At 40.6% G+C, this 72,089-nt stretch overlaps 2 protein-coding genes across 2 annotated transcripts in view; one reads left to right on the forward strand and one right to left on the reverse strand.

The window, feature by feature from the left end:
* Nucleotides 1-315: 315 nt before the first annotated feature.
* dock6 (dedicator of cytokinesis 6) lies at nucleotides 316-46,253 on the reverse strand (the record flags this gene model as incomplete). The annotated part of the gene is made up of 50 exons (XM_083895939.1): nucleotides 316-1,253; nucleotides 3,699-3,872; nucleotides 3,968-4,074; nucleotides 4,211-4,354; nucleotides 6,059-6,295; nucleotides 6,383-6,472; nucleotides 6,565-6,690; nucleotides 7,324-7,338; nucleotides 7,440-7,571; nucleotides 7,694-7,837; nucleotides 9,163-9,355; nucleotides 9,465-9,565; nucleotides 10,590-10,748; nucleotides 10,837-10,989; nucleotides 11,740-11,874; nucleotides 11,978-12,074; nucleotides 12,721-12,805; nucleotides 13,112-13,238; nucleotides 13,376-13,558; nucleotides 15,658-15,809; nucleotides 15,926-16,095; nucleotides 16,186-16,325; nucleotides 18,202-18,372; nucleotides 18,478-18,591; nucleotides 18,863-19,003; nucleotides 19,158-19,253; nucleotides 19,664-19,750; nucleotides 20,099-20,200; nucleotides 21,224-21,396; nucleotides 21,474-21,638; nucleotides 23,276-23,507; nucleotides 23,697-23,783; nucleotides 23,888-23,989; nucleotides 24,125-24,263; nucleotides 24,372-24,442; nucleotides 25,640-25,757; nucleotides 30,927-31,089; nucleotides 32,185-32,278; nucleotides 33,113-33,243; nucleotides 34,402-34,558; nucleotides 35,973-36,053; nucleotides 36,235-36,384; nucleotides 36,640-36,706; nucleotides 36,794-36,879; nucleotides 37,232-37,444; nucleotides 39,147-39,273; nucleotides 39,384-39,452; nucleotides 39,665-39,843; nucleotides 41,604-41,688; nucleotides 46,204-46,253. The coding sequence occupies 50 exons, from the start codon at nucleotides 46,251-46,253 to the stop codon at nucleotides 1,214-1,216; spliced, it is 6,354 nt and encodes a 2,117-aa protein (XP_083752065.1). The 3' UTR covers nucleotides 316-1,213.
* A 19,051-nt stretch (nucleotides 46,254-65,304) lies between these two features.
* The window catches only part of elavl3 (ELAV like neuron-specific RNA binding protein 3), a gene marked incomplete at both ends in the record, with an annotated part of 8,247 nt that continues 1,462 nt past the window's right edge, over nucleotides 65,305-72,089 (forward strand). The window contains 6 exons of the mRNA XM_083895892.1: nucleotides 65,305-65,348; nucleotides 66,722-67,023; nucleotides 67,389-67,492; nucleotides 70,824-70,977; nucleotides 71,096-71,324; nucleotides 71,793-71,846. Of these exons, the coding sequence (XP_083752018.1) occupies nucleotides 65,305-65,348; nucleotides 66,722-67,023; nucleotides 67,389-67,492; nucleotides 70,824-70,977; nucleotides 71,096-71,324; nucleotides 71,793-71,846 (887 nt within the window). The remainder of the gene's footprint in view (nucleotides 65,349-66,721; nucleotides 67,024-67,388; nucleotides 67,493-70,823; nucleotides 70,978-71,095; nucleotides 71,325-71,792; nucleotides 71,847-72,089) is intronic.

Here is a 72,089-nt window from a genome sequence, read left to right on the forward strand (position 1 = left end):
TGCTCCAAGTTTCTGAATAGGAAATCCGAGTTCCGACTGCAAACGGAACACACACATCTGGTGAGGAGGGACGATCAGGAGACATCTCGTTGAAGGCAGTGGTTCTGTGATAAACATCTGATGTGACAGCAGTGCATTACAAGAGAATTTCACAGTTAAAAAAACAAAAACATTTACCCCCCCATTTAAACCCCCCCCCCCCCCCCCACTCACTAATGCTTTCCTCTAATGCTATGTCTGTCTCCCACCATGCTGAGACAGAGTGTGGACACAGTGTCCCCCCCCCCCACCTACTATAATGAAGACAACGAAGTCTGCATCATTTCTAACGGGAGGTGGGAAGATATACTGTTTATGTGACGAGTTGAGGAAGAAGGAATGTCATGAAAGTTATTTGGTCTGTTGGTAATGTAAGCGAAAAACTCCCTGGGAATATTTCTGGCAGTTAGGGACACACAATATCATCGGCACGATATATCGATATGGGCCGATTGGCTTTTTAAAATCGGTTAATCAGGCCTAAGTTACCCCAATGTGACTAATGAGTAAAGCAGTAGGCTGAATAGCCTGCTACCTCTGGTAATCTGGTGCCCTCTACATGCACAATTTCTTTATATTTATTCATGTCTTTATGCAAAATATTGTGTTATTTCACTACAAAAGTGACTAAATGATAGGGCAAATGTACAAAAGCACTCTGATATAGTGGATAACAGCAAAAAGTCCAATATCGCGCATCCCTGCTTGCGGTGAAATGAAACAATAACGCCACAGCAGGAAAACAGTCATGAACAAATCTGCGGGTGATTTGGATGCAGCATGTTTGTTTGGCAGCTCTCATTCCAATAAAACCCTTTAGTTTAAAACCAGTCCAGGCTCAGAGAGTCTTTGGTCAGTCAGTGAGGACACACATCAGAGCCCTGCTCCAGGTGACTGTGTTTACAGAACAGATAACCTTCCAGCATAAACAGCTGAGCGTCTGCTCCTACAGAGGTGTGAGAGTGGTGGTGATGGGGGGGAAAGAAGTGTCAAGTGTGTGTGTGTGTGTGTGTGTGTGTGGGGGGGGGATTATAGAATGACTGGGTGTCCATAGGGTGGGGGGGGGGGTAAAATAACGGGGCCAGACAGTTGGTGTGCAGATCAGACGGGGGAGGGGATGGTAATAATTTCTAAAGCTTGTTATTGTGTTGTTTTCCAGTTTTCTGTCTCCTCATCAGTCGACTTTCCGCAGACTGGACCGACTGTAGGAGTTCCTGAAAAACAGGGAAGCAAGACGGTCAAGAATCTAATTGAAGTCATTTGGTTTATTTTGCTGAATAAAAGTCAAATTACACAAGGACAAGGCACAGTGAAAGTGTAGCTAATTTTAGGGCTGCACTATTTTAATAATCAATTAATTGATTGGAGTGTTTTTATAATAATTCTAACACATTTCTAGCTTCTTAAAAGTGAATATTTTCTGGTTTCTTTACTCCGTATGAGAAATAAATAATTAAACTGAATTATTTTGGTTCGTAGACAACACATTTGAGCACATCATCATTTCAAGGGGAAACACATTTTTTGATTAAATTTGGGAAATAAATGACTAACAATGAGTAATCAATTATTACCTAAATTTGACACTTTATAAAAATGTCTGCCTTGCCTACATTATTGCGAATAGTTTTTAATGGAAATATTCTCCTCCACTTTTTAAAAATTCTTCATCCAGATGAAAATAAGCTACGGTTTTGACAGTGTTCCAGGGCCACAGCACAATTACACACACCATAAATTTGTGTTCAAGTTTCCTTGTGACAGTTGCACGATTTGTAAACATGGCATTAAAAAAAGAGAAAAGAAAGAAAAAAAAAAGAAGAGCCTGTGTTTACCCTTAACCAGAACCAGAACCTTTCAAGTGTAAAATCATTCTGGGGTGTAGTTTCAATTCTCCACCATCTAATCTTTTTTAACCTCTTCGTCCCTGCTCGAAAATGACATGCCCAAACTAAATAGAGTAAATCTCTGCAGTTACAAACTCTACGTGAATTATCTTGGTATCAAAATAATGATAACAATTGTGAGTTTCACTGTAGATGCCACTGTGTCAGAGTAAATGTACATAGAACACAGCATAAATGAAGGATTTTTTTCTCTCGCCTAAAAAAATATTGCATTTTAAAACAAATAGCACCTTTAAAATATGCAGTAGGAGCTTAAAACGCATGGAGGCCATGTAACAACATGTGGACATGAGCTGTGCAAAGTCTGATGCTGTTGAAGTGAAGCAGAGTAAAGTTGCAGAGGTTTTAGTAAAGAGATGTCTCGGCATTCTCTCTTTTGGCACAGTTTGGCACAATCTGTGCCATTTGAGATTTCTTAGGTACCAAATTATAAAAACCCATTTAATTTTATTTACATGTCACTATTGGTCTAAAAAGAACTTGTTTTGAAAAAATGATGATAACTCGTTGTAAATCGATGCTCCCTGTGCGGTGCGTAATAACTCTGTGGCTCGGCAAGCGTCTTCAGATACGCAGCGCCATAGCTCTAGCTTATCTTGGTCAATTAGGGTGATTGACATCGTTTTAAACCTCTAAACCGGTAGAATCAGACCCCGGTCTCCAAATGCGTGGGAATCACTTCATTAGCGAGTCAAAAGGACATAAATGCATATGACGCATTTGTGCGAACATTCGCCCTTCTCTGATCAGAACGATCTAATGTCACTCTGTAATGATCAATCACACCGGGATTTGTCCCCAAAGCATGCTGGGAAGTGTAGTTCTTCATTAGAAATGGTTTTGTTCCAGTGGAAATAACTTGTTTTGATAAACAGCAAAGGTAAGACAACATTTCTGCTTGTATTTCTTGAAAGTCAGTTGTTGTTTTGCTCTTATTTTGGGGCTGGATCCGTGAATCTTGGTCGTAGAGTGATAAAAATGGTCCAGCCAACACATGTTATTTTTGTCTACATAATCACGCTGTCGCTCCGGTGCCGCTTTTCAATGTGTGTGCTATAACGTTTTTTTCGCTCCTGGTGGTTTGATCCATCAATGTTTTAACTGTGTTTCGTGAACATAATCTTACCAACGACATATCTGTTGATCATTACACAAAACAACACTCATCATGTAATAACAAACCTCTGATGTCATTGTTTCATGTTGACATGGATACACAGAAACAAGAGGCTACACTACAGGCCGCATTAGTATCTCCTTGAATGGCAAAAAAGCAAGAATGAAGTAAAACTGCCTTATATTTAAGTTAAAACTGAATAACTGTAATAGTTGGAGTAGGCCTTTAAATATGTATTTTTCTCGGTGCTGAATCATTGCTGTCACAGGTCGTGTTGACAGCATTATTATGAAATGCGAGACACACTAAAAACACAGGCTGATGCCACAGGCAGACAAATAAAAACAAATAAATATGACGACGGTTTCTACAGACAAAGAGATTCTTCAGGAAACATCCTTTATTTTATTAATCAATGTAAGAAAATATGAGAAACATGACAGTTAGTGATGATAAATGGAGAGCGCACATCTATTCAAACACAGATGGTATTAATCTATGACCTGGAGTGAAGCAAAGTCTGGTTTTATGTTTCTCTTTTGTTGGTTTGATGGGGTCTGAGAAGCAGCATGATCTCATGTTGTGTGACTGTCCGTGTGTAGGCGTCTGCATGTGTGTGTCGTGTCTCAAATTACCGTTGTGTTTGTGTCGTCTGAGCTGGCAGGGATCTGTATAGCTGGGGGATCTTGCGGTTGATGAGAGGACCCAGAGCTTCTTTCAGCTTATTGTAGTTCCTCTCCAGTTCTCGGTGGTACTCCTTCTGATCTGGGCCAATCAGAGCCTTATTTTTCCTCAGGGCATCCTCACACCTGCCAGAGAAAAGAGCGGTTGAGACGTCAGGAGTTGGGATTTGTTTTTATTAGTTACACAGTGGTCTGTGTCTGGGCTGAGGGTGTGTCATCACCTCTTGGTGAAGTCTTTAAAGCAGAGGCGCAGTTTGTTGTGATGTCGAAACAGCTTTGGGTCATTAGGAATGTCGGAAAGAAAGACCTGCGCCACCTCCAGGGGGCCCTGCAGCGAGAAGACCTGTTACATATCTGCTGAGGAATGTCAGCCACTGCTTACAACAGTGACTCAAACTTTTAACCCCACTCTCCTGGGATTACTGCTCCAGGAGGATGTGAAAGAAGAGCTAATGAAGAGAGACCTGGTTGACAGTGGTGCCCACGGAGCCCTGCAGCACCATTTGCAGCATCTTAGAGTCGGCAGGGTCTTGGGTTGTGGCAAAGGCGAGCTCTTGGGTTTTCTTCTGCATGTCCTCAATGGCCACTTCCATGGGGACAAGAATAATCTGGAGAACAAAACAAGACAGGAGGAGGAAAAAAAAAAAGACAAGCATAAAACTTTCCATAATCCCAAACTGTAACTGTAATCCCCAGTTGTAGCCTGTAAATTATCTAATTTCATAATTTTCAATTGTTTTATCCTTTTTACTGTCATTCTTATCTTTGTTTTCTCCCCTTCTATTATTTTTAACCTACTTATTTCATTGTTTTTTTTTCTCATCGTTTTACTGTTTCTTTCTTATTTGTCTTTATGCACTGATCTCAGCCTCCCAGGTAAGATCTTTTCGGGGGTCCTGGAGAGGAGAGTCCTTCGGATAGTTGAACCACGGATCCAGGAGGAACAGTGTGGTTTTCGTCCTGGTCGTGGAACGGTGGATCAGCTCTGCACTCTCTGCAGGGTCCTGTAGTGTGCATGGGAGTTTGCTCAACCAGTCTACATGTGCTTTGTGGACTTGGAGAAGGCATTCGATCGTGCCCCTCAGGGACTCCTGTGGGGAGTGCTCCGGGAGTATGGGGTCCCGGAACCCTTGGTAAGGGCCATTTGGTCTCTGTAGGACCGGTGCCAGAGCTTGGTCCCCATTGCTGGCAGTAAGTCGAATCCGTTTCCAGTGGGAGTTGGACACCGTTCATAACCTCTATGGACAGAATTTCTAGACGCAGCCAGGGCGTTGAGGGAGTCCGGTTTGGTGAGCTCAGGATTGGGTGTCTGCTCTTCGCGGATGATGTAGTCCTGTTTGCTTCATCGAGCCGTGATCTCCAGCTCTCACTGGAGCGGTTCGCAGCTGGGTGTGAATCGGCTGGGATAAGAATCGGCACCTCCAAATCCGAGACCATGGTCCTCAACCGGAAAAGGGTGGAGTGCTCTCTTCGGGTCGGGGGTGAGAATCTGCCCCAAATGGAGGAATGGAGCGGGAGATCGACAGACGGATTGGTGCGGCGTCTGCAGTAATGCGGACTCTGCACCGGTCTGTCTTGGTGAAGAAGGAGCTGAGCCAAAAGGCGAAGATCTCAATTTACTGGTCGATGTACGCTCCTATCCTCACCTATGGTCACGAGCTGTGGGTAGTGACCGAAAGAACAAGGTCGCGGATACAAGCATGTCTCTCGGTTGGCCTGGGAATGCCTCGGGATTCCCTCGGAAGAGCGGGACGGAGAGGCCGGGGTGAGGGGAGCCTGGGATTCTCTGCTCAAGCTACTACCCCCGTGACCCGACCTCGGATAAGCGGGAGAAGATGGATGGATGGATGGCACTGCCCTCAATTATTTTCATCCCTTTTGTCACAAACTCTTGCTCCTGGTCTCTTTCCTCCATCTCCCAACCTGTTGCTTCCGTTCACTCTCTCTCCCCATTTGTCCCCCATCGTCTTCTCTGTCCCAAATCTTTCTCAACCGACTGAGGCAGAAACTGCTCTGCCTTATTAGGTGTTAATGCCTTGAGATATTTGAGTTGAAGTTTAATTTGACTTTTAAGCACTTTGTAACATTGTTATGAAAAGTGTAATGCTGCATCCTTCATTTGAAAACTATCTCTGTCAAGCAAAACTATCAGACCTTACTAAGGGAGTGTTTTATGTGTACAGCAGCAGAGCAGGGGTGGACGTAGCGTTGAGCTGCATTTTCACAGAATTCACAACATGACAGAATAAAAAGAACTCTAATCTTTTTGTTCACGTCATAAAACAAGTCACCAAATAATAAAAAAGACCCACCTCCTCCTTGTGGATAACATTGATGCGTGTCTTGATGTAAGGAAAAGCGTGAGACGTTGTCAGGATGGTTTTGCGTTTGTACTGCTCGTGCAGGTCGCCGTGGGCTCGGCCGTCCAGCGTGAAGGGCGTACAATACATGAAGGTACGCAGGTTGTAGTTCTTGTCGAAGTACGTAATTCTCTCCTTCAGCTCGTATGTGTCAAAGTACGGCTCCACGTAGGTGATCTGGAGGTAGGCCTTACAAAACAAACAAAAACACATCAGTACAATTAAATCTTTTTTTTTTAGTTCTCTAATGTCATGAGATACATGTAGAAAAATCACCTTGTTGGGATCCAGTTTGCTTTTGTCAACTGGGTTGGAGTCCTTGATGATTGCAACCAACTCGTCCCCAAACCTCTCTGAGTAGAACTCCTGAGATCCAAACAGACTCAAGTTTAGAACCGACGTTTCTCACAAAACACTCGCTGTGAAATCTTAATTAGAAAGCAGATGAGTTCACTTGCCTCAAGTCTGTGGGAGATCTCAGCTAATTTGGTGATCGATGGCTCCTTGTACACAAACTCTTGTTCATCCAGGTCTCCGAAGCGAGAGCCGTAGAAACCGACCCGGAAGTAAGTCCCAAACATTCTCTGAAAAAATGCTGAAGAAAGGATGTAAAGATTAGATCATTATAGACAACAGAGTGGGACTGGGTAACATTTGTTTCCAGAGGGCCTCACTGACACAAATAAAGTAAGCAAAAGTCTATGAACAAAATAAATAATAACCATGAAACTCATCTTTATATACAACACAAAGTAAACATGCAGTAAAAAGACAACTTATTAGTAACCTCGCGGATAGAATTCCAATCACCTCTATAAATAAAATTTTAACTTAAAAAACAATATATATGTATGTTTGTATATATATCTATGTATGTATATATGTTCTACATCTCAATGTTAAATTTGTACAAGTAAAAATTTGTGAGGCGTTTGTGAAAGAAGAACAACTTATTTTAAGGAAATAAGGGAAATACACCATATAGTTACATTGTAGTTGTAAAAATGGAAACGGTTTGGCTGACAGTGGCACAACTGAACTCCAAAAAGTTAAAAAAAGGTTTTGTGTCACTCACCAGTAACATGTCATTCATGAAGGGGGGGGGGGGGGGGGGGGGAGGTACGAGCAGTGGGGAACAAGGAAATTATTGTTAATACAAAATAAAAAGGAATAAGCTTAATTTTGAAGGTTAAAATAGCGACAAATGCACTTGTTACCTCCCATCCTGAACTCTGGAAAACAAGGGAGAAGAGAGAACATTTAGAGCCTTTTCTCATCAACTTTAACAGCTCAGTTAATTGCTGGTGATTTCAACATCACGCTGTTCACTCACTTGGTTACAGACTTTGTTAAAGGCATCCTGCAGTTTTCCATGGACAGTCGCCAGCTTTTTGAAGTCTCTGTTAGCTTCATGGATGGGCACCAGAATCTTGTACACTTCGTTTATGGCCTCGTACATGGCAGCCTGGGGTCGCAACACAAAGAAAAGCCAGTTCTACACAAACAGCTTGATCAAATGACACTCCCCCCCTTGTGCTGTGTTAATGTGCAGCCTGTCACCATGTGGTTAGAGAATGTGAGTCGTACCATGTTAAATGACGCAGCTGCTTGCTCCAGGAGACCCACCAGGCCCGATTCGCTGAAATACTTCCCAGCACAAATCCCCTCCTCCTCTGGAGACAGGACATCATCAGATACAGCAGACTCTTCCAGGACGTTTGATGAAATATTCTGAAGGGAAAATTAAAAAATGAATTTAAGTTCCTGTGTGAGGCAGATCTTTAATTTACTAGTTTGCTATGGGTAGGTAGTTTGATGTGTTACATGTATAATCACTTTAAATGTGATTGGCACTGGCTGGCACTGTTGTCTCACAGCAAGACAATTAGCTTTCTGCATGGAGTTTGCATGTTCTCCCCATGTTTGCCTGGGTTTTCTCTGGGGGCCCTGGTTTCCTTCCAGTCCAAAATATGCAGAGATTAATTGGACACTCTAAATTGACTGCAGTTGTGAGAGTGAATTCAGATTCAGAAAACTTTACTTACTCCAGTGGGGCAATTGCACCCCACCCTCAGGTGGAGGATAAAGCAGTAGACAATGAATGACTCTGATTTCAGCATCTTAACTGTGAATAACTGGTTTCTTTGCTTTTCTATGACAATTGGTGTGTATCTGCGTCATTACCTTCTTTATGAAGCCCTGAAAGTTCGAAACAAACAGTTCAGCCACTGCTGAGAACGCTGTGTTTTATTGTAATCTCGGGCTCAGCGAGATCTCTGAAAAAACCCGGTCCAGTTACGTAAACATCAGTTCTCCTGAACAGTGGATCCTCCTGCTCCGGGCACTAGTCCGGGGCACATCCGGTTGCGCACATTGAACAACAGAAGAAGAACGTCCGTTGTGGAGGTGTTTCGCTTGCGACAGTGTCTTCTGACTCTGGGTCTGACTCCGGGTAAAGGCGTAAAAGGGACTGTGGCGGGGAGTCGTGATGAAGCTATTTTTAAACATTGTTAAAACAATGTTTTGATAATGAGGAGCAGTGCATCCACCGTTCCAGTGGGGGACCTGTGCTTCTGAGAGCTGGTGTGCCAATTACGTCACTTCCAGGTATTGGCTAATCACAAGACAGTTGGGAAAGCTGTCAGTCTGTCTTCTGGGTGTGAGATTTCAGTCTGAAACAGCGCGACTGACGAGAGCTTCAGTGAGGAGAGATTCGGCTCATTTACAGCAATTAGGAGGTTTTTGACCATAAAAACAAGTTAATGTATGCAAGTAGACCTCCATAACTGACATATGTGCCATAGGACCACTCTAGGGGAGCTTTAAGTCAATGACAATGCATTGTTATTTGTAGCCTACAGGTTCAACTAAACTCATAAATAGAGCTACGTTACTATAACACAACACAACACAACATAAACATGAAAACACAACCAGACTATGAGGGTGGGTGCTGAATATGACTAAGGCACACCCATGTGTAAACACATTAAAGAGAAAAACATAATAATTACTATCAACACAAGTTACAGTAAAATCAGTCAACATGCACTGACCTGAAACGTGACACAGCCGATTGGCAGATAGCGACAATCCTCCAGCATGTTGAGGTACTCTGCCACCAGAGCGGCGCTGTGGACCAGACAGTGGGCAGCCTCAGCATGGTTCCCTCTCTCAGAGTGTTTTCCTGCCATGTTCTGAAGCCACGTGAGACGCAGGTCTGGTGAGTTCTGGTAGCCTTTCGCAATCCTGAGGTTAGAAATTAGAGAACACTTCAGGTTCCCAAAACTTTATATTTTTATATATTTATATTTATATTTATTAAGTTAATTTCACAGTTTCAGTGGTGTCACTGTACCTGTACATTAGATCAATGAGCATCTCTGGATCCTGCTGATGTTCTTTCATCTTCACAGTGTCAGTAAGAATCATGTGTAGGTTGAAAACCAGATCTTGGACCTGCAGTTTTGAAAGATTAGTAAACAGGGTTCGTACACTTTTTTAGCAATAGACTTTTCAATGACTTCTCCATAACCTTTCATTGACTTTCCAAGACCGAAAATCGGTGCCATCCCACAGTCTTACATGAATGTCCATTTGTTTTGACTGCAAATCTTTGTTTCGTCAAATATAAAACCATATGCAGTTTGTTGCGACACGTCTTTCATTATCAGCATTTTGCACGACCGTGGTCTGTGTCTTTCAGTAGCCAAAGTTTAAAGCTCTCCTTAAAAAGCCACTCTGTTGTAACTTTCTTTCATACTTATTGATTTGAATTATTATTTGAGTAATGCTTTAAGTAATGGTCAAAAGAGAGGAAGTGGTTGTATACTGTAAGGGCTTTTTTGTTGTTCACGTTTTGGTTCACGCCTGCAGTATACACTTGCATCCACTGTGTGGCATTGTTTGCATGTGAATTGTTGTCTCCTATAGCGTCTCCTTTTTTTTTTTTTACCTCTGAGTAAGAACGCCCCCAGAAGTGTGTTGCTTTGTGTTTTTAGCTTCTCCGTTAGCTTTTGTGTGTTAGCCGGCGAAACCCACACGCCAGGACTGAATGATCATCTCCGTACGCCTTATTTTCATTGACGCAGTTAAATCATATCACACTCGCTGAAACTACACTTTCCTGGCATTTTGTCGTTAAATAGAGCATCTCAAAATCCATGCGAGGACCGGAGGGTCGCTGGGCACAGCGCCAGTGATCTGCCTGTTTCCGCTTGACACGTCTGTGTCAATTTAAATCTTAATCACACATTACATCAGTTTATTTATGTTTTACGCATCCAAAATATTATCCATGCAATATTTCCATGACTTTTCCAAAACTTTACAGGATATTTAGTTTTTCATTCACTTTTCAAGGACCTAGAAAAGCATTTTCAATATCCAAAACTTTTCCAGGTTTTTCATGACCGTACGAACCCTGAGTAAAGTCCAGCAGCTCCACACCAGGATTATGTACAATGTGACTCCAGTTGCGTACCTGCTCAGGGAAAGGCGTGTCACGCAGCTCCAAGTCCTCCTCAGCATATGTTAAGATCGTCTTGAGCGAATGACGGAGATGCTCCTCGTTGAAGTTCTGAGACATTCCCACCAGTGACGACAGAGACATGGTGACCTGCATCTTCACTCGAGCAAAGTTCTGTTGATAAAACAAAGAAAAAAAATACAAATGTGTCCCCGAACAATGCAAGAAAAAAAACAAAAAACTGATAGGCGTCTGAACTTACGTTTCCAATCTCAAAGTTCTGCCTCATGAGCAGGTACAGAGAGGCAGAGGCGTGACTTCTGACAGAGCCGACGCTGCTGCTGCAGTGGCGAAGGAGACGCAGACACAGGTCTGCACAAAGCTCAGTGTCCTCTTCAAACAGCATTTCTGGGAACTAAACACAAAAGGACACATAATGAAATAACAGGAGTGGCATCCAGTTTGGTCTTTCTGCTGTAGCTATCTGTATTAATGTCCAGCTTGTGTTTTCAGAGATGGTCTTCTGCATCACTCGGTTGTAATGTGTAGTTAATTTTTGAGTTATTGTTGTTTTTCTATCATTTCCATACAGTCTGTTGATTCTCCTCTGGCATCAATAAGGCTTTATCCCCCAGAAAACTGCTGCTCATTTCACATTTTCTCTTCTTCACAAACCATCGTCTTAAACTATAGCTGTGGTTGTGTGTGAAAATACCAGTATATTTAATCAGAGTCACTTAAATCATCTTTCTTCCTCATTCTGCACCATGTCTACACATCTAAATTTACTGAATGTAATCTAATCTAATCTTTCTGCTCCTTTTCATTCATATTTTTGGATTTTCTTTTGTGTTTTTTTGCATTTGCTGTAAAAGGGACTGTGGCGGGGAGTCGTGATGAAGCTATTTTTAAACATTGTTAAAACAATGTTTTGATAATGAGGAGCAGTGCATCCACCGTTCCAGTGGGGGACCTGTGCTTCTGAGAGCTGGTGTGCCAATTACGTCACTTCCAGGTATTCGAAATAATAAGATCAAATTTCGTTGAAAAGCAGTTGTATCTAATAAAGTGGCCATATAACATTTGTAATATAAATTCCATTAATTCTCTGTTTCATTTAAAATGATCGTTAACTCTTCCACAGAAACTGTTCAGACGTCCTTACCTTGAACACAAGAGCCCTCTGTGTAGTGAAGCAGTGCTGCAGGAAGAGGGCGCTCTGGTTGCCCGCCATGCTGTGGAGAAGCACTCTGAGCACCCCGCCTAAAACACTTTCCTTAAGCTCTGACGCCACCACAGTCTGAAAGTAAAAACACATGTTAGAGCAGAGGAATGCTACACAAACAGCTGGTTAAGGATGGTGATGGTTTTGTTTTTTTCTTCTTCCTTTTCCAGTGTTTTACCTTCACTACAATCTCCAGTGTGTCCAGGACGACGAGAGAGGCCTCAGTGGCAAGATTTCCATCAACCACAGACTCCTGCTCCACCTCAGTTTTAGTCCTGTGACACAAATTAAAGACAGTCAATTCCGTTTTTTTTGTTTTACTTGTATTGTAATGACAACTACAAAATACCCAGTATGTTTCCACGACCTGACTATGAGTTTAGTTTTCATTTCTGTTTTGAAATGCACCCACAGATTAAGAGATTAAATGGAAAGGGAAAAAGGGTTAAAATGAATGTTTTAATCCATTGACTGCATACATTTAGGTAGAAAGGTAACACTAGCATATATTTAATTGAAGTTAATTTATTGACAAGTTACAACACTAAAATTTTTTATTTATTAACAAATTAAAATTAATGAAGGAAAAAAGGAGACAAACAAAGAAAAATCTCATTACACGTGCCCCTTAGGATGAGGTAAATGTAACTGGCCATTAACTTGATATAATATGTCATACCAAAATAAACATTATATTAACTTAAGATATGATATATACTGAATTATATATATTTTTTTATATAAAATGTGCAGTACATACATCTGTTTGTTTACATATAATCTCTTAATTTTATTTTTTATAAATCCTATCAATTAATCAGTGATCTTATATTGTATGTCTTCCATTGAAAGAAACATATTTTAAATGTCATTTTTAACCAGTTCATCTTTTTTTTAATATAACTAATGTTAGTTACATACTTATCAACTCGGTCTGTATTTTGTCGCCAGTGAGTGACGTTCTTTCTCCATCTCACATTCTCTTGGCTGCCAAAGGGACTTCTTTCTGAAAGAGTAAACAAAACCCAATTCAATGAACACAGGAAAAATTAACAGCTCAAACAAAAGCAAATATTGCTTAAACAAAGCCTAAACAAAGCCTAATCCCGAACCTTAACATATCCACAATTCATATCTTTGCCCTAAACGTAACCAGTTTCCCAGAAATTAGGTTCTGCCTCATTAGAACCAGGTTTTTAGTCTCCATGAGGATGACTGATCCTGACAAGGTCATGGTTTATGCCAGAAAAATTCAGAAGGAGGTAGGAAATACACACGCATACACACAAAGATGCATGGCTGTGCTACATACCTCTGCAGCGGCGAACCATCTCCTGACGAGCCCCGATGGTGCCCAGTATGGCCTCCTCCAATCGTGCCTTCATGTCCTGAGACTTTTTAAACGTGAGGCTGTTGATTCTCTCCAGAGTCTTTTTCCCCTGCGAGGATCAAACATCACAGGGTCAGAGACAAATAAAACAAATGTCAAGTAAAAAAAAAAACATTTAATATCTAAACAGTGGATTTTGGCTTGTGGTGAAATGACAGAAACATAGAGCCTGGCTGTCTGTCGTACCTTGTATTCAAAGCAGGAGACACAGAGATGCAGCAGATCCAACAGGCGGTTGATTTGCGACACAGACAAATCAGAGACCCAGCGCTCCAGGAGAGCTGCATCAGCATTCTTCAGCACCCACAGGAAACACACCAGCAGAGTCCGGCTGCACTCAGCAGACAGAGAGCTGGACTGACGCCCGGCCTGATGAGCGCAAACACGAAAACTTAGACAGTCTTTAAGTTAAACAAAATAACGTGATATATATGATCTTTAAAAAATATAATAAATGATAGCATTCAGCATTATTGCACAGGAACTGAATATATATGGAGAGTGACATTATTGTTTCTTCCATCTTGTTACGGCCCTACAGACTAACAGGATCTACAGCACATGGCATATTTACATGTGAATTGTATAATGTATACATTTAAATGCTCTGTCCCTTTAAAAAAGTTATCCATTCAAGGTTCCCACACCTTTGTCAACATGTTATTAAATTACTTTTCAAGGACTTTCCAGGACAAATTCCCTATAATAATTCCCTAATTATTGTCCACTTTTATTGATTTGCAGCACACTCTGCAGCAAGTCAGTCAAGTCAAGTCTGTCATTTTCTTTGGTGATGGTGGCATCAAATAGGTTTCTCTTTCTCTTGCTTAACATGACTCATTGTTCTGCATGGAATCCATAAGCTTTCAAGGATTTCAGTGACCTGTGGGAAAGCTGTCCATCTCTTTCTAGTGTGTAGCCAATCCAACACGGAGACATGCGTTTAAAACATCTTTGATGCTTACATCAAAGATCAAGTATGATTTACCATTTCAAAAAAACATTTCATACAATCAACTAGCCTACGCTGTCGGGGACCGACAGCAAGGGGTATATCCGCGAACCTGTCCAATCCTCAACTAGTATACGCACTCGCACCTGCCACTAACTGTTTTAATTAATTATTGATAAATTCAACAAAATAACTGTTAAATATTATTATATAATGCTGACTACACTTTATACATGTTCAAAGTATCCATATAAACTCCATATTGAACACAGAATACCTGAACTCATAAATTTCTCTCTAGTTTTTAATAAAAGTAGTTAACCTATTATACCTTGTTAAATATTATGAATATTAAAATGCTAACCACACCTGCCATATCTTCAAAGTGTCCAAATGTCATGAAAAAACATACACTATGTTTATTAAATTTCATGAAAAAGCATACAATATGTTTATTAAATTTCATAAAAAAGCATACACTATGTTTATTAAATTTCATGAAAAAACATACACTATGTTTATTAAATTTCATGAAAAAGCATACAATATGTTCAAACTTTCCATTCAATGCATTAATAAAGAAATGGAGGCTTAACTATTTTTTATATGATAATTAATACATTTATATTATAATGTAATAAATATTATGAATAAGTGCTAAATAAACCCATGATATCCTCAATGTGTCCAAATGAGCTCAATAATAAAGAAAAAATGCCTTAACTATTTTTTCTGTGTTCACTAATAAGTTAACCAGTTAACTTATTATGTAACTATAACCAATCACAGCAAAAGTAATAATGATTGTACTTGTAGATAGTTGTTACATTAATCATTGTACAAAATTTGAAGGCAATATCTCCATCGGTCTGGAAGATAAAGCCGAAAATGTGTTTTTAGCATAATACATTAATTAATTTGCTAATTAATAATAAAGCTACAAAGATAGGGATAATTCTCAGGTGGTATGTGATGCCCATGCAAAATTTGAAGCCAATACCTGCAATACTTTGGAAGATACAGGCGAAAATAGGTTTTTATATCATTAATTAATTAATTATAATAATAATAATTAATAATAATGGTAGACAGCTCAAAATCAATAGGGATCATCTACAGGTGGTATGTGACCCACAAAAAAATAAGAAAATTTAATCTCAAACGCCTTTCCAGTTATCGCGTTAACGGCTAAAATCTGCGGGCGCGGACGAGGACGCGCGAGACCGATTCCATAATATCTGTGCGCGTTTCTCGCGGATATTATTACAATAAATTTGAATTACTTTATAGCCAATTTCTGCCAAAGAAACTAGTTTCACCTACATTAAACATTGGACCTTTAAATAAGCAGTAAATAAATTAGATTTATGGCTGTTATAAATAAATAAAAGAAAGGGACAGAGAACCACCTACAGTCTAAAAGGAAGAGCTGCACTTGACAAAAAAGGGAAAAGAATGAAAATAATCTTTGGATGTGTTTGTGTGGAGGTACAGGACCCCGACCACGATCACTCACCACTGTGGGCAGCGAAAATGCGTTGGCTTTGGCATGCGGCAAAGGGGAGCCGGCGATCGCCATGGCAACAGACTGACTGATAGTGTTGCTGCCGTCTGGGTCAGAATCGTCGGCGTGGGCTGGGGCATGGCGGACTCGAGCAGGCGAGGATTCTACAGAGGGATAAACGAAAAGCCCTATCAGGTGCAATCACACAGGAAATAAAAAACACAGGGATCTGGAAGAGGACGACAACATTGTTAATGGAGTGCATATGCGTTCTGCTGACCAGTGAAGTCGTGGAGCTGATGCAGTGTCTCCATGACGATGGGGAGGAGGGGCAGGTAGAGCTGAGCGATGTGGGCTCTGACCTGAGGGTCACTGTAGCGAGGGTCTGCATCATGGCTGCAGAGGAGGGAGTGAACGGCACTAATGGCCTTTTTATGGAGGAAAAAAACCCTGAGGGGGGAAAAAAATGAAAAGAATACATTAGTGTGTACTGTACTGGAGATTTACAGACACACTCACAAACAAGTAATGACAACCCACCCTTCTCCATCAGGCTCAAGAATGAGAGAGAGCTCAGTAAGCAACAAGCCAGACAGGAAGTGCTGATGGCGGAAAGGGACGGAGAGCTCAAACATGGTGGCCACCCCTTGGTCCTGCACCACACTGGAAAATGCTGAACTCTACAGATAGTGAGCAGATGGATAAAAAATAAGGGGATGGCACAATAACAGCAGATAAAATGAATGTACATTATATAAGAAATTAATAGTGTTATGTCATAAAATGGCAGTGATATGTCATAAGAGACTGAGGGAACCATTTAAATTGAAATACTGGCTTTACTGAACAATGGCACAGCCTGTTTATTCCTTTTTTTTTTTTAGCCTGTTTATTCCTGATGTATGCCTTATCCACACGGAATTATAGCTTTCCTTCACTCTTAGATAGGGTTTTGCAAGAGTTCTTGGTAACACTAATGGTTCCAGTAAGAACCATTTTGATCCAGAGAACTCTTTAAAACCCCTTTCCTGAATAAAGGGTTTTAAAAGGGTTATTTGCGGAACCCCCCAAAAGGGTTCCAGGTGGAACCTTTATAAAAAAGGTTCTACCTGGAGGCAAAAAGGGTTCTCCGATGAGGACAAGCCGAAGAACCTTATGGTTCTACTTAGTACTTTTATTAGAATCAGAATACTTTTATTATCTTGGAGAAAATTGTTTAGTTACAGTTGCTCCAAATCAGACTCAATAAATTTACAGAAGGAGAGTACAAGAGCACACAATTTAGAATTAAATTAAACCTTAAAATTAAATTAATTTAAGAGCACCAAAAAGAGAGCAAAAATTAAGAAAAAAATGTAAAGTGCAAAAAGAATTAAGATTAAAATTAAATAGCACAAAACCTTATTTAAAACAAAATATTTCTAAGAGTGTACAAAATAACCTTTATTTTTCCCTTTCTTAAAAAGTTTTTGATAAAAAATGTATTGCAAGAAATGTAACCCTAACCCTAACCCATACACACAAAAAAAACCTAAAACTGCTCTATAAGCTGTAGTATGTGGCGCTGCAACGCAGACACAAAAATACACCAAAAAAGAACAAGATGAGAAGAAAATGTGTGTGGTTTTCCAAAAATTGCTGGTAGGGCTCCCAAAAATCTACAATAAAACCTTCATTTTCAACCCTCAAAATCCGATTATTATTTGGCCTGTTGCGCCCCCCACTGCCAGCCACCCACTAACACAGCTCGGAGCAAGGTTGCCAAAAGAGTTGGTAAACCTAAAAGGCCTCACTTCTACTCTCAAAAATGTCTCAACAAGAGGAGAAGACAGGGTTTGTAAGTGTAGCAATAATAATATTAATAATCATACCAGGACCATACCATTTCCAGGACAGATAAGCCATATCTAAGCCCTAAGACATACTAGGTAGGCATTGTGGCCAAGTGGGAAGGCATCAGTTCAACCCCCGTCTGTGCCTTAGGTCAAGACGTTCTACGTGTGAGTATATGACAAAACTGTAAAGCACCTATGAGTGGTCATCAAGCGTAGAAAAGGGTATATATATATATATATATATATATATATATATGTTTTTTACAATAAGTTATTGTTGCCTTTGGGATTGCAACAATAAATCAACTTAAAAAAAATATTCTGATTGTTGATTTGATCAGTTTGAGTGTTTTTCAGCTTTTAAATTGTTAATATGTCCTGTGATTCTTTGCTCCATATACCACAGAAATCTAAAAAAATCAAGTGAATGTTTTGGGAATAAAAGGCTGTGGGGCAGTTATGTGTTTGTACGTGTTTTTGCATGAACACAGTGTAAAACACTATAAGTGCAGCTGCTTGTTTGTGTCTTTTGGAATATTCCAAGCAATCTTCCATTATTTAAATTTGGATGGCAGTACCTGCTTTAAATGTGAATGTCCAAAGTTTTACATATTTTACATATAGTTCATTTACATAATCTGATTATCCTTTCCAACATGACTAAATGAAACAGCAGGAAAAATATCTGCAGATGAAGTGAAGGTTAAATATTTCCAGTTACTTGTGAGGTGGTGGAGGAAGTAGAGGGGGAGGGGGAGGCTGGAGGGCTGAGAGTTGAACACGGCAGGTTGAGAATGACATAGTGCTCGTGACTGGAGACGATTCGAATGAAGTCCATCCTCAGGGCGTTCAGAGAACTGGGGTTCTGCGCCGTGTGGAGCTTGTTGGCGATCTGCTCAGCATACATGTTCATTTGAGAGAGTGAAAGTTTAAAATATGAGTGGGATCGTCAAGTGTTGAATATTAGAGGAAGACGGGGGAGAGGAGATGTAGGAACCTGTTTGTAGTAGGAACGGATGAGGTTGAAGACAAAGCCCCGATCCATGAGAGACAGCAGGTCATTCAGGAAGAAGGCCAGACTAGTGTTTAACCTCTCCACAAGCTCCACATCCTGAGAGGGAGGAAAGAAGGAGGTATTCATGTGGATTTAACTCAACAAAATGGAAAAATATTAACTGATTCCAAAACATTTTCATCTTTTACATGTAAAAGATGAATTTATTTTGTCAGTTAACATGTGTTCTGCTGTTAGATTTATGTGTCTGATCTGTGGGATATGGTATTTCACAAAACTACATGTATATTTGATAGTAGCGACAAGCTAATTCTTATTCTACAGGAAATTGCACAACATATCAACTCGATTCCTGCCAGATTTGTACCTTCTGATATCTGCTGGCGATGTCTGCACTGATGGCACACACAAGAGCAGCGATGTCGTCCACAAAGCGGTCTGGGAAGCGCTGACGTCTGGGAATGTCTAACTTTGAGGTCAGGAATAAGTGATGGGACATGCTCTTTGTCTGGAGAAAAGGGAAAAAAGAAGAACTCTAAGAAAAATGTTGCATTTCTGGCTTTCATAACGGTATGAGGAACATGTGTTTTGTGCTTCAAAGTTTTCTGGTCAAAGCTCGTTTGATTTATAGAGTGCGTTGTGAAACAATTTTTCATACTGACCATAAGCTGGAAGAAAAACCAGGCCTGCTGCAGAGCTGCTTCCCTCACTGAGCTGGTGCTGACCACCCACTGTAATGCCAGCTCCTCATGGAGCAGCTGCACAGGAATCACAAGAATTATGAGTATAGCTCATGTAATAGAAACTATTTCATAAACTATGAGAAAATAAGATTTTAAAAAAATGTGTGTTTGTGGTGGCAGAGAATTGTGACTGTGGTTTATAAAGATTATTGTGAAATGTGTTATTATTGCTATTATTATTATTATTACTACTATTACTATTATTATATTACTGTATAAAGGCACCACATAAATAAGAGTAAAATACACACAATGCATTATCCATCTAATCTAATATTAGTTAATCAAGAAGCAACTGTAAAAAAGTTGTGATGACTGATGAATTATAATGACATAGAACACTGAGGAATGTCAGGAAGCTGGAATGTGTTAGTTAATTGTGGAAAAGGCCAGTTTTACTGCTTTAAAGTAGATGCCAGTTTTACCTTTTTGATAATCTGCCTTGTAGGAACTGACAACAAGGCCACGCTGTCCAGAAAGGCAGACATGCGATTGCAGCTGTGGTCGTTTGCCTGACATGGAGTGATGGTGAGGTGAGCGACACAGACATGAAGACAAAGTGAGGTGAAAATGGATGAATGGAAATGAACGGGTGGCCAGAAAACGCTCTGTGAACGCTGCTGAGTGCGAGGCTGATAAACTTCCGAGCCCCGAGCAGAGACTGTGTCATTGAAACAAAGCCGATATGAAACGGATATGAAATGTGAAGGAAGGGCGAAAACGTATCATGCTGATTAGAAAGATGGACAGGCAGAGAAGTGAGGTAGGAGTCGAAGCACAGGGATGGTTCAGGCTGAAGGCGGAGGTGATGAAGGGGACGAAAACGAGGATGAAGAGGAGAAGAAGAAAGGATTTGGCACCTGCTTGAGCTCACAGCTGGAGTTGGGGTTCCGACGTAGCACAGATCTGGAGCCCCCAGGGGCATAAGCAGAGTTTACCCAGGAGTGGGAGCGGTCAATGCCCTGACATAAGCCACCGGAAGAGACACACAGACATAACACACACACACACAAACATAGAGCAGCGAGAGGCAAGGGCACTGTGAGTAAAAGGGGAGATCATTGCCACAAAGATAATTATGTGGAGGAGAAGCAAATATATATAGGTTGTGTGAAAAGTGAAGCTAAAACAGGAAATAAAACAGGAAAAGGGAGAACAAAGGAAGAACTGGACATTCTGTATGAATCACAAGGGACAGTGGCACAAAGAATAAGTGCGTCTTTGAGCAAAACAACATCTTTAGCTGTTGGCACAATTCTCAGTCAATCTCAGGTTATTGAATCTGCTGTGAAGAGATGGCACAGGGAGAGCCACAGTATCATTACAGCAAAATAAAAGTAATAATAATACAAACAGAAGGTGAACATGGAGCACAGGGATAATTCAAATAAATAACTTGGGATGCAACTAACAATTCTTTTTCATAATCCGAGTACATGTTTGGTCTATAAAATGTTGGAAAATGTTGAAAAATATCAATTGTGTTTTCCAAACCTCGACATGATGATGTTCTTGAACGTTTTGTTTTGTCCACAAAGCCAAATGAATCCGTTGTAATTATTTATTTATTATATGGAGCAAAGGAACCAGAAAGTATTCACATTTAAGAAGCTGAAAAATTTGAAATCTTGTTTTAATTATTAAAACAACTAATCAAACCGATTAATCGATTATAAAAACAGTTGACCGTTAATGAAGCAAATATATGTCATTGTTCGATGCCGCATAAACGTATGGAAGAAGATTGAATATTTTTTGAAAACAAAGCAAAAATAAATACTTTTTTTGTTTTGTTTCCAAAAACAAAACAAAACAAAATTCTCCTTCACAAATTCATTCAAACAAGAAACACAGGTTAGATTAAATGCTTTTCCATAACTTGAATGAACATTGAGTACAGTAAAAATTGCGTAGCTATAAATATAAATATATATATAAATCTATATTATATATTGAAATTATATAAATATCCAAAAATAACACACCTTGCTTCCAATGATCCTTTGCACCTCTTCATCAGGAGAAACTGGAGTGGTGGCCAGGTCCGGGTTGGAGTTGCTGATGCTCTTGGAGCGGGCCAACTGCAGACTGCTCGGACGAGCTGTAGCTCTTGACAAGGTGGCGTACTGCATTGGCATATCGTATGTATGGGTGCCCGCTTGAAGGAAAAGAGATGTTTGATGAAATGACTATCCGTGATACAAAGACAACCTGTGTGTTGGAAACTTGACTGACCTGTTGGGGGCATCATAGGTTCAGCAGTGGGCAGGCGGAAGCAGTAGTGGATGTAGGAAGACAGCAGATTGTTACGGCCGTGCTGATCCTGGTTCCCCTCCAGGTTCTTGTGCATCTGGTTGACGAGTAAAGCCATAGCTTCGAAGGCAGCACGGCCCAGGTTTACTGCAGATTAAGCATGTGATTAGCAGGATGAGGAAATTAAAGTATCCACACTGTAACAGAACTTTGTCGATCCAATCTTTTTCTGTGTCTTTCAAAAGTTTTAAGGTTTTCCATGAACACAGCAAGGGTGACATTTTGAGATTTTCCCACGGTGACAACAGGTACTTATATAATATAATATAAATTACACTTCAAAATGTAAAGAAATACTAAGCCATATTTATGTTACTGTTGGTTGACAACTGTTGGGTGTTTCAGTGTTTCCCAAAGAATTAATTAAATCTATGGTAGGGCTGGGCGGTATGACCAAAAATATATATCACGGTATTTTTCAAAATTCGATACAGTTTCACAGTATTTTTTTTTCTCATGCATAATCAGGTGTTCACAGCATTTTCTACTGGTTGAGAACGAATTACTGTAGTAGATTAACTTAGAGTGGTCTATTTTACTGTCATGAATACTGTAGAATAACTCCACACTAGTACAGGTTCACATGCCCCCAGAAAATGATGCTGTTTACAAAGAAGAGCTACTCATGATTCTAATGAAGTGAGTAATCAGAATGCAAAGACAATTTCAGTCAAAAATCAGAACTTGACTGTGCAAATAAACATCTTTTATAAAAAAAAATCCCCGTGTTACCTACTGATGTGGAGGGTGCTGACTTAACTTCATGCATTCTTGATATTCCAAGACATGCTTACTAGGGCTGTCAAAATGCTCAATAATTATATTTGAATATTCCCTCTAAAAAAACACAGATATTCGAATATATTCGCATAGTATTTGAACCGCGCATCTGGTGTGCGTTGCATCCGCTGCATCTGGAGGCTTTCAATCAGCCAGACTGTCAGGTGATGACAGCATGACGTCAATAACAGGACAAACTAATACAACGAGACATAACTACCTGTAGTAGTTTATTTAAGTTTAGACATATTTCTCAACATATTACCTACACAAAAATAAGTAAATGAACTAATGACCAAGAGCGCAGATCTCTCTCGCTCACTCTCTCTCGCCCGCCCCTCGCACTCTCTGCGCACACAGGTTTAAATGAACAACAAACAAATGCTGAGTGCTGATCAAAAGTTTTGTGCGAGCAATTTAAGGTCCCGACTCTTGTCCCAAATATGACAGGCTTCATTCAGTGATTGAAACAAATATATAAACCTTAATGAAACGCTCACTCGCAAACCAGACACCAGCGCCGCGGCTGCGCGGATGTTGTGTAATCAAATAAACCGGTATGGCTGTATATTAAAAATTCATATCGTAACGGGAAAAAAAACGGTATTCGGTGTGAACCGGTATACCGCCCAGCCCTAATCTATGGTTTAAGCAGGAGAGCACATGCTCTGTTTACACTCGGATACAACAGTGTCCAAGGGCGTGGTGTGACAAAGAAGTGCTTTGCATGCCACATGTGAGTACACACAGCAAAAGCTGAAATGACAAGGTCTGTCTGCGTGAACTGTTAAGACTTTATAGACAATATGTGATTGAGCAACTGGTGGAAACAGAGATGCAAACAGCTCTAGAAAAGTGATATATGTGTGTAGGTCAACCATTACATCATCTACTCCAGGTGAACTTCACTCCAGAAGCAGAATGAATGTAAAAACAGCTCTTACCGATTTGACCTGCGATGACCGGCGGGTAGACGATGAGCTGAATGAGCTTGTTGAGCAGCTGGTGCAAAAACCTGACACAGGTGTCCAGCAGCGCTCCCCTCAGGGTGGCCATGGTGCTCTTCAGCTCCGTCTCCATGTTTGACTCTGTGATGATGACGTCCTTCAGGCGGAAGGGGAAGGAGTACTCCTCCAGAACGTAGACTAGAGTGAAGAACTTATCCAGGTGTGGGTCCTAGAGGGACAATCATGGTGAACTAAGACACGCACATAGAGGTATACGGTACTTATACATTTTTCACTGAAACTATGGGTGTGTTGTTTGGGCAGTTTGAAAACTATAAACTTAACTTCTCCAGTCCAACCAACCTCATTTCAGTAGTTAGTAGTAAAAAGAGAAAACAAAAACAAACACATTGTGTACCTGAGTGTGAACAGAGGAGGCCGCTTTCACCTCGACATTGAATACGCCTTTGTGATTATCCACCCACTTCATGCCTGGGAGCTGAACCTGCCACAGAGTGACATCCAACTGGGTTAACACTCCATAATATCAAAAGGAGCAGGTGATGACAGGCAAAGTCACGGTCACATGATCTCGCCAAACACACTTACGTCTGGGGTGAGCACAGAGTAGCTGGGTGGAGGCTTTTCCACCGAGACAGGCAGACTGAAGGAACCGGTGCGCAGTCGGCCATGCTGCATCAGAGGGATCCACTGCAGGGGAGACAGACAGAGAGGTGGGGGAGTATAAGATCTCTTACTGATGGCAAAACAACAGAGGCAGCGCTCAAACAAGCATGTGTGTGGGAGGATGTGTTAAATGTGGGTCAGCTGAAGGAGCGTGCTCACAGTGTAGCCCACAGCTGTCTCCAGAGGAGTGTTCTGTTTGGGTTGGCAGCTGATGTGGTAGAAAGTGAACAGCAAATGGTGGTTGTCTGTCAGATTGGCAGGGACCTTCATCTTCATCTCCTCATAGAACTCGGGAGATCTGCGGGGCAAGAGTTAAACTCAACGTTTACAGGAGAAAGAAGAAGAAGAAAAGTTGGGGGAAAAAAAATCAAAATCCACAGAGGGCCAACAGGTGGCTGAGTCATACTTGTTGTGGTAGATGATGGGGGTGTACGCCTCTTTCATGAACTCGGCACAGCTCGACTTTCCAAAGATGACCTGGTCAAAATGACAGGAGTTTAAACATGGTTGTACCACGACCAGTGGGTGGGAGGGCAAGTCACTTGAGTCTAGTCAATCATTTAAAGATCCTACATGTATGTAACTGTGCAAATAAAACACACTGGGAACACATATTATCAGATTCAGGCTGGAAAAATATGTATGCACTGATGTTGTATATTCTTACATAGATCTTATATGATGTTTATTTATCTACCTAAAACATTTGTCTGAAAAAGGTCTAATACCAAAATGTTATAATCAAGACAACTTAGACATTGTGTAGTATTTTCTGTTTGGTGTTTGATTCCTATCACCACTGTCTGACACTCCTGTCTCTTGATTTAGATGTGATAAGTATTTGTTTAAAGCAAATTAATGAGTTCAATTTAGCTTCCTTAGTTTCTGATTTGTTCTGTGTATGCATAAAGTGTGACAAAATCCTGTTACGGCTAATGTATTATGACAGTTGTGGAAGCACTACTAAAACCAAAATTTTTATTTTTATGTTATAAGAATAACAGCTGCAAGCTATTTTTTTTTTATTATTGCCTAGCGTTATGGCAAAAGGTTTATACGGGACGCAGTAAGAAGCTGAAGTCAGTGGCTCTTATTTTGAAAATCCACGACTAAAACAAACTAAAACAAGGCAATCAGAGATGACAGACTTCACCCCATTCACGCAACAAGCCTGTCAGCCTCTGTTGGTCATGTTGGCAAGTGCAAGTTCAGAAGCACAGACAGACAAAACCACTAAAAACAATACTTCACTCCCTGAAACTGCTATAAATAGTTTTGACAGGAAGTGGTCACACTCCACACATGGGTAGAAAAGGTTTCTGGCACAAATCAGGGAGTGACATGATTCACTATCAAATGGTCTGAACACTGCCATTGTTAAGATGATCACTAACATATATGCTTTTCCTGCTAAAGCATATAAATTTTACTGCTGTGTAAAGAGTCTTAACTTATGAGGTAAATGAGTGTGGAGTGTCTCTTTAAGCAAAACCATTGCTGCGTTAAATTCTATTGCTCAAACAAAAAGCTGTTTGGAAGACGTTTGCTCTTTTTCCGAGGTGACATCATATCAATATTTCACTGCCTCCAGCTGTCTTAACGTCTCCAATTTCATTTTTCCAGAGAACACTGCTGCCTGACGCCAAAACCTGATTATCAGCGGCAGTGACTCACCGGCAGAGCCTGACTGGGGTCCTCTCCTGCCATGTACTGAACCTTCACAGCGATGTTTCTCACCGAGCCCTGGCGGCTGCTGAAGTTCAGGGATTGTGGGTAAACATACAGCAGATTCCTGAAAGGCAAAATTATTCATGTCTCATTCATACAACTCAATTTAAAAAAAAAAAAAAGAATCATCAATTCAGTAAATGTCACTTTCTTAAAGTAAAATCACTTAATGTCAGTATTTTTAGCGGTGTTGAAATTAATAATTTCTGAGATTTTTGATTCACAATTCATGATATGCACTGTGGTCTGATTGGAAATTAGAGAAAAATGACCAAGAAAATAAAAAAATTGCCATGTTCAAATCCATGAACATTATCACACACGATTCTGTATCAACTGAACAAAAACGTACACTACTCCTAAATTCATGTCTTTGCTAGAAACAAAAAGATATCGAGTTTTATGTTTGCACTTCAGAATCATGTGGCCTGGCACTGAATTGTCATGATGAAAGTCAACTTCACTCCTGCCCAAGTCAAACATCAGAGGTCACTTGGGTAAAATCAGCTGTTTCAAAATATGAACACATTTGTCATGACTGTCCACAAAATCCCGGTTGCTTGAAGAAGCATTAACTGTATATTGTGACAAACATCATTATAGAGCCAAAAAAAGGTGCCACATTTATTGTTATTTAGGTCGCACATGTATTTATGACCTACATGACAAAATTAGTATCTCTGGGGTTAAACTTCAAGGCAAGGTCACTGAGACTAAGGCCAAAGACAAGACCTGAGTTCGAACCACAGCTGAGCTAATGTTTCACCACACTGTTGCATGTACACATCACATATAAGGCACTGTAACCACCCAGCAAATTCATCCCACAGGGGCGTTCACGGATGATGCTCACCTCTGCACAGCTGTGATAGACAAAATACACATTGTCCTTCCTAATTTCTGAGATTCAACATCCAACAAACATTCAAAATAATTGAGGTAGACTTGTCACTCGACTTCAGTCAGTTTTTAAAGTGTTATCAAGATGGTCTGGGGCCTGTGCTTACTCTGTGTGGCTGCGGGTTTGAGAGCAGTCCATGCAAGTCCGCTCGCAAAGACCAACAAGGTGGCTGCACCACAGGAAGAAGTCAACGTGCTGATGTTTGGCGTCATACAGTTCAGTGAATCTCTTAATTATGTTTACGAAACAACTGAGGCAAAGTTAACGAAAATCACCCAGGCACTGAAGAGCCATGAGGGGACTCTGCAAGCACTGGAGAAGGAGACGGAACAGGCGGCCAAGGTGGAGAAGCAGATGAAAGACGTGATACAGTCGCTGCAGGTAAGAAAAACAACCAAACACCCAAAGGAAAATAAGTAAACAACAGATTTCCTCTGTGCTGCTGCTACTACAGGAGAGATAAACACTGAGACTTCTAGTCATTCTAGACTTTAGATTGCAGATCTAAAGTCACAACATGCAGGAGCAGACGAACATACAATGTCAAGTATCTGTCAGATTAAATGTGATGAGCTGCAGAGGTGTGCCATTAAGAAGAAATTTGATTTGAAACAACTATTCAAACCAGAGAAAACACTCACAAAGTACAAAACTATGTTAACTCTCGTCTAATATTTTTGTTAATTTGGTAATACGCTATATCCACATATAATTCCTAAAACTGTGGTTTACTTTGCCTTTTTGATTGTGAGCAGCGTAAATAAACAGATAACGGCTGAGGTAACATTGTCTTAACTCTGTCTTAACTTACTTCTATCTTTCCTTTGCAAGAGCCAAAGTTCTTTTTGAAATATTTCAGTTTCCATACTAGTTTTGTTTGAGTACAAAAGCAATTTTAACACAACTGATGTTGCCCTTTTTGCATCATTGAAAAAGGTTAAGGTATTAAAGTAGTAATGTGTGTACATTAAAAATGTAACCCCATTTTATTTAATAATAACTCAATCAAACATTAAACACCTGTTCCAACTTTAAAATATCCAGCCTAGAAGAGCAGCAGACAATTGGAAGTCAACAAGTTGTTCAGCAGAGGGTGCTGTGAGCACAGCACGGCATTCATTCATTGGGAGAAGACCAAAGTGATGATTTTCCATGACAATGAAGGACACAAACAAAACAAAAACATCCTCCTCAGCAAACAATCACGACACAAAGGCAGCTTGAGGGAGTTATTTCTAGCTCAAGACAATCTATCAAACGTACAAATATCAAATATATATATCAATACAAAGGTGTGACTAAGATGGTGATCAGCAATAGTATTTGCTGTGGGGAGGATATCACGAGGTCTTGAGGCGATTAAGATGGAAAACAGATTATTAATGCTTTAGAAAAGTTGTAAAATGGGTCAAATCAAAGGGAAGAGAGTTAAGAAATTGAGGAAGCAGTATGTTACTGTGGCGGCAGGCAGCTGCCAGCTGCACTGGGATCATTGGTGTGGGGGAAGAGGATAATCTGGGCAGATGCTTCTTTTGACAGGCCCAGATGGCCAAGCAGCAAGCTCACACCATGATGACTAAAGACTGGCTGGCCAGTGTGGAGCAGGAGGAGGCGGAGCTACAGACAAAAGTGAACAGCCTGGAGATGTTCCTCAACAACTATGTACCAACCAGCCTCAAAGAGCTGCAGGTAACTGAGCTGAAAACCCACACAGGCACGAAACAAGTTTAAAACACTCACATGAAGGAAGTAGGTTACTGAAACTTGCCTCCTGTTTTCAGGAGCGAGCAGAGGAGCAATCCAACGTCTTGAAACATTTGCAGCACTTGACCCAGTTCCACAAAGAGAATATTGAGGCCCAGAACGAACAGCTCTGCAAGCTGCAGAAGACGGTGAAGCACTTGTTCAAAGTGTTTTTGAACTCTTGATGTTTAATTAAACTTACACTTTTATTTTTGTTCTTTCAGAGTGAAGTGATGACATAGTTTTATGATTCAACACTGAGGTCCCCCCCCCAGTCTTCGCAGCTTGGAATGAGACAGATCTGCCCAGATCTCACTGCACTCCCCTCCATCCGTGCTGTGTAAAACTAAACATATGATGTATGACCATGATAGTAGCATTATGATTTAGGTGCTTCATTTCACAGCAGTTATCGACAGCAGCAGTTATCTGGGGCCCACCAAACTTTAAATCAAAGCTCTGATCAACACAGAAACTATAAGTTTAAGTGTTTTCATACATAGTATTTATTCCATAAAGTCCAGAGTAAAGCACTTTATTTGAATGTAACAATATTTTATGGTTATTTGTTTATTTTTATGACTTTTGAGGGCCAACCTGCAGTACCAGCACAGCCCAACAGAGGACCAAGGGCCAAAATTTCACAGCAACACAGCAACAAGTCTATGGACTAAGATTTTAAAAAAGTACTCGCATACGACCAATTTATTGTGAAACAGAGAAATGCTGTTAACGGTTAAAGAAGCATCTTGGAATTCTACCTTCGGAGTACATCAGGTTGCTCCAAGTTCTTGGAATGCACCATTAATACATAATATTCAGTTTGTGTTTACAATTTTAGATTCCACTATGTGGGGTTGAATTGTATGGTGATATTTGGACACATTTGTATTTAATAATTCACATTAACATCACCATACACCCCAAATCATTCAGAACAGGCCTCAGTTCAAACTGTTCAAATGTTCCTACAGCTTAAACAATATAAAAAAATAAATATGAACGTTGTAACCTTTATAAACATGCTAACAAACTGCTGTCAGTGAACATTCATGTAATATTTTGTCTGTCTTTTGTTTATCTTGATGCACTTACTATAGTAAACTTTGTTTTTTTTTGTTTCTTTTCAAATAAACTGAGTTGAATGCTACAAGATTTTGAGTTATTTGTAACACGCCACTTTATTAGGTACACAGGACACCGAGCTGGTCTTCTGCTGTTGTGGCACGACATGTATGTTCAGATGTGGTCGTCTGACATTGGTTGACTTTCTCTCATCTTAAACAGGGTGAACAGGGTGTGTGTTTATTGATTACCTGGCAACTGCTTTTCTTAAATGCTGTGGACACAGGGTTTTCCCTGGGTTGTAGAATCTGGGTGAGGTGTGCGGTGTGCAAAGTGTGTGAGCCCTCCAAGTTTTACACCATGAGGGATCAAAAATATAAAAAATAAAAAATACCATTATAAATGTATTTATTTTACCTATTTTGATTAGACTATACCTCAATGTCTTAGCTAACTTAGTAACACTCATAACTCATTCTCCACTCCACCAGTCTCATCATCTGGTTGGCTGGAAAAGGTTGGAGCAAAAAATAAATAAAGTACGTACATTTTTACTCATTCATCAATATTTCACTTATACAGGGTTGTAGTGGTAAATACAGATGTGGTTAAATTAAGAATAATCTCTTACCTTTACAGGGATTAAAGCAAAAAAAAAATCTCTCTTATCTCTATCCAGACACTTACTATATTCACTATTTTCTAATATTCTCTATATGTAGCCTATAATAATCAATTGATATTATAGATTTCGTCTATTACTTATACATGCATCAGTCTGCTTGTCGTCATGACGTCACTAGTATCGGTCAATCTCATTGGTCTATGGTTGATCTGTTCAGATAAACATAGTAACATGTAAGTAAAACATCATAACTCACAGCTCTGTGGATGCACACACTGCAGAGATCTGAGTGGTAAGTCTATGGTGCGTTCAAGGACCAAGGCAGGGTGGCAATTATAAACAATGAAAGAAACGTGCACAGAGGGATAATCTTTTGTACAATTTTCGACCCATCTTTCTAGCCAGTTTGCCCAGTTCCATCAGTGAAAACAGCTAAAGTTGGAGTTTCAGATTTCAATCACTAACTTAACCAACACAGGACGTGTTTGTCTCGTCTCCGTCTTGTGAGATTGTTGTTATCATTGTCGCCGAACTTATTGTGGTGACGGAGAACTTTAATGCCTGTGCCTTTGTCTTGTTGGAAGAAATAACGTTGGGGGTTGGAAAGCTGGAGTTAACTCGCAGGAAGGCGTCACACGGAGCGCACGCATACGATGCAAATGCTTGCGACATATGACGCATGTGAGTTTCACGCAGTTCCCTGCCCACACTATAGAGACACTACAATGCTCATATCTCTCGTGTCAAGATCATTGGAAACATCGCTTTCTGCCCTTTTTCAATCAAGGAGGCGGCCAAAATCACCCAGGCGGCCTGCTTTGCCTTAGACAGGCAGGGAAAACCCTGGACACAGTGTAGCATGAATGCAGTGACAGGGTTAACGTAGGTTCAAGACTCACCTATAGGTGGTGTGTGGAGTGTAAACATAGCGAGCAGGGAACTCCTGCACATCTTTGGTTGGACGAACACGCAGATCAGGATAGGGTTTTACATGAAGCAGCTCCGGTGACAGACAGTAATGAGGTAAGTCTGGAGCTGGAGAGATGTCGATCTTCAACTGGGCTGAGGAGCAAAATATACACAAGAAAACAAAGAAAATTATTCTATGTTCTATCATCATAAGATAGAAAATAGAACACGTATTGACAGTGTGCAGTTTCACACATGCATGCCGACTTGATTGAAAAGAGCTGGACGCTGGCAGTGATCTCAATGCACTGGCAGCCAGATTTGAGTGCTTCTTGCTTTGAAGTTGACTCCGAGTGCTGCCTCTCCCATGCCGGTAATGTTGATGTATTTAGCACATTTGTGGAATATGTTCAATATTCCTTCGCGTTGGACTTAGGGCGTGGGTGTAATCCAGTTTTTAAACTTCAGATGTTCAAGCTAGGGATGGCACTACCACTTTTCCATGTCCGATACCGATATCTAAGGCTGAACAATTAATCGAAGTTTTAACTATAATGCAATATTCGTTTGTGCCTTTCGTTAACACACAGATGGCGATTTTGCCTCTTAAAATGATTATTTCAAAAAAAAAAAAAAAATATTGTCCTGACCTATGCACATCATATGCTACAGACTGAAGAAAAACATCTTCGTTGCACACAGATCTGCATAAATATTACACAATAATTTTAAATATGTTCTTGAAGAATAAAGGTGTAAACATTACCGATATCAGTCCAATACAGTCATTTCAGACCTTTTCTACTATGAAGCTGGTAACAACACATTTGTGCCATTTCAAAAACAAAATTCTCCCACTGTGTAACTAATATTCTTCTTTCATAAAGGATATATCAAAATCGATCAAGTGATTTATTGTACAGATGACATGTAAAAAAAAAAGGTTATGCACACATATTCTAGCTGTCAACACAGAATGCATGTGTATCGTGGCTGACCTGCGATTCTTCACAAAAATAAGATGTTTACTTCCTAGGTTCAGATGCCAGTTCAACAAATGACATGAAATCATATTGTATTTATTTGCTATTCTACATACAGTGTATTACATATTTTAAAATTCAGACTTTAAAATTCTACCATGAGCCAAGACTTTTCCCAAGACTCACACAAAACTCTGGAAAACAGCACTAGACGACGACAAAAAAATAATAGCTAGCATAGACTACATGTGCAAGTCTTGCTCACCTGTGACAGGTCTGAGTCTCCGCAGAACAGATGACGGTCTTCGCATATCAGCCAGGAACTTGTAGAGGTCCTCGTCACTCAGCCTGTCCCCCTCCTTCATGCACATGAGCAGCAGAGTTTAAATTAGCGTACAATTTCTCATAAAATAACTGGAGTTACTACAGTCTCTACTAAATCTGTGTATGGGGAGGATAGATCCTCCAGTGGACACGCTCCAGTGTTTTAAACACATTTTTTTTAATCATTCAAACTTTCAATTACAACTACTTAAAAGTCTCTGTAGTTTGTATTTCAGTGTGTTTATTTGTATAGTTTGTTAATTCATAGCATACATTATCACAAGAAAATTTACATAGAAAAGTTCATGATAACTGACTCAAAAGTCAGACCTGCTAATCGATCAATTGGTGACAAAATGAATTAAAACTATTTTGATAATCCATTAAACGGTTTGAATGTTTGTTTGTTTTTTATTAAAAACAAGTTCTCTGATTTTTCCGCTTCTCGAACGTGTATATTTTCAGGTTTTTTGCTCCATGTAACAAAGAAATCATAAAATGTAATCATTTTGGTTTGTCGACATAAACAAGATATTTGAAAGCATTATTTTGAGGTTTAGGAAACACCGGTCAACATTTTCTAACATTTAATGGACTAAACGATTAAACGATTAACCAAGAAAAAAATTGACAGACTTAATCTATAATTAGTAGTTGAAGTCCTACTAAACCGGTGCTTGATTTCTCTTCAAATTTGGCACAGGTGTGATGTCTGTGTTTGATACCAGGTAATATCTTTGACAAGCTTCAACAATATATTGGCAGGTCGCCGGGGCCACTTTACATAGCACATGAATGTCGGAACAACTATAACAATAAAAAACAACAAGGACAACATGACTCATACACCTATGACAAAGGAGTCTGACCTGTTTGAAGAAGTTGGTGACGGTTAGCGTTGCTGGTCGGAATGTGGCAAAGTTACACATGTCGTCACCAATGCTCATTCGCTCAAAGCCTTTCTTCTTTCTCTCGTTCCATGTGCCATGACTTTTACGCTCTACAGGGAAGACAAATAGCATAATGTTAGAGTGGCATAAGCAGGAATACGATAATAGTACAAACACAGATTAATGTACATGATGTTTAATACCCGCTGCTAAAGGATTTATTTAGGAATGATAACAATACATACATATTTTACTGTTAAACAAGCAAAAAGAGATGATTAAGTTTGATCAATATGGGTTTTTCCCTGACATATAAACATGTTTTTGTCCCATATATTTAGCTGATTTTCTTTTTTTTATTCTCCCTCTACTAAAATACAATTATTTAATGATAAATAATACATTATTCATTTATAACATTTTGTCTCTACTGCAGCAAAATTATTAACAGTATTTTCAATTTCCCAGGTCGTCATTGTAAATGAGAATTGGTTCTCAACTGACTTAAAGGTAAAATAAAAAATAAAAAAAGAATGTTTTAGTGACTTAACATTCTCACGTTATAGAGAACAAAATGTGTAATTTATAATAAATGGCCTATGCTGACCAGTAGGCCTGCAATCACTATTTGATTATTAATCAATTATTAATCGATTACTAAGTTAATCATCAACTATTTTTGGTCATCGATTATTCAGTTTGAGGTTGTTGTTTTTTTATAATGGAAACAAGCTTTTTGATTTTAGGTTTCTTAAATGTGAATATTTTCTGGTTTCATTGCACCATTTGACAAAGAAATAATTAAAACTGAATCTTTTTGGTTTGGGCACAAAACATCATCATTTTCTAGGTTTGAGAGACATTATTCAACATTTTCAGAGATTTTAAGGACCAAACGATTACTCAATTAATCGAGAAAATATTAGAGACATTAGTTATTTGTTAGTTGCAGTTCAATAGATCAGCCCAACCAGTGAATTAAGCTACACGCTAATTTGCATTTGTAGTCCATAATCAGGTTCAGGTGAACAGAATAAAATACAATATAACATGGAAAAATAAACTATGATGTCCATTATAAATATCCAACAACATACCAATCCACAGTATACATACTAAGAGGTTAAGATTACCAAATAAATCAGATAAGAATATCAGGTGATGTATCATTATCAAAATTAGCTTGCTCCCTAAAAATCAATATGGTCACTGCCCCCTCTTTATCTCCCTTGAGTCCAGTATTGGTCAGTGTGTGAAGTCAGTGGTACCAGAGTCAGAGTCAGGGTCCGACCGATCCAGACCCCCCACACTGCTGACAATGTTGACGAGGTGAATGGCGGTCCAGGCAAACGGCATTCGGAAGTGGCCGAGCCGACAGCAGGACTGCTCTGCCTGCTGACGCAGCTTGTCCAGCTTTTCCTTGTGCTGTAGTGGGACAAGAGCAAATGAGATATGATGAAAAGAAAAACAAACAAGACACGCCGAAAGTATCAGCAATAGCCAAAAGCCCGGGGTGAAAAGGTGACGGTAAATATTGCAGCTTTCCCAGACAGAATTGAGAAATGGTGGTGAGCAGACAGTGGAGGGGTCTCACGTGCCCGAGCACTGCTACAGGTTCAGGTCCACGTTATCAACAGTCATCCAAAGTACAGTTCAGTAGGTCCAGGAAAAGTGTTCATACCTGGCATCAAACTCAGTCCTGGATGCATGTCCTGTACGTCTGCCACAATTAATTGATTACTAAATTAATCACCAACTATTCTCATAATTAATTAATAATTAATGAAATTAATAATATAAAATAAAGCTCCTTTAAGCAATCAGTTTTTCAGCTTATTAAATATAAATCTGTTCTGGTTTCTTTCTTGGCTCCATATAACAAAGACATCATTTAAAATTGAAGACATCTGAGAACATCATCAATTTTTTCAACCAACTGAGGAAATAATTGACAGATGAATTGGTCATGAAAATAATCACTAGTTGCAGCCCTAATCTCCCACAACCTTTGTTCAAACATACATTGACGTCATGTTACTGTATGTTTACAAGACCCACTGTACAAATGTGTTCTGCTGTGGACCTGTCTGTATGTGTGCATTAGTGACAAGAGACAGAGATAAGAACTGAGAGGAGCCTGAGTGAATCAAAGCACTACTTGTGCTGTTGTGACATGAAATAAGATTTTAACTGAAAAAAAATAAAAAATCACATGGTCATCAGTCATAAATCAACAGATAAGTGCCGATTACAGTTAAAGAAAAATACTTCAAACTGGTGTAAGTCAGCTACGGAGGCAGTCTCTAATGTGTCCTGAAGACATATTATCGTCCAACATCAGTGCCTGAACATAAATGCTCCCTCTCTCTAGCAAGAATAGCTGCAAAAGGGGACCGACTCCATATTAAAGTCCTTGTATATGTTTTTGAATACATCATTACAGTCCCTGTTGGTGTAATAATCATGCGTCCCAAATACTTTTGTCAATACAGTGTGTATCATGGTTAGATGTGTATTTGTTGACAAACCAACAACACCAGTGAACTCTGATGCAGGACTTCACACAAACAACCACGAAAACGAAAAAACAACAAACAAAAGAACAATATGTAGACATATTGTTTGAATCACTGAACTTGATTTGTCAACAGAACAAGACGACTTCAATAATAATACAACGTGACACACAGCAAATTCAAATGTGTGCCGCTAAGTAGAATGCTGCAGCTTTTTTGGAATTGATCCAAAACCATTGTGTTCCAATGCAGACCTGCTCAAGCTTTAAAAGAGGTGAAATTTGACACGCTGCTTTAACTTTATAAACCTCTGGTTCCATTACCTTGGATGAATCCGATTCTTTCATGACCATGTAGGGTTCACAGCACTCACCGATGTCTCCTTGCTGGAGGACTTTCTCAAGCTGAAATCATAATTAACATGTTCATTCTTCTCGTATTAATTAGTGCACACATATATTAAATGTAATTACAATGAAAGTACCACCTTCAAATGCAGGGAATTACAGGGAAAGTGAATGTCTGAGTGTGCCATCAACAACACAGTCTGATTAATGTGTGTAACACACAGCAGTTTATCTGTACCTTAATGACTAAGAAGATATCAGCGGAAGGATAAGTGATGGAGAAAATGGCCGATCGGGCCAGCGTGGATATGGCTATGTGAGGTGTGTGCGGTTTGAGTAGCCCTTTCATCTGATCCGAGTTCAGGTCGAAGTAGAAATTCTCTGAGATCTGTCGGAGGGAAGATTGAGATAAGTGGGAAGCAAGAGAGGAACGGGGAAGGAGAGATGATAATGGAAATGCACGTTAAGGGATTTTTAATTCAGTTATGACTCAGTGATTTAAACCGCAAGAACCACTTAGACCTTTTTGAGACAAGGAAAATTCAATTAGCCAAGCATGAGCTAAGCATTACGTGAGTGGTTTGTAGAGTACTCACTGTACCAAATAAAGAAATAATCTCATTTATTGTGAATTTCTTTTTACCTTTTTCTTTTCCTTGACATCATAGAGGGCAAGTGTTCCAAATATTGGCTCAATTTCTATTTCAAACCTGGAACAAAAAATGCAATATATTAAGGGAGCTTATGTTTAATAAACCGGAGTATGAAGGAGAATTATTTCCCCAAATGTCACTCACTTCAGAGAGAGACACTTGACCATAATTCTCTGGCCACAATGTTCTTTGGGCACTTCAGGAACAGAGCATCTCTCCACTGCTTCATCCTGCAACACAGACAATAAAACCATGTAGAACACACACACGAGTAACATTTACACAGACGCCATGGCAACGTGGCAGCAGAGGAAGAGATGGCAAGTACAAAGAAATAAAGAAGGATCGAGTGAGAGAAACGGAAGGGAAAAGCGCAAACAGTTCCCTCGTAGATGGAGCTACAATAGAGTTTCCACACGTTAAAGAGCATTCACTTCATCGGAAATTCAATACTGTAACTCAGAGAGGAAGCAAATGGAAAGTGAATCTACTACTATTACTATTACCACCAGTGTTCTGCTGGTTGTGGTTTAGTGACCTCTGTGATTAATGTTGCCATGTTGGCCATAATTAAAAACAAACCTCGTCAGGGGGAGGGTAAAGTCCGAGAAGGTCACTGTGGCGCCCCTGCAGGCGAGCCTCGGTGTTGCGGTGGTCCATGTCCTCGGCAGCTGTGCGTTCCAGCACGGATGGCAGGAGGGCGTCTGGAGAAGAATTCTTCAGGTCAAAGATGCTGGAAGCCCAGCTGCCCCGAGGGGTCTCATCGAGGCTAACTGACCGCCGCTTTGCGTCATCCTGAAACACATTGGAGTGAGTCAGAGGGTTGAGATCATTAATAATTTTCCTTCATAGAAAGATAAGGAGAACAATATGTGGCAGATCCAATTACCTTGTGGCTTAACAGGATTCATATAAAGAGAGTACACCGGATAATGGACCAGGTATATGCATTGATCCATTATGACCAACACAGTGAACACAAACTACCCACAATACAATGCACAAGTCAAAGTGCCCTTTGCATCATAGCATGACTAATGCTTAAGTATACTTTAGGTGAGGAACCTTGTTTTACAAAATTAGCAACATTTTCCCAACCTTTTAGTTAAGATTTATGTAAATATGTTTTAAATAACATGCAGAAAATGTAAGTTTTAGTTAATTTAGCAATGATGTTGAGGAAATCCTTTATCTGCCAAATCAAAATTATATTCAGAGTTGCAGATATGGCTGTAAATTAGTTGCTATATTATTCACAAATTTACAAAGGTATGTAAAGTCGCTAGATATTCACACGAAAGCGGCATGAAACGTAAATTAATATTCAGACACCTATGAGATATGTTAACCAGCGAACCTAACTATAAAATCATTTCTTTAACCTCTTTTTCCCTGACTGCTTTTTAGAGTCCCTGCTCGAAAAATGACATGCCCAAATTAAATAGAGTAAATCTCTGCAGTTACACGCTCTATGTGGATTATCTTGGTATCAAAATAAAGATAACACTTGTGAGATTCTGCCAGTTTCACTGTAGATGCCACTGTGTCAGAGTAAATGCACATGGAATACAGCATAAATTAAGGATTTTTTTCTCTCGCCTAAAAAGATATTGCATTTTAAAGCAAATATCACCTTTAAAATATGCAGTGGGAGCTTAGGAGGTCATGTAATAACATGTGGACATGAGCTGTGCAAAGTCTGATGCTGCTGAAATGAAACAGAGTAAAATGATGAGGTTTTAGTAAAGAGATGTCTAGGTGTTCTCTCGTTTGGCACAGTTTGGCACCATCTGTGCCAAACTGAGATTTCTTAGGTACCAAATTATTAAAACCCATCCATCAATCCATCCATCCATTATCTACTGCTTTATCCTCCACCAGAGTGTCGCGGGGGGTGCTGTGCCATTTAATTTTATTTACATGTCACTATTGGTCTAAAAAGAACTTGTTTTGAAAAAAATAAAAAACTATGAAAACTCGCTGTAAATTGAGCGGTGCGGTGCGTAATAACAACTCTGCCGCTGACTTTGCAGTGTCATCAGTTACGCATTACCATAGCTTACCTTGGTTTACCTTGCTCAATGTGGGTGATTGACAGCTCGTTTTAAACCTCTAAACCACATGTGTCAAACTCAAGGCCCGGGGGCCAGATGTGGCCCGCCACTTCATTTTATGTGGCCTGTGAGTGATTAATTGGTCTTTTCATATATGATTTCCATCTCCAGCAGCTGGGTCTCCACTAAGGCTGAAACAATTACTTGATTACTACATCGAGTCATCAACTATTTTGTTCCAGAATTAAAACAAGTTTCTCTGATTTTTATATCCTAACCCTGGTCCCTTACCAATATTGAGTTAAAGATTCTGAGGCCTACCAGTTGTGACGTCACCAATAATAATTTAAACTCTCAATTTGAAACCTCAATATTGATAGACCCCTTCGTGGAGTGAATGTGTACACTTTTTTTTCATGGCCTACAATAGCACCCTCAGTTACCTGGTCATCCTGGCGCTCAGTAGCGGCGGCCTCATCCAGTTCAAAGGTCTGTTTGACCAGCCCTCGCTGCCTCTCCCGCTGACGCTCAGAGCTGTGAGGGGTGTATATGGTGCTGTAGCGCTGATACCTACAGGCGGGTGGAGGGGTTATAATGTGAATCTCAATCGTGTGATGCAAATGATTAAATATTAGGTAGGGAAAAACTGGGTTACTACAGTTGATAGCGTGACAGCTTACTTTCTCTGAATGATGAGCCAGTCGTCTGTGTAGACTGCCAAGGCATCTCTCACTCTGGGATCAAGGGAGCTGCGGAATGAAAAAAAAAAAAAAAAAACATTAATTATTGAGCAAAACATCCTTTTAATATTTATGATTATTCAGTGTGACAGAAAGGAATCCTTTGTTCCTATCTGTAGAGATGTTTTGTCCTCCATTATAGCAATATTAATCCTCTGTGTGAGGTAGTGTACGGAGCACAAAGGGATGCGAGTGTATTGGCCATTAGCGGTTAGACTTACTCCTCCTCCTCAGGCAGCGGAGGCTCCAGTGTAGTGCATTCTTTGTCCTGGTGGAGGAGCTCTAGGTCATCCTGGGGGAACTCCACAAGCTGTCTGAGGGGCCCAGGCTCCAACACAGGAGCATGGCTGCTCACATACTCCTCAAAGTCCACAGGATCCACCACCTCTGTGAGGGGCAGCTGTCAAAAGACATTCAAAAATATTATGCATGAAGAAATACAATTGACAAACGATTTTCAGCAGCGGAACAGAGGACAGGATTGATTGATGAGATATGATCAGATAGCAAGAAGAAACATTTAAATAAAAATCCAAAAAAAGAGTAATTTTATCGGCTGCTGATTTGTGATATGGTTGGGTGATAAACATATCAGATTAGTAGTTTAAAAGTTATAAAATGACTTTATCAGGCTCATATTGGTATCAGTATTCAGACTCGGGATTGCACAATCATTTAACATCATTTGAGGCGAGAAATTAGTCATTTGGAATTCATAAATTTGTGGTTTTGTGTATTAAGATGTGATGTATCTATAGTTTGGCGAGCAACTTTGTCGGGGGTGATCAGCGTCTGTGGAGGCCGGCACAGAGCAGCGTTAGCTCAGCCTGTCACGCTGGCTCAGACTGCTCCATCCTTAGATATTTAGTGTGATCGATGCTTGCACTGTCACGTTTTTTTTCGTTCCTGCTGGTTTGATCCATCTGTTTTAGCTGTGTTTCGTAAAAATAAGAATGGTGTATATGAGCTTTTAGCTGAGTTTCTGACCTTTCTGTGGGTATGCAGCATGTCTATGTTTGTTGATACTTTTTGTCAATGCGTGTGACCCCGGTACCGGGGGTAACTGTGAAGAAGAGGTTAAAAAGTATTTTTTATTTTATCTCGCCGAGTGTTTCCCGTGTCACCATGTGGTCATGTGGCCGATGAATGTGAAGCTCAGATGTGTAGCGAGATGCGGTGCCACTGATGACAGCTCTGTGTGGGTATGGAGAATTGAATTTCAAAACAGACACCATAATTTCCATGTCTGGCACGAACGCGGATTCTCGCACCTTAACGAATCAAAAAAGAAGCCGTCTCACCGAGGAAGAAGTGACAAGGTTCAGGAGGATCACAAGTTATAGTCATGAAGAAGCAGCGGAACACTGACACAAACTGACATGAAGAGAGAATTGTGACATTTGGACCAAGACGTGCGTTTTCATACTTATTTCCCTAATTTGCATTATTTATCGGACTCGGTATAATGTATTTCAGCAGGGTATTCATTGTTTATTTCTCATTTAGTTTATAATAATTACAGTTGTGCCTGCTCAGTTTAAAGTTTCCAGAATGTTTGTTTTCCAGAATTCAATGAAAACTTGTTAAATCTTAAGATTTTGTTCATTGTTTTCTCTCTGTGTGTGCATGTTTCTTGTCTTGTGGCTATTTAAGAAAACTGTATGTCCGGCATTAAATACGCATGGTGGGAATTTTGAAATATTAACAGTCACGTGGGCTGTGAAAAATATTTTCTAGCGTAAACTCCGCTCATGATCTCTTTGCCCCTTCAAAGCAAGAGATTCAATTACACAACCGGTGCCTGGTGTCTTGGGGGGTTTTCGGGAGTTCACAGTGCATCTGTATTGACTCACTCTAAATCTGTTACTGTTGTGATGTGACAACAGAACATTTTCCCAAACACAGCACTTTATGTAACAGCCGACCGTACTGTTGGGTGAGCATCCATGCAGAAACCTGACCTGGCGGTCACACGTGTACACAAACGGGTATATCGTGTTTTAAATGCCACCTCCTGTCACGCCTGCCGTCAGTGTTAATTTAAAACTGCACTCATTTGTATTTACTTGGATCAAAACAAACTTGACTCACACCCATAAATGTATGACCTCGCAAATTGGAGCTTCAAAGATGCAGCAGGTTAAACACAGAGTGACTCACGGTGTGGTGTGTGCCTCGTTTCTTGGACAGCTGAGGAGAGCCATAATCTCTGGAAACTTGTTTCCTGACCTCTGCAGCGACCGTCCTGAGCAAGACAAAGATACAGAACGTACACGGGAAACATTAGTCCAAGAAGAGGAAAATTCAAGCATTTTTATTTGTCATGTGCACAAGACAAGACACAGAGAAAAAACATGCGGTGAAATGACGAGACTACAGTAAGGTCCAGAAATATTGGGACATCAACACAATTCTCTTATTTTTGGCTCTATACAGCACTAAAATGGATTTGAAATGAAACGAACAAGATGTGCTTTAACCGCACACTTTCAGTACATCCGAATCAGGTGACCGATGTAGGAATTACAATACTTTCTATATGTGCCTCCCGATTACCAAAAGTAATGGGACAATTTACTGAAAAGCTATTTCATGGACAGGTGTGGGCTATTCCCTCATTTGGTTAAAAAATAAGAGATATCAGTTTTGAAAAAAGTAAAATCCTGTATCTTCAAGAGCTGAAAAATATTGATTTGAATTATGTAGGTGAGTAAATGACTTTTTAAGTGAGTGCTTTAAAATAAATATTTGATGTGTGGATCAAGTATGAATCCAGCAACTAAAAAAAAATCATTGGCAAAAACACAAAGTCAAATTTATTTATTAAAATACAGGAGAACTTTGCATAAACAAAACCACTTTTAGTCTCCCTCTGGTGTTAATTTACATTTTGCATACGTTAATCTGCACAAGCAAGACTCACTCTAAAGTTTTATCCACACAGAAGCAGAACTTTACCTTATTTAAAAAGGTTTTCCATAAACACGTTTTCATCCACGCAAATGGAGAAGGTGGCATTAAGCACGTGCAATGTGAATTAACTTTTTAAAACAAAAATAAAGCTTTACTCAGAGAAGTCTACACTACACTGTACACAATCACAGAAACAGAGACAGAATTAATCAAGAAAGTACGACTGATGAAAGAAGATTGGTCATAAAGCGAAATGTAAAAATAAATGAATGAAGTGAAAAGACCAAACAAACTCCAAACACAAGAACAGAAAGATGACAAAGACGCCAACAGCGAGTGCAACCTCAAGAAAGAGGTGGGACTGTGACATTGTTGTTTTTACTCAAGAGTGGCGTTTTTGCGATTTTCCTACTCTGAAAAACATTTTTCAAAAATAACAGTGCTGGGTGGTACAATCAAAAGAAATTTACAGTTTCACGGTATGCAACATTTTTTTGTTTGCATGCATGAGCATGAGTGAGTGCTCAGTCACGTTCTTGGTTTTCCAAGACATGTTTTCTGATAAGTCAGTGGAATAAATTGCATGTGTTGCCACCTCCGGCAACACATGCAATTGTGTATTGTGTCCCCATCAGACTTGTTAAATATTTTTATAACTACCTCTTTTCTGACCAGTCCATTTTTGCTACCACATTCAGTTGTTGATTGTTTCTGATTTTCATTTAACAGTATATGAGAAATGGATATACAAAAAATACCAGTGGTCCAAAAAATACCAGGTATGCGGATAGAAAAGCTGATACGATGTTACCCTGAACTGGTGTTTGTGAGTACGCCCCAAAAGCTCATAGCGATGCCTATACAATCTATAACACCCTCCTCCTATGACACACTTTTCAGCTCCTGGTAGCGATCCTAAAGGCCAACAGCTGTTATGAATAGGGACTTGAATGGACCTCACAAAGAGAGGTGGTGAGTTGGCTCCATGGAGCAGGCGCAGAGCCAGAACCGCATCCGAGGCCTTAATGTACCAACAGCAAATGCAGGCTTATAGAGAGAGACAATGCAGGAAAACAAAACAATCGCCTCAACAAAGACAGCAACAGCTGCTCCTCTACAACCACAAAATATCAATTTCTCTCATATACACAGCTGCAGAGGCTTCAACATTACCCAAACTACGTTCCTTGTGATTACATAGCTGAGATTTATGCCTCCATTCTGCCAGAATGGTACTGCTCCATGGTACTGCTCCATGGTAGTGCTGTGATAGAAACTGTTTCTGCAGATCTATATACCTCCATTTAAAACAGGAAAAAGGAAAGCTATTGACTGTAGATGCAATAGCCTTAGCACCCCTTCCTTCCCACCCTTTCCTGCATCCGGTACTGAACAATGCTCTGGGCCCACTAAGTAGAGGAAAGACATAACTTGGAGAATGCAGACAGAGCCTTGTTAATGAAGCTAATAACTCCACTGAAAAATGTTGGTAACAAACATAGAAATTATCGAAACAAATGCGATCATGGAGCCGAGTTCTGACCTTAAAAGTTACAACATTATCAAGTGGAGAGTTTTAAGGAGTTTGCACTGAGGTGGAAAATTTTTAAACTGCAGGTCAGTGATAAAAATCTGTTTGTTTTCTCACAGGCTCCTGGTGTTGAGAGGCTAAAGCAGTTTCTGGACAAACAAAGTCAAAACAACACTGTGTTAACTTTTGCTGGAAGTGCAGTTCCTGAGTCAACCTGAAAGTAACGATTATTTTCATCATCGATTCATCTGTGGATTATTTTCTCGATTAAAAGAGTACTTGTTTGGTGCAGAATATGTCTGAAAAATGTTGTTTGAAGCAAAGTTGCTTAAACTGTAAATGATAATAATGAATAAGAGATTTGCACAAACAAGTGTCAGTTCAGTTGTGGCAACACGTAATAACTCCAGCTGGAAAGTCACCATAATTTATTCTTGCATTAAAAACCAAGATAGATATCAAGTCCCTTGGTGTGGAGAGGCAGAACCAGTTTATAACATGTGGAAACATGTTTCTACATTAACAGTGCAAGGCGTTCACACGAGGACAAAAACATCATAATGTGTCACCTACAGACTTTTTCATGTATAAAAAATGTTTCTGTCGAAATTATCCCCAAAAACTAATTCACAATACTATTGCAAAATATGTATTTAATTCATTTCTATGACTTATCTTAATGTTAAACTTTCAAAAATATATACACATATTTGTGGGGTGGGGGGAAAAATAGATACAGTAATATATTGCGATATTGTGTGTTGTTGTTGTTACATCGCTTTTCTCAACTTTTGTCATAAGTCTCCAACAATGGATATTCACCATAATCCAGTTGTTGCTTTATAGGTATCGCGGATGCGCGATAATAACGCATATCGTCTCACAAGATTAGCCGTAAACTCCGCAGTGTGTTACCCTTAAGTAGCTCAATCATTCATGACAATGCTGTTACGATGCTACCAAACATGCACATAAACGCGATATTAAAACTTAAAAGAAAACCCTGCTTAAAGGGACACTGCATAGTATTTATGGGTTTATATTACCCAAAATCCAGAGCGGATCTTTTTACGCGTTTAGAATGGAGGACCACACGTATTTTACAGCGGATAAAGGAGCACCAGTACCTGACCGTACGCCGCACCACGGAGAAAGACGACGAGGACGACATTTGACCGGCTGAGGATACCGTAGCACTCAGGGAAGGGAGGGGGTGAGCAGAGGAGCAGTTAGTTGTTGTAAATGTCAGCCTCTCCTCTAGATGTCACTATAAACTACTTACTTCACCTTTAAATTAACTTTCACTTCACTGCAGCTGTTTTTAAATGTATCGATACTGAGCAGTTCAGAGACACATAAGGAGACCTAGCTTACCTGCTATACAGACATAAACACGGAGCAAGTCACTCTCCAAACACACATTTTTGTTTATCTTCTCTTAAAGGTGCCATATGTGAGAATGTGGCCAAAAACGGTTACTACATTCAAATTCAAAATAACGAGGTCTTTTAGGTTTCCTAACTGGCAACCTGTGGTTGCTCGGCAGCTGAGACTCTACTGACAGCAATGATTGGTAGACGGTGGTAGGTGGCGCCACATGCTAAAACATGATTTGCAGAAATCAATATCAATCAATATTTTTTATAATGCAAATATTTTGGCTGTACTGTTGTTGTTGGTGAGTTCAGTTTGTTATATGAACATTATTCCTGAGTCTCTGTAACATATTAGGAGGATTTTATGGCCAGTTGCTTTACATTTATTACATAATGCACCTTTAACAATTGTTTAATTCTGTGATGCTCTTTTAGACAGATTCTTATTGATTTTTAAAACTGTAGTTTAATTTCAGAGGTATGTTCTCTGCACTTGTTTTGAAAGGTCTTTGAACAGCACCTTGATAAAAATGGAAATTAACTATTAAAAATTATATATACATTAAATGATATATAAAATCAATCGGTTTTTTTACGTATCGCGATAATACCGCATAATCGTCTCATTCCTATATCACCCATCAAATTAGACGTAAACTCCGCAGTGTGTTCATATTCATCATTCATGACAATGTTGTAACGATGTTACCAAGCAAGCGCACAAGCGCGATACTAAATTTGTTTTTAAAACCGCGTTTATAAAGTGCTTAAATTAACTTCACTCCAGCGGTTTTTTACATGTATCGACACTGAGCAGTTCAGAGTTAAAGACACATCAGGAGACCTAGCTTACTTGCTATATACTTGTAGACATAAACAGGGAGCAGGTCACACACACTAACTGCAGCTGTTCGACAATAATAACTTGTTTCACACTCACCGGTTGATTTTATGAGCAAACGCCCTCCTTTCGCTGGCTGTCGATGTCATACTTCGTCCCCATGTAGAGAAACTACGCCGGGTCCAAGTAGTTTCACCCTGTGTCCCTCGTAATTCCGCGGCTCTTGTGTCCCGTCTCCTTGTCTTCCTCTGTGCGGGAGAGACGCGGACGCTTCACGCCGCAGCAGCTTCCTTCTCGGATCGCTCCTTGTTACCCCTAGCGGCCGGGAGCGGAACACACATCCAAGGAACGGGGGGAAATAATGTGTCAAGACAGCCATGTTGCGCGAGCACTGCGTCCGGTCTAAATAAAATAAATAAATAAATAAAAATAAAATAATAATAATAATAAGATTGCCCCGATTCGTTCAATCGAATCTACAGCGTATTTATGTATAAATAATAATGATACAAATATACGATTCTGCAAAATCCGAACTCATACCATCCTTACATCAATATATAGATGTATAGATGTATATATATATATAGGGTCATTCTACGAAAACGTGCCATTTGGCTTTTTTTTTTTTTGTTTAAGGACTTATTTGGTTTATGTAGACCCTTACCTGTCAGAAAAAAACATGTCATGCCATCTCAGGCTATCTTATTTATTTATTTATTTCCTAAAATAATCAATCATGCACATGTGTTTTGTCGATTGTGTTACCAACACCAACTTGCATTTAAAAAGTATTTGAAGTGACACTTCAAGTAATACATGTGATTTATATGAATGGATATGCTCAAATGCATATCAGCCAAGTCACTCTGTGTTAGTTTTTAGGAAAAAATCATGAAAAAGTCATCTTTTAAAAAAATCTTATCCTATATATTAAAGGGGGTATAGTTATATTTTACTGAACATTAAAATACGTTATTTACATTTTTCTTTTTTTCTATTTATTATGTATTATGTATATAGAGAGGGTTTTCTAAAAGTAACGGAATTGACAATTGACATAGAATACCTGTTCAAGAGACGTGTTTGTTTGTAGACTGTATGTAAGTGGATTTGGTATAGAATATTATGGAAATGAACACTGACACTTAATACATGTAAAACTGTTATTTTATTAACATAAGTGAATTTTCAAAGCAATTACAACAACAAATGATAAACCCAAACATATGAATGTGAAATGTTGATTTTGTTATCAGACAACTAAATCCCAACAAAAGCATGTGAAATACAAATTCATATTAAATCACTTTTCTTGTCGTTTATTTCAGTTGAACATATTTTAATGATTTAATAAAGACTGTACTATATCAGGTCAATACACAACCGTATTCATTTGCTATCAACATATTATAATAAGATTACAAACTTATTTAGAGATAAAACATGCTATTCTTAATATAAATAAGATTAATAATTATGCATTGTATGAATAATTCTGGTTTGGTCACACAATAAACAAAGGAACATGGCAGGGAAAGGGTTAACTTACTTCTCTGTTTGGCAGCTTCCTGAAAAAAGGCAGATGATGTCACATCCTGAAAATGATGTCACTTCTGGGATAGTGTTTATCCAAAGTAACGCATTTGACGGAACACATAGGACAGCTATAAAATTTTATTTTTTTCAATATTCCAAAAAGGTTAAGAATAAAAAAGAAGTGTCACATGTTAACTAACAAATGAGGCTTTTCATAAATTAAAAATATTTTCTAGATAATTTGGTTGTATCCCCTTTATTGATTATATATATTTTTTAATAACATAGATTCATTTTAAATCTATGTCATCTGCACTTGTTTTGAAATGTCTGTACATTGAATGGGCCTTACTGTGTATGGAGGATCCTTTATTAGGGACCTCATACACAAAGGTGGCGAGGAACCTATTGAAATTGCTCAGATTATTTTATTATTATTATTGTTGTTGTTGTTATTGTTATTATTATTATTTCTGCTATATGACTCTCTTCACCTCACTTCCGCTCTTCGTCCTTTGTGTCACCGCTGTTTTGACTTGTCTTGTCATATAGATGAGCAGTTCCAGTGTTCACGCAGAAATATCACCTGACCGGTTTTAGACTGAGCTCAAAAAGTCTCACATCCACCTCAGGTTAGGATTTCACTTCTGTATGAAATTTAGGAAGCAGCCAAAAGAAACTACTCTCTGAATCTGAATCAGAGAGATACTTTTAATTTCACAAGTACAAGTATCTTACCATAAAACGACTTTGGTAGAAGTTGAAATACATTTTTAAGTAAAAGTATATCAGTATTTCTGATTTCTGATTATTATCTGATATAAAATGTGTTTAAGTTTTAGAATTTTGAATATTAAAATGGTAGGGTGAGTTGTCTTTCAACTGAAAGGTTGTAGGTTCAATTCCTGGACCTGATCTATGTGTCCTTGAGCATGACACTTAACCCCACTCCTATTATTTTATGTGGACAAATATCTGCTATGAAAAAGGTCTATAGCAGCAGTACGTTGTACAAGTTAAACTCATTGAAAGTTTCCTGATAAATAAGAGCACATTTCATATCATCCAAATGCCAAACATTCACAGAATTTAACAACAAAACAACAAAGTTGCTGATTTTTTTTTTTTTTTAATTTAAGCTTTTGCACAGTCCTATATAGTATTGTTTCCTATATTTAATCTTGTTTTCCTTCATATTTTATACTTCCTGGTGCATTTACTATCACCACTTGGAGACAAGAGAGACGTTTTGAATATAAATGTGTCTACATATCAGAAATGTTGACCTCACATGAGCCACCTGTAGATCCTTTTCCTTATTATTAGTATTATTTATTTATTTATTTATTTTGTATGCTATCACCTGTGACTGATGCCAACTTTACTCTCATTAAGAAAAGAACATGCACAATAGCAGCACCCAGAGGTCACTGCAGATACTGTCTCAAGCCTCTGGGCCCTTACTCCAGACAACGTGGGCTGTTGTACCGAGGCTGGACCAGCAGATGGGGCTGTTCACCATGACTGTGAAAGACAGAAAGCCTTGGCTCATCAGCGATAGCTTCAAAAGATTCAAACGTCTTCAAATTTGACCTCTACAAGGAGACAAGGAGCAGCCATGGCGAGCTTCACCGGGGGGGGGGAGAGTCCATTAATACGTGAATAATTCAAACTGCTAAAAACAACATCAACAACCATATGTGTCAGAAAGTGTAGATGTGACCGTGTCCTGATTGAGTGGATGAGGAATGACACTGTCTGAGAGTCTCTTTCACTAATGGAGGCCCTCAGTTTATTGTCTCTCTCCTCTCGCTGCATGCAATCACTCTGTAACCTCATGCCTACTAAGAAGAATTAATACAGCCACTCTCGCTGCTGCTGCTGCTGCAGCCCTCCCCTCCCCTCCCCCCCACCCCTCCCCCCTCTGAGCCCCACAGTCGTCCTATTCAGCACCCTGGAGAGCTGCTGCAGGTACTGGGCCTGTCCTCTGTGAGACGGCTGATGAATGGCAGGAATTGTAAAGGAGGGATGTGACAAATGGAGAGACGGGGGAAGAAGATGGAGGCAAAATTAACCTTGCGTGACAGAGGCTGTGGCTGGGCAAGGACAGACGTCGGAGACTCCCTGTGTGTGTGTGTGTGTGTGTGTGTGTGTGTGTGTGTGTGTGTGTGTGTGTGTGTGTGTGTGTGTGTGTGTGTGTTGTGTGTGCAGACGCTGCTAATGAAAATAAATATGATACACGACCAACACAGTGCCAAAATGCATGCGTGCGTGTGACATTGCAGTGTCCTTGCATAAATGGGAAGCCTGCGCGTACCATAAGTGGGCTGAACCCGTGCCGACTTTATCCTTCTGTCCACCACACCTTCCCTGCCTGCTTCCTCGCCTCTTCTGTTCATCGAAGGCTTTCAATTCCTAGATCGGCACTATTGTTATTGAAAGCCCAACCCCCACAGCAGCAAGAACACACACACACGCACACACACACACACACACACGCACGCACGCACGCACGCACGCACACACACACACACACACACACACACACACACACACACACACACACACACACACACACACACACACACACACACACACACACACCACCACCACCACTGCTGTGTTACCAAAGAACAAAAGAGAGAGTGTCAGACACCACCCACTAGATCTCTTTCACACACCAGAACCCCCACCTCACTTCCAGATGGGGTTGCCTTTTTTTCAGGGTTTCTCTCAACCCCAAGAGTCCTCCAAAATGGATGCCCCCCCCTCCTCCCTTCACCCCTCACCCCTGACCCCCCCCCCCCTCCCACTGGAGCCCACTACTCAGCTGCCCGTCATCCACCTGCTTCGCAGCCACGCGCCCATGGCCAGAACATGTCCCCACCCCCACCCCCACCAGGGAGTCCCATTAAAATCATTAACCACTTTTCTTAGCTGGGGTCTGCTCTCAGGATGTTACTCCATCAGCAGCACAAACTTTAACAACATTAAGTCCTAAAAAAGGAAGGACAAACCTCCCAGTCTGTCTGCCAGAAGACGAATTACTGAGGAAAAATGAGGAGTAAATGATGATGAATGTTCAGTGTGTGACATTTAAAAGGGCTAATTGGAAAAAATCTAATATAACACCAATTAGAATAGTTCACCATACGATACACGATGCATGGTCCACAATACCAATAATATCGCAATACAACGATTCTGTGATATTCAATATATTACGAGACAATCATATGTCGATGCATCACAATATCTGTCTCACTGAAGAAAAGAAAAACGTGAAAAGTTAAAACTTCAGGATTTCTCTGTTTATTCACAACACAGAGAACAGAGTGCATAAAGTCTATGGATTGTAACATGGATGGAGCATCTCTTAACGTAGCTTTCTCCACCATTATCCCGCTGTAAACACCCTCATTCATTTAAGCAGCGCCACCGTGAGGAGACATGAAGTAGCGACGCCCGGCGAGTGAAACTGGCAGGGTTAATGATGGAAAAATCACCAAATCGACATTTTGACCATTAAATAAGAATGTTTCGAGAAGGGCCTTGCTTTACAGAAGACACCATCTAGCAACCACAATTTCTACAGAGAGCTACATGGTCAAACTAATCAGAAGTGGAAACTTACCACACAAACAAAGGACAAAAACGGCTACTGCAGAGTCACTTCCAACTTCTGAATAAAAGCCAGCTCCTTAACTTCTGGTCAGTTGTTGCTTAAAGTTCCTTCTTCCGATATTGGTCAAAAATGTTGAGCGATAACCAAACATTGTCCTTTTGGTTCTTGTTTTAGTAGTTAGTCCTGACATATTCTACATGGTGCTTCTGATGTGTCTTCCCCTAAATTCTCTAATTTAATAATAACACTCTTTGTAACCTCTGCAAACACCGGCTGCAGAACATCTCTGCATCTTTGGCGTACCAGAAAAAGTCGGGCTGGCTTACTGAAAACCAGGGAGTGACCGACGCAAATCGCACTATTTGTTCTGCCATTTCTGAAACACCCTGGCATCAGATTCATGTTTAATAGATGGATCACAACATTTAATTAAAGCTGCAGTGCATTACTTTTGGCAATTTCGTTTTACAAATTGTTGTTGATATTGCTATTATAATTCTGCTTCAGTTTGGTGAGCAGAAACGTCTGAAAACAGGCTCAGTCAAGCTAAAACTGTCACACCAGCTTGAGGGAGCGTTTGTGTATACAGCAGCAGAAAATGAAATCCTGAAACTTTTTGTGGAAACTTCTTTATGTTTTTTTTTATTTTGCTTTTACTTGCTCAATGTTGCCAACAAATCACTTCCTGTGTGCAGTGAGAGACATGAGTGGAGTTGACGGGCTTAACTTAAGAATGGTTTGAACGTATCAGACATTTGCTGATATTTAAAAGTTGTGCACCTCACTTTTTAAGGAAAAAAAAAAAAGGCTGGAAAATTTCAGCAAATGTAATTACCGACACGTGCCGATCCTGATGCAGCCTCCAGGAATCTAGATCACGCTCGTTAAGCTGCTCTGAAAGCAGGTTGAAGGAATTACACCAGGCCTAAATACTAATCAATAATGCTAATTCCCATCTCCGTCCTGTGGTGGAGTCCCATACAAGACGCAGGCAGATGCTCATCTGCTTTGTTTCGCTCAAAGTGTCAACATGTAGCATCTTCAGCAGGACCTCTCCACTTTAACCTCCACCCCCACCAGTGTTGACCTTTGCCCTCTGGTAACAGAGAGCGAGGTGTTGCAACAGGACACATCTGCTGCAGTGTTTGTGATCCTACAGTGAGGATATTTGCTGAATCACTAAAAAAAATCAGAATGGGAAATTGTGCCAAAATAGACGGAGCTACAGCTCTTGGTATTCACCTTTTCTCTGTCCTTGGAGCTATTTTAGCGAAATTGAATAAAAAATGGAAAAAAACCAGCCACACTTTCTCCTCTGCCTGCATTACATGCATGGACGCCTGCTGCTGCTGCTCACTAACCAAGATTTATGGAAATGTTCCCATCTCGACTCGCTCTCCGTGATCTCCGTCTTTGAATATATGCAGATGTATGCATGTAATATGTTTATGAGTTCTTTACAGCACTTGCTTGAGACTTTATTTACAGGTTCTGTGCTGCAGGAAATGACTAAACCCCCACCGCCACCACCACCATTACCACCACCCCCACCTCCAACACTGTCCTCTAGTCCCTAAGGGTTCAAGCACCCAAATCAATTGAAAGAAAGAAGAGTGCACACTGTGGTCCTCCCCCTACATCTGTCAGGGAGGGAAAACAGGAGGGGCCGCACTCATGGGCCCTACATGGGAACAATATCACTCCATCTGTCACAAACCGTTTCATCTCTGATGGGATGAAATATCGCTCACAAATACATCTACCTCCATATCATCGATGCGTATTAGCTTACTGGTGCCTAAGCCTCGAACCAAATCCCAGAACGCTGTGGCCCTTTTTTGTCTCGTGTTACTTTCCTCCTGTCGACTGCAGCGCTTTCCTAACCTCCCTTGCAGATTATGGATTATGGCAGAAAATGCACAGCTACCAAGTCATGAGAATTTGCATGTACAAAAAAAGTTCCAGCCTAATTCAAGAGAAGGCACATAATGTATTTAGAGGAAGTAGTGGAAAAAGGTGAGATGCAATCTGCTAATAACCAGAGGGCTCTTTCATATTCTAATGCTGCTGCTGCTGCTGCTGTGTTTGAAGGATGGGTGTGGCAGGATGATTCTTCTTGCCTTCTGAACTGTCGCGGCTTTGTGACGTTCCGTGATTGCGTTTGCTTTAATGTACCGCTCTATCGTGGGACTGGTCACTGTCTCGCCGCCAAAAATGACAACAGTCAAAAGAAGACCACAGCTTCGGCACAGCCGATCTCTGACAGAACACGGCAGAGCAGCGATCCAGTAAGCTGTAAGAACAACACAAAACGGCCAGACTGTCTACTGGAGGAAGGAACTAAAGAGAAAGAGAAGAAAAAAAATTTCCCCAGAGCCATCATGCAACTCTCTCAGCAGCAGGTAGAGCTGCAATCTCAGTCATTCATATTTAATTCCACAAGAGTTTCCGGCCAGACTAATGTGCTATTGATTTCAAGTCTCCTATTACTGAAACAGGGGAGGGCCATGAGGGAGGGAGAACTGGATGACAGGGAGCAAGAGATTGAAAGAGGAGAGGAGGATGGAGAGGGAGAAATCAGAGTGCAATAAACCTTTTTTTTTTCTCAGGAAACATGATCATATTCCATTTGGACAGCCAGCGGGATCTATCTGTTAATCTGGCTTTCAATCCATAAATTCCACATCAATGAGAAACATTTCAGGGTTTGGGGCTGGAGAGGCGTGTTTGTTCTTCATTAAAAGTCACGCTTGCAAACACTTCACGCAGCGAAAGTAGCTCATCGTAACAGGAACAACATTTATCTATTAGTTTTGTGTCTATCACTTCACTTGTGTTTTATTGTATTATTTATTTATTTGTTCCCTCTTCATGTCACATTGAAAGAAAGCGTCAGAAAAAGGAACAAGAGGAAAAACAAAGAGAATGTCTAAGAGCTTCGTGTATTTAAGGAAGCTCCCTGGATAGCGACCTCAGACAGGACATAATGAAAGATTAATAAACACCGCTTTATTTTTAAAAAGGGTTTTAAGTAAGATGCGGTCTCCCCAAAAGGAGTTCCATCTGCTCAGAGCCACTCGTACATTGATAAGGCATATAATGTAATTGCTATAATGTTATTTTCCAGCACGTTTTCTTCTTTTAATCACATAATCAGAATGTAGAGCATGTGGACATTGGCTTAAAGGTTAAACATATCCTGTTCTGCGAACAATACATAGAAGAATTAAATGCACACACAGACGAGCAGAATATAATCCATAAATAAAAAGATGACAAGACCGTCTACTTCAGAGACTTCCTCCCACCAGCCTGTCTACTCTAATAATAGCCAGGAGACAACACATCCAGAGAGGCAGAGGGAGAGAAAGATACAGAGAGAGAAGGAGAAGGGAATGAAAGAGCAAGAGTGAACCCATGAGGGAGACCACGAGAAAATTGCCAAAATCGCACATAAAAAGGGTTGAATTAGGCCATTTGCCATGATCAACAAATGTCCTTTTAAAAAGAGGCTAATTTAATTTTGGATCCATTCCTAAATGCAGTAACTGCTTCACTGCTGCCGCCGCCACAAAAACCCTGAATCGCCAAGAGCCAGGCCCAGCGGAGGGACCACTGAATTAACCAGACCCGAGGCTGAATCATCCTCCCCATCCCCCAGATACACTGTCATAGTGTCACTCTCCCTCCTCCCTTCTCCTTCTCTTCCTCTCAGAGGCCACTACTTTACCGCAGGGCATCGGCAACAGGCTTTTATTTTGACGTAGGACTACGAGAATAACAGAGATGAGGCTGAGGAATTCAGACCTGAAGGTTTTTCATGTCCATTATCCAAGGTTTTGGTATCGTTGCTTGCAAAGGATGAACGGAATAATGAGATCATGATAAATCAACACACTGCTGGCACACACACACACACACACACACACACACACACACACATGACAGAGAGAGATTTCCCTTTCAGGAAAACAAAATTGAAAAATCTCTGAAAAAATATGTGTGAAATGTTTTCTTGGATAATTGCAGATATGCAGCAGACGGTGTTTAGTGTAGAGTTCTTTCACGCTGTTATTAGCAGGTTCATCTGGGATTCGTGAACCTGGGTGAACCCGATAAATACCCCACGTGAACTGTGATGTAACCAACAAAATAAATCTGAGGAAAAAGAAAAATATATTTTGTATCAGGCACTTTGTTTGCTCTGTCAAACAATCTTTTAATGTATTTTAAATAATTACATATTATGGATATATTTGGGAGCTACAAACATTCATGGATAACAGTTGGAAGATGAATGTGAGTCATAGCACTGTACCGGAGATGATACAGGAACTTAAGCCAGTGGTACACTTCCACATGTGCCAAAGGGCGCGTCACATATGGTGGACCCCGGTATACTCGTGCATCAGGGTCCTGTCGTATCTGACGTCACCATCGGGTGGCGATACGAGTCTGGACACAGGGAATAGGATACATTCCGACCAAAGAAGAAGAGAACAATGCTACCTCGGATACGTCTGGTTCGAGCGGCTCACAGCTGAAAGGCCCGTCGGGGCAGGAGAGTCGGGTTGTCAGCCGGATTCAGGCTCGCCAGGTCGATCACTGGCAATTACTTCTTCTGTTGTAGAATTGGTTTCTCTGCTTGGTGAGCGGGGCTTATACTGCGCCTACTGGTGGGGCAGAAACTCAGTTTGCTGTCCATGCGCACCCAACACGCTCTTTGCGCAGTAGTAGAAGTATACCAGGGCCTTCGCAAAAATGAAGAAGACCAAAGTGCCTTGTTCACATCAGATCAGATGATGGTCAAAAGCCAAAGGGGATAAAAATGAAAAAAAAAAACATGTGAATCATTTGACACATGAGTGATGGCTGATTTTGCAGATTCTTACTGGTCGAAAACCAGTTTAAGCCTGGGTTTGAACTGTTTTTTGCCTGGTAGAACTTGGGTAAGCTGCGTTTCCTCCTTCTGGCACCAAAGGAACATTCCACAATATGCCAAGAGAAAAGGACCACTGCAACAAGCCCCCTAATCAGAAGTAGCAGAGGAACCCTTAAGAATAAGAAAATAAGCAGTGGGATAACAAAAAGGCTTTTTAGCAAAACCTATGCTTGATCCTTTGATTCAGTAATGTGCAATTGGGCGCTTCAAATGCCCTCTTACCCCACAGGAGGATTCAGCTGCCTGTGCTAGAAACCAGGGCTCTAATGAGGGTCCACAATTAAGGCCATTTATTCACATTAAGTGTGAACTGTAAGTGGAGCTGCAGTCAGTTGACAGACCTGGACGCTTTTGTGTCAGAAGAGCCGCTTTTATTCAGCAAACAAAGCTGGGAAAAAACACAAGCACCTAATGACCGAATCTCGCCGTCTCTTCTCAGACGTTCATGCGCACCACCAGAAACACACACACACACAAACACACACACTTTTACATCCCTCAAAACTGACTCAAAGGCTGAGTTGAGTCACTGCCTGACAGAACGGTGGGGGCGGGGTTAAGACAGACTGACAGTGGGGCTCCATCTCTATCCTCTTATTAACGCTTAACTAGTGCTTTCCTCATGCAATATTCATCCGCGCTAATATCATCCCAGCTCCGAGTCGAGCTTGCTACTTATGTAAGGCAATTATGTAAAAATATCAGACAGGAGCCCATGCTCAGAGTCTGACTGTGAGAGAACGGCAGGATAGTGACAGAGAGGGCGTCGATAGAGTGACAGTGCAGAGAGTCGTGCCCGATACCCAAACCGAGTAGAGTCGAGTCAAGTAGAGCCAAACCGTATAACGGAAACGCGCCAAAAGATTAGTACACATTGAAGAGATGAGTAACTTTTGTGTCCTGAACTACGTCCTTATCTGATTACAGATGCATATCCATCAAATGGCAGGTGACCACTGTCAATAAGGCAGTTTCCTCCCTCGCTCAACATCCGTCCTCAGAGCTGAAGACTTCTGAGGACCCATCAAGGTCAGATAGGGAGAGCAGAGCAGAGTAAGTCGTCGGGCTGTCACTTGTTTTTAATCCAAAATTAAGATAACTATTATATTGAGTGTAGGGATGTCAATCTTGTTTTATTTCAAACTACACAGTCTAGAAGGGATAGCTGCACTAACCTTGTAATATTGTAACCCATTTTTGGGAAAAAGTGATAGAGTTCCATACTTGAACAATGCATAGTTTTAATGTGAACAGAGAAGATCAATATGTTCCTCACTGTTTTCTATATTTGGATTACTTTCTCTGGTATACCATGATGATGATGCTACACATTCTGAACGCTAACAGCTGATCTGCCACATCGCAATACACCTTCTATGATGTTGTTGCATTTATCCATGTAGGAATGTGTTGAAAAAAAAATATTGTCTGTCAGCATGGGAAACCTATGAAAAATAGTCAAAGTGTAGTATATTCATCTCTCCCCCTCAACAGGCAGCACATTGGGACACACACACACACTCATTCACGCACGGACACACACACACATTAGAGCTGAAACGATTAATCGATTAATCGATTATTAATCGATGACTAAATTAATCGTCAACTATTTTGATAATCGATAATCGGTTTGAAGCTTTTTTCATTATTAAAAGAAGATTTCTGATCGTTTTAGCTTCTTAAGTGTGAATATTTTCTTGGTTTCTTTGCTCCACAACAAAGAAATCATTAAAACTGAATCATTTTGGTTTGTGGACAAAACAAGACGTTCGAGAACATCATCATTTCCAGCTTTGACAAACACTGATCAACGTTTTTTAACATTTCCTGACATTTTATGGACCAAACGATTCATCGACTAATCGAGAAAATAATCGACAGATTAATCGATTACAAAAATAATCGTTAGTTGCAGCTCTAACGTGCACACACACACACACACACACAATAATAGCAGCCATATAGGTGCCAATTAAGGTGTATTTAAGTTAAAAGATTAATGGGAATTCTGAGTAAGAGAGAATCACAAACTGCAGTTGTTGAGCAGGTCGTCTTTCAACCACAAGACAAGGGTTCAAATCCCCAGTTCCACTAGTTATGATACGGTGCGGTTGTATCATAGTTGAGTGAATGGGTGAATGGTAAAACTATGGAGTAAAGTAGCTTTGAGTGGGTCAGTCAAGACCATTTACTCTCAAGTCACGGTTCCACAGGGGTGAAAGTTTGGTATGAGATGTATTTCTTGCGTTTCCATTGGGAATAATATCAAAATAACCGAGCCCAACCATTCCATTCTTTGGCACCCTTCTGTTGGGGTATACCAGAGTAAAATGGTATGGTACGGTCTAGACAGTCAGCTGAATGGGTGACAGTAAAACGCCTTCAGTCTATCCTCATACCAACTTGAGGATAGACGTCTTGATGTCTCGAGCTTGATGAGAGCTGCCGGATATCCGCCATTGTTGTCTTGTGTGTCGTGTTTGTTGATATGACTGCGAACCGAGCTCAAGCCAGAACCAGACAGGTTTTCCAGGAGGTTGTGTCCAAATTCAAGAGGTTTGAAGTTACTTTGCACAACACAAACGGCATTTTTTGCCACTTCAAGGACATTAAAGCGCCACAAGAGGACATTGCTGTTAAACCAGATGATTCAAATATAAAGAAGAACTGACACTCGTCCACTCATCAACAAATGTATCTGTATGTATGTATATATATATGAGAGATTTTAATTTGACGCAAAGGAGAAATCTTCCTAACCATCTCACTTCCTTCCAGACAACCACAAATAAACATACACTGATTTACGTACTACCCACCCACCCACCACGCAACCCCCCCCAGGTCAAGGCCCTATGGGGGTCTGCACAGAAATAGGTCATTTGTCACACATGATGTCCCAGGGCAGTGGATGCATTATAGATGAGCCCAAACAGCATGTCTCAGTGAGCACTCGCCACACAGCCAGGGACAGAGGAGGGAGCAGCAGGAGGCGGGCAGAACTCCTCAGGAACAGGATACGTATGGGATGTCGTAAAGTGAGACAAAAATCACTGCAGGCCATATTTCGGGGGAACATTTCTTCTCCCCGACAAGGGAAAAGAAATCATCCAATACAGTCTGATTAGAGCTGCAGCAACACCGCTCTCAACCAATATATATATATATATATATATATATGTATATATGAGTTGGGGGGGGGGGTATCTAATTTGTTATTCTCATGTCTGCACCTGACCCTATAGCTCGCCATCTGCCTGACATGAGAGGTCCAGAAATAACCCAATCAGTCGTCCCTTTATATGGATTCGATGCTTTTGTTTTCACACCCCAGTTATTGAATATTTTGTGTCTTTTCTCCACTCCTGTCACTCGTGTGATTTCACAGTGTGGAATGAGAAAAGTCTGCGTTTTCCACCCTTTTATATTCAAAGACAAAAGACCCTGAGGAGTGAAGTTGTTTGCTAAGGTTCCAAATAAAATGAGAACTACCAACGTGGAAAAAGGAAATGTGTCTGTGCTTATAGGGAGACATGTCCACTGTCTTGTGCTGCACCCATCTGTTCTCAAAGTGCAGGTGGAGCCCTATTCACTCTGCTCTGCATGTGTGTGTGAAGAGAGGGAGAGGGGGCAGAAAGAAAGGAAGGGCAGCGAGAAGGAGGGAGTGGAGACATGGAAGGGCAGGGATGGAAAAAGAGAAAAGAGGGAGGGAGTAAAGGAGGGGGGGGGGACTCTTGGTGATCTCTCCTGAAGGGGATAATGGGCGAGGAGCGCATTGCAATGGCTGCCATGTAGTACCCTCCCTGCACAATTAGCCAATCAGCAGTGCGCTCTGCCAGCCAGGAGGACGCATAAAAGAAGAACATTGCAGCAGAGGCACAGAAGGAGACTGCGAGAGGAGCAGGGAATTACACACAAAACACAGCAGAACCAGAACTCCCTCCCCTGGACACACCCTGCTGAGGATCACTGCTTCTCTTTTTTTCCTTTTTTTTTCTTCTTCCTCCTCCTCCACTCTGATTCCATCACCCACGCCACTCGGAGAGAGAACGCTCTCCCTCATCATCATCCTCATCACCACCGCTGCCATCCAGCAGAAAAGCCCAATTTTCTCCTCCTTTTTTCACCCTGTAGAGGACACCTACAACCCCACAGGGCTGAGATCCCCTGAAGAAGACTGTTTTTTTTTCCTTTTTTTATTTTTTAAATTTTTTTCCCCTTGGACTCCAAGGCAAAGGGCCGTACTGTTATTATTATAATAACAACAATCGTTATAATAATCCAGAAAGACCGAAGAGCACAGACGCCGTCCAAGCTTCAACACCAGTGCAAAGGAGGACCTAGATTTCTTGAATTGTACGTCAAGAATGGTTACTGTACGTATGACTCCATATTTCTTTTATAGATGTTTGTGATGATGCAGCAGCAGCTACAGTCTCTTTGTGGTGGATCTGTTGTTCACACACATGTGTCATAGAGCTCTGGTCATGCCTGAAATACCTCAGTAGAGAGTAATATGATAGAAAAACAGCTTTACAGGCCAAAACATGCAGTGTCTGTGTGGGGTGAGTGGGTCCAGTGTGCAGTGCCATATTATAGCGATTTATGGCCAACATTAGCAGTCTCATACTGAGTGATGCGCCATGCCCCAGCTGAGCCTTCAGCCTGCAGTCACACATCCTCCTGCCATTTTAGGCGAAGCATTCACAGGCTTCATATTCTAGCCTTCTCAGTGTCACAGCTGTGAATATATATGTATGTATGTATATATATATATACATAGATATATGTTTGCTGTAATGACGCAGGAGTGAGGATGTGAGGCATTTCTGCAGGATTATTGTGATGGAAAGGCGACACCGGGGGAAAGGATGAGAATGAGGAGGAAGACAAGGATGCTGGAGTCAGGATTCTTTACTTTTCTTTATATAAGATTAAAACAAATATGATGCTTTGGAGGCTATATATACAAATATATACACACATACATACATACATACATCTACAGCGCTAGGAGGAGAAGAAGAAGAAAAAAGGGTCGAGTCACTCCGGGAGGGGGAGGAGGGGGGGGCAGAGGGAGGGAGGGAGGGAGGTGGAACGATTACGCATCCATTGGTTTGCGTTGAATCAGACAAAGTCCGAATTCCTCGGGGGTTCTCGAGCAACAATGAGCTGCAAATCTCGGAGGCCTCCACGCGCGCGCGTACGTCTCCATTTTCCTCCAGACTGATTCCAGTGCGACAAGATGGCCATGCGTGCGCGCATTGCGCGTGTCGGTGCGCGGTGGTGGAAAAGTGAAGAGGAAGGAAGGAAGGAAGGAAGGAGAGAAGCGGTGGTGGTAAATTAGCGTTTGGCCTGGGCGTGTCTTTGCTGGACCGCGAGGACCAGAGCGAGGCCTTGTTGTTGGAGGAGTCGCTTTCTCCACCTGCACATTTTTTTTTTTAACACACATTCTTGAATGAATTATTGAAGTCAGGGTATAAACAATAAAACCCGGAGTCAGAGACAGGTGCTTAAAATCAATCTGCATAACAAAGGAGAGATGTCACCTCCTCCCTAAAAAAAAAGAAAAAACTACACATTTAATTCTGAAATGATGCATTTAAATGATGACAAGATACAGACTGTTCTGTGACTAATAATAGTGGGAGCACAACATGAATTATTGAACCCAGAGAAAGTGGAGGATGTGACTCACCCACGACCAAGAATAACTTTAAGATTTAAGAAAAAAAAATCAGTATTGCTGAGGAGAAAAATCGTCACCTTCAGTTTCCTTTTTTTTCTCCTCGCCGCTCATCCTTCATACCTATTGTCCCTCTCTCTCTCTCACACACACACACACACACACACACACACACACACACACACACACACACACACACACACACACACACACACACACACACACACACACACACACACACACACACACACACAGGAGCTCCACATGGTCCGCAGTCCTCCATGTATTCCTGTAAATACCGCAGTGCCAAGCAAATAAAAGCGTCGAGTCAGATAACCTTTAACAATCCAAGGACAAGGACAGTCAGCGCGAGGCCATCACTGCGAACCAGGCTAAACAGGTGTTTCTCTGTGATCGATCACAAACACGTTCGTTCGTTATCTCTATAAAAGCGCAGGATTTTTATCATTATCCTTTTGTGTGCTTCTTTTAAAATCTTAAAGGTCATGTTTAACGTTTTTATACAATTTTTTTTTTTTTTTTTTTTTTTTACAACTGAGGACAAAACCTTAAAACAAACATATTAAACGTATATTATCAGCAAAAAAATAACTAAAATAAATGAAATACAACTGTTATGGCAGCACATTTATTCGCCTTTTTCTCACAATAACCTTTCTAAGGGAGCACATATAGATCCGAAATGTTAACTGTATAGAGGGTGTATATATTATACAAGTATAGATATATATCTTTTTTTTTATTATTTTCCTTGATAATTCAAACTTCCTTTAATAAGTGTGGTTTTACTAAAAAAAACGCTCGATTTACTATTTTCTACATGGCAAAATCTATTCATTCATCCATTCATTTATTTATTCTAAACCTTTTAATTTAATGCTAATTATTTTGGCTTTGGGATGGCAACTGTAACGGCCATTGTTCCCAGAGAGAGAGAGAGAGAGAGTGTGTGTGTGTGTGTGTGTGTGTGTGTGTGTGTAGAGAGAGATAGAGAGTCCTGCAGCCCTCGGCCTCAACACAAAGCGCCACTGTTTACATTAATATTCATAGGGCTGCCAGAGAGAGAGAGGGAGAGAGAGAGAGAAGAGGAGGAACGGGTGGCTCTTTTGTTTGGTCGCTTCAATACGTTTATTCAGCAAAAAAAAAAAAAATCTGAATGCCTGCAGAGCTCACAAGTCAGAGGGGAAAAAACAAATGAAAGGATGAGTGAATGAATGAATGAATAAGTCAAAGAGGATGAAATTATTGTGGGTGAAAGAGTAATTTTTGAATGAAAACGTTTTGAATTTGTAAAAAAAAATAGATGGATTTGTTGGTTGTGGCCTCAGATGAGACAGTGGTACCGGATGAAAGCCACTCCCTTTTTCAGCACGCTGGATAGCGCCCTGGCTGCTGCTGCTGCTGCTGCTGCTGCACAGCCTTTCACACTCATGTCTTCATCCTCACCATCATCATCATCATTATGCAGCCTTTCTACAAATCTTAATCTTAATTTTTTTCCCAAACTAAAGTCTCTATCAGAGCGGACAGGAGGAGAGAGTGTGTGTGTGTGCGCGCGCGTGTGCGCGTGACTCCTGTCGCCCTGTTGTTTTACAGCTGCCACCGTGATCCTTTAAGCTGCAGCGAGAGTGTGCCTAATGCCCTTTGTCTGGGATAATCCTGTAATCTGTGTTATTTAGGAGGCTCATTTACACTGAGAGACGAGCATTTTGTTTTGATTCAAGCATCTCTAGAAAAAAACATAAAGAGATTCTTTATATGATGCATCAGACAAGGTTTTTAAGTCCAATTTTTAATATCTGTCAAAAAATAACATTATCTTTAATAACAACTTATCTTTATAGCCACTTAACTATGATAGACTATTATTATACTATAAATAAAAATAAAGTGCAACTATTTTGAAAAGTATTCTTACCTTAATCATAATTACACTTATAATCAATTTAACTCATGCATGTATAAGTTTTGAAGATGAAAAAAGGGAAAATCTGAATAACTATAAACTGATATTGAGACTAAATGTGGCTGACAACAGGAGAAAACATCAAATCTTATTCAAATAAATAAGAAAATGTTATTTATTCTTTTGAATACATGCAAATAAAAAACATGTAATAACTTAGTAGATATTTAACTTGACCAAAAATGTGCATCTATTTTGCATTTCATTGAAATTATCCTGTGAGTTAAAGTGACCTGGAAGCATTGGACAAGTTTAAACAACATTATCTTCCATTTTGAAAAGAAATAAGGTAACATTAAGCCTAGTTGACGCTCTGGTGATAGTCGTCTTTGTTGTCATTTGAGTGTATTCTCCTCTTATTTGGAGCAGAAAGTGAACGTGGGGGGAAACTGTATATAAACACGAGCAGAGAAACACTGAGTCGTGTGATGCTTGTGTGTGTGTTTTTGTAATTGTATTAGTGTGTAGGTGGTTGCATGTGCTTGGCAGTGGAGGCAGGGCTCACGTTTCTTCTTGGTTTTTTTTTTTCCCTCTTTTGCGTGCAAGTCTGGGGTCATGTGCTTGGCGGTGCGTGTTGATAAAGGCGGGGCTTCTGTTTGCGTGCAAGTCTGGAACCATGTGTAAGCGATGATGCTGATGCACTGCATTAAATATGGGTTTCATGGTCTCGTTGAACCACCCAAATAGAAAATAAAAATGCAGATTTTTATCCCTATTAGTCACTTAAGAAGACATATGTTGACATAGAAGGGGGAGATGTGCAACTTCATACAAAGTAACCCTGGAGTCAATATTTAAATGATCGCCTATAGTTTAAAGCCTGTGGCTGTGATTTGATTATTCATGTTTTTGACGACCTTCTTAAAACATCACAATGACTTATTCATATCATAGTAATGAGGTTAGTGCATATCAAATCTTGATGACGATTCGATTCCACTTTTGTTCTTTGGTGTGCGTCATAGAATACCTGTGGTTTCTTCTCTTTTCTGTGTGTGTTGCTGCTTGTGTCAGCCATTCTCATCTACGCTCAACTGAATTATGTAACTCCACGTTGTTCTTCACTGGGGAAGCAAAGCGTGTTCTGTTGTGCTAAGGGTTATTATTTTCACTCAAAATGCTTTTTGTCATATTCAGGCCACGTTCGGACGCATCACATCACAGCACAATATTCTCTAGGTCATAAAAAAACACACAAGCCTTTTAGCTGTGGTCAAACACTTCACACACAACGAGACTGTGATTCCACATCACGTGCGTGTGTGTAAATGTTTGCGTCTTTCTCTGTTTTATACCCTCTCCCCAATACAAACCACATATTATTATTATTATTATCATCACACAGAAGAAAATACAGAGAGAGACACAAACACACGCTGAGCTCAAAGTAAGAAAAGCCACTCAGCCCTGTAGAAACAATGCACGTCTTTGAGGGGCTGTTACCTGGGCAACGAGAGTCAAGGTGAGGCTCAAAGCGAGACAGCAGGTTACAGAGACGAGGTGAGGGGTGGGGGGGAGGGGGGGTGACAAGGCAGGTTAGACAGTGCCGTTCGTGAAGAGCAGGAAGAGATGAGAGAAAACGCAGGATTTCTGTTGATGCAAGAGAAGAAATTACTTCCGTTACGTGAGAACAGTAGAACATCGTGTCATTCTATCATATCAGACAGACGCTTAATTCATCACAGTTTTCCACAACACAATCAAATAAGTGACCCAGTCTCCAACAAAATAGGGAACCCCATGAATACAAATGTAGAAGTCATTCTTATACGACTCATTCATTAAGTAAATGTCTTTCTTTTTGCCTTGTACTACAAAGTCCAGAGAGCGTAGATACGACTCATTCAGCAGTATTGACATACAGTACATAACACCTACTGGTGATGTGCAACAGCTCACCCACAAACTGACACAGTAATTGCCACTTTGTCCCAACGAGTGCACATTAAGACGCTTAAACGGCCGGTGTTGTTTTTTTGTTTGTGGTGCGGGGAATTGAAAATGCAGCACAGAAGCGACAGAAGCGAGCTGCGAATGTAGATGATTACATCAAATATTTGACATGGAAACTGATTTAACATGTGTTTCATACAGTAGGGTATAGACAGACACAGTTTATATCCCAAAGATGATCAAAACGAGCTGGGGGAAAAAAATCAGTGCTGCATTTACCTCACGACAAGTTTAACTTAATTCTTGTGTCCTTCACTTGGAGAAAAAACAGATTCAGAGACAAGATAATGATGAATTAGAGGGGAAATAAACTGGAGCAGGAAGTTTTTTCTTCTCTCTGACCAAACAGATGTTCCTTCAGAATCCCTGGTGGAACCAGTCTTACTCCACTTTTACAGAAATAAAGGTCACTTGACCACAAAGAAAAAACATATCAAAACCAGGAGTATAAATAATCCCCCAAAATTGCCTTCCCTTCATTGTGATGATCTTTGGTTATTGCAGCACTTATACTTTTACCACTGCCACTCTAGCTCTTTGTTCGTCATGTCAAAGCCCAGCCACACTTACCCCCTCCTCCCCCCCCCCCCCCCCCCTCTCACATACCACCAGGGCTACTATCCATCCCCGTGTAATGATGTAATGGTGTTTGACCCTGGAAGAGAGTTGGGGGAGGGGAGGAGGAAGGAAAAAAAGGGACTGTGACATCTGCAGGACCAGCGGCTGGGAGCGAGATGGGGCAGAAATGGGGGGGAGGGGAGAAGACAAATTAGAGCCCGATTCCATCTCCATTTCAGCAGTGCTGATTCCTAACCTTTGCCTCAGACAGTGACAAAGTGGACAGCCTGTGCACCATACATCTTATTTGTCTGTGTGTTGTAGTAAGTTAAACAGCAGATATTTATATCACGGCGCTGTCTGTGCTGTTGGGAATTCTGGATCTGAAGTCCACCCTCTTCCTCAGCAGATAATCAGCACCATGGAAACCCAGGTGTCCAACGGTCCCAGCGGAACCAGTATGCCAAATGGTCCAGTCATCAGCACCAACGGCTCCACGGACGACAGCAAAACCAACCTGATCGTCAACTACCTGCCGCAGAACATGACCCAGGAGGAGTTCAAGAGTTTGTTCGGCAGCATCGGCGAGATCGAGTCCTGCAAACTAGTGCGAGACAAGATAACAGGTACAAGACTTTGTCCCCACCGAAAAAGAAAATCCTTAGTGCTTCCAGATAGGGATCGGCTATCCCTATAACTATTGAATTGTTTGTGAAATAACAAGTTGGTGAGTTTATATTAAGATGATATAATATTATTTCACATATGAATATTTGAAATGATGAAAAAACCACAACAAAATAGCATCATTCAGTCAGTTGAGTGTGTGATGAGGTTTCTTGACTGCACCTTGAAGCTGCTCCTCTAAGGTCAACAGGCTGCAGATCCCACAGAAATATCAATATATCGGGGTCTTTGAATGCAACTCGTAATCCCGTTCAATATTAGAAGTAAACGCTCAACAAAGCTGTTCTTCCTTCTTTGTTTCCAGGTCAGAGTTTGGGATACGGGTTTGTAAACTATGTGGATCCAAATGATGCGGACAAGGCCATCAACACACTCAACGGTCTCAAACTACAGACTAAAACAATCAAGGTGAGCACTCGTATCCACTCTTGATTTTTTTTTTTTTTGTCGCCTGGTTCTCGACTGCAGCGTGTTTGACAAAAAAAGAAATGGAAGTGGTAATTTTGTCAAGGGTGGGGAGGGAGGTGATGACAGACGTGGCAGAGGGAGTAAAGGGGGGGGGGGGGGGAGGAGGAGGAGGAGGAGGAGGCAGAAGGTGGCTCGAACAAAGGCAGAGAGAAGGAAAAGAAAAGGGTGAAAAGAGAAGGAGAGAGTGGAGGTCAGAAAGCAAGGGGCGGACGGCACGCAGAGGTTATTGTGATGGAAATGTAATTAGGGAGCCTGGCTGCGGCGCACAAGGGTCAATCCAGGTTACCCCATCTGCCTCCGATCGAGGCTAATTAGGGGGCTTCTTTGTCCCGGAATCAGATGAGAGGAGAAAGTAGAAGAAGAGGAGGAGGTTGATTCATTCCTCCTCTCTCACCCCCAGATCTGATCAAACAAGATCAAAGATGGACAGAGAAAAAGTGCAGGACTGAGAAATCGGAGCAGGTGTTTTCTAACAACTGTCCATGAAGATGGACGTTAGATTTGACTCATCAAACGACGAGCTGGAAGCAGACAAAACACTAGATTTTGAACAAATATTCAATATCGTGAATAGTGACTTACATTAATACTACACAAATAAATCTGACATAACCATATTATTGTATTAGTATTAGTATTATAACCTTTATTAGATTTAATAGATTCCTGGGCTTTTCCAGGAAACTCAAACAAAACAACAAATAACAGTAGGAGCTGTTACTAAGGATTACTTTCAACTTATCCGTTCTTGTATTAGTTGTTTGGTCCATAAAATGTCCAGAAATGTTGCAAAATTATATTGATCTCAAAGTGGATCTTTTATCTTTATGTCTCTGATACATGGAGCAAAACCACAGAGCTCCTTTTAATTACTGGATGAAAAAAAAGTGAATTTATTAATTGATTTCCAAAATAGCTGATTACTTACGTAATGGATATTTAATCGATAAATCATTAATTGCCGCAGCTCTAAATAACAGTAACATTTACAGAAACATGAGTGAGACGTCAAAGCATCCATAAAAATATCAAAATATGCATCATATCTGTGTGATTTACAGCCAGATTCACATTCTGCAAAAGATTCTGCCGTTTTTTTTTTTCATTGTTCTGAAATTGTAGAGCTGTATAGTGGCAAGATTAAGAAGTAAAATTAATTAAAATTAGAGAGTGAGAGAAGACAGAGAAGAGAGGTGAAATTATACTTCCACGAGTTTCTATACACAGATCTCTCTGTCTATAATTAACTTAACAAAATGTAAAAATAACTCCTGAAGCCAAGACCACAGTCTAATCTTTCTGATTTAGATTTTGCCAGACGCTTCAACAGAGACAGGATGTAAGGCTGTGAAGGAGGTGAAGGAGGGAGTGGAGGGGGCAGCAGTAGATGGGTAGGGGGTTGCTCGGAGAACAGAATGCCACTGACAGGATTAGAGGCCATATGGGCTTCAGGCACCATCTGTACTGTGGGAGCGACAGGGAGAGGGTTAATTATAGGGCAGCCTCTGCTCCCCGAACACACCAACTCCCCTCTGACTCGTCCAGAACACCCTAATCACTGCAGCACACACCAACCCTCCTGCTCACACAGTCTGTCTGTCTGTCCGTCTGTGGACACAATGACACCGGTGCTTTGTGCAGACGGATGAAATCACAACACCTGTATTCGTTTGAAAGAGAATATGCCGTCAGGGTGACACGGCCGTCTTTGTTCACACGCACAAAGAACGCTGGGCAACAATAAACATGTTTTTAGAGATTTATATTGGGCACGCCGACCACGTGAATATGTACGGTAAGCGTTTGCATGTGCGTATAGAAGGATCGTCGTCGAGGAGCCTGTGGGTCTTGTGATGTGATCACATTGTTTGCTGTAGCTTGTTTGCTGCCAGTGGAGCTGTTTTCTCCCGAGAGACGGAGACAAAGAGGGAGGCAGGATGGGGAGGGCAGCTCGGCCTATCTCACTCACAACACTCTCACTGTGTCTCCATCACACACACAAACACAGCACGCACAACAATGAGTGCACCCAACTGGACTATCTATCTACACACACACACACACACACACACACGAGCCCATGAATACGATAACAAGAACATGTGTATGGCTTTTACAATCACTCAGTTATTCCTCGGCACTAAACTGGAAGCAAAAATCTTTTTGAAAGAAAACCATAAGAGAGATAAACACAGACCATCACCCCCCCCCCCCAAAAAAAATGGACTAATTAAGTCACTGGTGAATTCAAGGAAAATTGTACAGACTAAAACTAACGCTGATGATCACTATCAGTCTGAGTAACAGTGACATCGTCATTGCAGCTTAGTGTGATTTTAAACACACTGATTAAATCCACAGATAGCACAGGGAGAGAGTTTGGTTAGTGTCATTTTGTGGTGAATACGGAGAAATCGGTGGAAGTTGAACTCTGGCTTCTTAGAACATTGAGTTATATGTTATTTTATATGTTTTTGTCTTTTATATTCCTCACTAGTTCACACTAAGGCTGCAACGAATGGTTATTTTCATCCTCGATTAATCTGTCGATTATTATCTCCATTAATCAAGTACTCCTTTGGTCCATAAAATGTTGAAAAAACTTTGATCACCGTTTCCCAAACCTCGAAATGTGATGATGATGTTCTCAGATGTTGTTGTTTTTTTGTCGACAAACCAAAATTGTTCAATTTTAATGATTTCTTCAAATGGAGCAGGAAAATATTCACATTTAAGAAACAATCAGAAACCTGTTAATAATTGATTACCAAAACAGTTGACGATTCATTTAGCAACCAGTTAATCATCAATTAATCCAATAATCCATACAGCCCTAGTTCACACAGTGCTGATCAAGTTTATCAGCTCACCACAATCTCAGGATTGTAGTGTTTGGATCTCGTGTCACCGGGCGACACTGCACACATGAAGTGATTTGTCACGACAGGCGGAGACAACAGCAACATTGAGCTATTAAAGCAGGATAACTCTAAAGAGGTTGAGGTTTGACTGAAAACACTAAGAAGCATCTTCAAAAAGATTCAGGAGAGAAGGTCGTACTTGTCCCCGCCCGCCCGCCCCTGCTCTGCTGCTGGTCTGATGGTTTTGCTTCACAGAGTCTGTTTTCAGATGAAAGATGCAGCATATATGTTCACAAAGGTCAAACAGAGGCATAATAACATCAACAACAGCATTATGATGTTACACACTGCAGCTTTAAGCCCATAGACACAAGAAAATTAACAAAGCATTTATTTTATTTGTGTTTTAGGTATCATACGCTCGACCAAGCTCAGCGTCTATCCGTGACGCCAACCTTTATGTTAGTGGACTCCCCAAGACCATGAGCCAGAAAGACATGGAGCAGCTGTTCTCCCAATATGGCCGCATCATCACATCCCGCATCCTAGTGGACCAGGTCACAGGTATAGCCTTAATTCACTCCTCCAGCTGACAGTAGTTAGTCCAGGAAAAACTTGTCTTAGCTTTGTTCAACCCGGTGATGCCAAGGTAGTAACATTTGTCTGTTCTTGTCAATCGGAGCAGGCATATCACGAGGAGTGGGCTTCATCCGGTTTGACAAACGCAACGAGGCGGAGGAGGCCATCAAGGGTCTGAACGGACAGAAGCCTCTGGGCGCCGCAGAGCCAATCACTGTCAAGTTTGCAAACAACCCCAGCCAGAAGACGGGCCAGGCCTTACTGACTCAGCTGTACCAGACTGCTGCACGCCGCTACACGGGGCCCCTGCACCACCAGACTCAGCGTTTCAGGTACTGAACCTTTAACGAACCATGCCGAGCGTGTCCGTCACTAACCGACACATTAGTCTGTGCAAGAATACTGTTTCAAGACCAAGTCACAGGTTAAACTCAGTGTCCTTCAAATTTGAAATTGCAGCGTGTTGAATGTGCCAGCATTTTTGATGTTTCATTGTTACATGACTATCGTAACTGAGTCTTTTTCTGACAATAATCGAGCCTCGAGTGAAGAGCTTGTAGTAAATATTCAAGAAGGTCAAGAACAGTTCAGCAGATGAAGTCGCACAACCCAACAAACAGCAAATGTGCTGCTCTAATTCAAAACAGTCCGAAAGGGAAAAACAAATCATATTATTATGTTACGTTTATTAACATAAACTGTTCCTTTGATTAAATATTGTTACAGTAAAGGAGGAAATGGCCGTGTGTCATTGACCCCTCCTTCTCACTCTTTCTCTCTGACTTTCTCTTAAACTGCAGCGTGATCCCTTCACTTGGAAAGGGACCAGATCCAAATAACAGCTCAAAACCAATGTAAGAGACCAGATTTTATCAAGAATTATTTACAAGGATAAAACACATTTTGGTTTCAGAGGGATTATACAGTACCACCTACAACTTATACACATGACAGGATTTCGAGGTATTGTCCACGTTTGGCCACATCTACATGTGTAATTATGAAGGGAGAGTCATTTTTAAATGGTAGATTTCTTCTGAGGTTAGAATGGTCACTGGGTTTCAGACAAATATTAAAGGGGAACCTATTTTTCGAGT

Source organism: Microchirus variegatus (genome assembly GCF_963457635.1).
Source record: "Microchirus variegatus genome assembly, chromosome: 10".
NCBI lineage: Eukaryota > Metazoa > Chordata > Actinopteri > Pleuronectiformes > Soleidae > Microchirus > Microchirus variegatus.